This window comes from Petromyzon marinus, chromosome 74 (genome assembly GCF_048934315.1).
Source record: "Petromyzon marinus isolate PM22_M1 ecotype Great Lakes invasive population chromosome 74, UKy_Petmar_22M1.pri1.0, whole genome shotgun sequence".
Lineage (NCBI taxonomy): Eukaryota > Metazoa > Chordata > Hyperoartia > Petromyzontiformes > Petromyzontidae > Petromyzon > Petromyzon marinus.
In genome coordinates this window covers 8,277,522-8,349,610 of record NC_133740.1, presented here as the reverse complement: position 1 = coordinate 8,349,610, position 72,089 = coordinate 8,277,522, and the positions used below count along the sequence as shown (strand labels likewise).

Below are 72,089 nucleotides of genomic sequence, written 5' to 3'. Positions count from 1 at the left end.
TAGAGGGAGGCCTACCACCGGTTCGGACAATCGTCACGTCACGAGCGCTAACCGCTGCACCACCGCTCCACACAAAGACGAAGATCCCCCCCCACTCCCCCCCCCGTATAGCCTTGGCAGACTGTTGGGGCAAGTGCTGTTCGCGAGCAAACACACACACACACTACAACACCCGTGGCGGTAACGTCACCACGACGCTCGTGCCAGGCTAGGTGCACCTTGAGGCTATCACGTGAAGTGTCGAACGCCCGCTGGCAGGAGGTCACGGGGCAGACCCAGCAGGTGCCACGAGTCGCCTGACCGAGACGAGTGGCCGATGCACCACCACCCGTGCCCCTCTACTGTGCCAACTCGAAGCGTTTTAGCCGCCCGGCGGCTCCGCTCGTTGTTGTGAGCGTCGCTCCTCTGCTCGGGGTGGGGGGGGGGCGACTGCCTCCAGCTGCCCAGTAGCAGCGGCGTCCTTCACGAGCCTCCTCCACCTCCAGAGAGGCCGCTCTTGACACCGCTGGTGCCGGTCATCGGCAGGTCCACTCAGTTCTAGATTTGAAGCTTTCGTGAGTGCAAGGATCCATACGCTTTGGTGCTATTCGGTAAAGTCACGTAGGTAGAAAATAAAACAACAAAAATCACGACGTTTCGGCCACAACACAAGCGGCCTTCATCAGGTGAAGGGACCGTACTGTCACGAAGACAGCGTAGGACAGCACGGTCCCTTCACCTGATGAAGGCCACTAGTGTTGTGGCCGAAACGTCGTGATTTCTGTCGTTTTATTTTTTTTACGTACGTGACTTTACCGAATAGAACCAAAGAGTAAGTCCACTCAGCTCCACGTCCTCCTGTACCCCATCTACTCCATCTCGTCTCTAGCCCCGTGCCTCCTGTACCACGTCACTCCATCTCTTCTCTAGCCCCGTGCCTCGTGTACCACACCACTCCATCCCTTCTCTAGCCCCGTGCCTCCTGTACCACATCACTCCATCTCTTCTCTAGCCCGTGCCTCCTGTACCACATCACTCCATCTCTTCTCTAGCCCGTGCCTCCTGTACCACATCACTCCATCTCTTGTCTAGCCCCGTGCCTCCTGTACCACATCACTCCATCTCGTCTCCAGCCCGTGCCTCCTGTACCACGTCACTCCATCTCTTCTCTAGCCCCGTGCCTCCTGTACCACATCACTCCATCTCTTCTCTAGCCCCGTGCCTCCTGTACCACATCACTCCATCTCTTCTCTAGCCCCGTGCCTCCTGCACCACATCACTCCATCTCTTCACTAGTCCGTACCTCCTGTACCCCATCACTCCATCTCTTCTCTAGCCCCGTGCCTCCTGTACCACATCTACTCCATCTATTCTCTAGCCCCGTGCCTCCTGTACCACATCTACTCCATCTCTTCTCTAGCCCCGTGCCTCCTGTACCACATCACTCCATCTCTTCTCTAGCCCCGTGCCTCCTGTACCACATCACTCCATCTCTTCTCCAGCCCGTGCCTCCTGTACCACATCACTCCATCTCTTCTCTAGCCCCGTGCCTCCTGTACCACATCTACTCCATCTCTTCTCTAGCCCCGTGCCTCCTGTACCACGTCACTCCATCTCTTCTCTAGCCCCGTGCCTCCTGTACCACGTCACTCCATCTCTTCTCTAACCCCGTGCCTCCTGTACCACATCACTCCATCTATTCTCTAGCCCCGTGCCTCCTGTACCACATCTACTCCATCTCTTCTCTAGCCCCGTGCCTCCTGTACCACATCACTCCATCTCTTCTCTAGCCCCGTGCCTCCTGTACCACATCACTCCATCTCTTCTCCAGCCCGTGCCTCCTGTACCACATCACTCCATCTCTTCTCTAGCCCCGTGCCTCCTGTACCACATCTACTCCATCTCTTCTCTAGCCCCGTGCCTCCTGTACCACGTCACTCCATCTCTTCTCTAGCCCCGTGCCTCCTGTACCACGTCACTCCATCTCTTCTCTAACCCCGTGCCTCCTGTACCACATCACTCCATCTCTTCTCTAGCCCCGTGCCTCCTGTACCACATCTACTCCATCTCTTCTCTAGCCCCGTGCCTCCTGTACCACGTCACTCCATCTCTTCTCTAGCCCCGTGCCTCCTGTACCACGTCACTCCATCTCTTCTCTAACCCCGTGCCTCCTGTACCACATCACTCCATCTCTTCTCTAGCCCCGTGCCTCCTGTACCACATCTACTCCATCTCTTCTCTAGCAACGTGCCTCCTGTACCACGTCACTCCATCTCTTCTCTAGCCCCGTGCCTCCTGTACCACATCTACTCCATCTCTTCTCCAGCCCGTGCCGCGCCCGTTCAGCCGCCCTCTATGCGGCCGAACAGAAGCTGCTTTGGGCATGCGGTGGCTAGGGCATTGCGGGCTCACGTGGCCCAGCCAACGCAGCCTTTGCCTGCCGGAGGATCTCAACTCTAACAACAACAACAACGACGACGACCCCCACGGCGCTTGTGCCGTGCCACGTGCACGACGAGGCCCCAGCCGCGAAGCGTCGAACGTCTAGTACAGCACTAGTGTGTAGTGTATAGTGTAGTATACTAGAACAGCACCACCGGTTGTATGTTGGAGAGCAAATCCAATGGGACTCAGATTGTTTAACACGCCGTTGGCTTTCGCGACCCAGTCACATCCAAAGATCCCCCGTGTAGCCTCAACAGACTGTAGGGGCAAGTGCTGTTAGCGAGCAGAACCTATGAAGGCCGGCACGGTACACGAGGGGGTGGGTGGCCAGCACCACGCCCGACCGCCTTTGTCTCCCCAGTGGCGATGTTTATACACCGCGCCAGGTACTCTTTCGAAGCTGAGTCGACCTAGGGGAGGCCCAGAACCGGTTCGGATAATCGTCACTGATGTTGGCCGTGAGCGGGAATCGAACTCGGGTCGCCAGGTTCGTGGTGCAGTGTAGCGCTAACCGCTTACACCACTGCACAAATACTCACACACAGACACTAACACACAGACACTAACACACACACAGACACACACACAGACACACACACACTCACACACACGCAACAACAACCGCCATTCGCCACTAAGTGCCAGGCTATGTGCACCCTGAGGCCACGTGAAGTGTCGAACGCCCGCTGGCAGGAGGTCACGGGTCAGACCCAGGTGCCATGGGTCGACTGAGATGACTGGCTGATGCACCATCTGTGCCCCCTACTGTGGCAACCTGCTGTGCTTTAGCCACCCGGCGCTCCGCTCGTTGTTGTGAGCGTCGCTCCTCCGCCCTCCGTTGTTGTTGGAGGGCGACTGCCTCCAACTGCCCAGTAGCGTCCTTCACGAGCCTCCTCCACAGAGGCCGATCTTGACACCGCTGGTACCAGTCATCGGCAAGTCCACTCAGCTCCACGTCCTCAATCTCTTCTCTAGCCCGTGCCGCGCTCGCTTAGCCCCCTCAATCCGGCCGAACAAAAGCTGTTTCGGCATGCAGAGGCTGGGCATGCGGGCTACATGACCCAGCCATCGCAGCCTTGCCTGCCGGAGGAGCTCACCGATGGGATCTTGCCCAGATCTTTCAAGGATTTGTGAGCTCCTCACACAATCCAGTCTGGTTAAACCCAGGATGGATCGTAGGCAGGCCAGCCTAAATGTTTCTAACCGGCGAAGATGTTCCATTAGGGGGGTCCACAGACACACACAAAGATAAAGACAAAGATTCCCCATATAGCCTGTAACAGACTGTAGGGGCAAGTGCTGTTAGCGAGCACCTATGAAGGCCGGTAACGGTACGAGGGGGTCGGTGGCCAACACCACGCCCGACCGCCTTTGTCACCCTAGTGGCAATGTTTACACACCGTACCAGGTACTCATTTGAGGCTGAGTCGACCTAGGGGAGGCCCGGGACCGGTTAAGATAATCGTCACTGGTGTTGGCCGTGAGCGGGAATCGAACGCCGAGTCGCCAGGTTCATAGCGCAGCGCGCTAACCGCTACACTATCGCTCCCCACTCAGACACACACACACATGGACACACACACATGGACACACACACACACATGGACACACACACACATGGACACACACACACACATGGACACACACACACATGGACACAAAAAACAAAGACAAAGATCCCCCGTATAGCCTTAACAGACTGTAGGGGCAAGTGCTGTTAGCGAGCACCTCATGGACACACACACATAGACACACACACATGGACACACACACATGGACACACACACATGGACACACAGACACACACACACACACGGACACACACACACGGACACACACACACGGACACACACACGGACACACACACACGGACACACACACACACGGACACACACACATGGACACACACACGGACACACACACACAGACACACAGACACGCACACACACACAGACACACACACGCATGGACACACACACACATGGACACACACACACACACTCCAGTATTCCATGATTTCCATCCCCCACCCACACTCCCTCCCTCCCCCCTCAACCACTGCCCGCTTCCTTCCCGTCTAACACGTGGGATTATACAACATCAGTGGAGAGGAGGAGGAGGAGGGGGTCGGGTGCCCGGCTTGGTCAGGCACCCGACCCAACACCATCCTACACCGGAACCCGCCAGCCTCCAACAGAACCCAGCCCCAGCATATCGAGAGCTGCCTCACGAGGGGGGGGGGGGTGGTAGGGGGGGGGGTCTGTGAAGGAGGAGAGCGGATCGGGGCCACGTGGGGTTTATCGCGTGGCTAAATAAAAGAGTACCACAGTGAGTGGGATCTCAATGGGATCTCGCGTGGCTAAATAAAAGGGTACCACAGTGAGTGGGATCTCAATGGGATCTCGCGTGGCTAAATAAAAGAGTGCCACAGTGAGTGGGATCGCAATGGGATCATCGCATGGCTAAATAAAAGAGTGCCACGAGTGAGTGGGATCTCAATGGAATCATCGCATGGCTCAATAAAAGGGTACCACGAGTGAGTGGGATCCCAATGGGATCATAGCATGGCTAAATAAAAGGGTACCACAGTGAGTGGGATCGCAATGGGATCATCGCATGGCTAAATAAAAGAGTGCCACGAGTGAGTGGGGTCGCAATGGGATCATCGCATGGCTAAATAAAAGGGTACCACAGTGAGTGGGATCGCAATGGGATCATCGCATGGCTAAATAAAAGAGTGCCACGAGTGAGTGGGATCTCAATGGAATCATCGCATGGCTCAATAAAAGGGTACCACGAGTGAGTGGGATCCCAATGGGATCATCGCATGGCTAAATAAAAGAGTACCACAGTGAGTGGGATCGCAATGGGATCATCGCATGGCTAAATAAAAGAGTGCCACGAGTGAGCGGGATCCCATTGGGATCTCGCGTGGTTCAATGAAGTTTTCAAGTTTCATTTATGAGCGATAGCCCTGTGAGCCATGCGGCTCTTAAGTCGGGTGCAACAGCAACAAACAACATTTGAACAGAGAAACATCCCAAAGCGACAACGCGTAACAGAAACATCCTAGAATAAACCAGCAAATATTCCATGCAAAAAAAAAACGTATTAAAACGCTGTGTGAAAAAATCACGATGTGGTGCAAGTCAGCAATAACAACAACCATAAGACAATTTAGATTAACCATATGTTTTCGAATCACACAAATAAAGTGAGTGGGATCTCAATGGGATCTCGCATGGTTCAATAAAGGGTACCACAAGTGAGTGGGATCGCAATGGGATTATCGCATGGCTAAATAAAAGACACCACAAGTGAGTGGGATCGCAATGGGATCTCGCATGGCTAAATAAATGGTACCACAAGTGAGTGGGATCGCAATGGGATCTCGCATGGTTCAATAAAGTACATGGCTCGCAATGAACGGTGTTAGGAGGAATGAGCTGGGTTGGCTTGATATGAGCTGAGGGGTCTCTGTGTGGTGAGTCTGTGGGTCTCTGTGTGGTGAGTCTATGGGTCTTTGTGTGGTGAGTCTATGGGTCTCTGTGTGGTGAGTCTGTGGGTCTCTGTGTGGTGAGTCTGTGGGTCTCTGTGTGATGAGTCTGTGGGTCTCTGTGTGGTGAGTCTATGGGTCTCTGTGTGATGAGTCTGTGGGTCTCTGTGTGATGAGTCTGTGGGTCTCTGTGTGATGAGTCTGTGGGTCTTTGTCTGATGAGTCTGTGGGTATTTGTGTGGTGAATCTATGGGTCTCTGTGTGATGAGTCTGTGGGTCTCTGTGTGGTGAGTCTATGGGTCTCTGTGTGATGAGTCTGTGGGTCTCTGTGTGATGAGTCTATGGGTCTCTGTGTGGTGAGTCTGTGGGTCTTTGTGTGATGTGTCTATGGGTCTTTGTGTGGTGAGTCTGTGGGTCTCTGTGTGGTGAGTCTATGGGTCACTGTGTGAGTCTATGGGTCTCTGTGTGGTGAGTCTATGGGTCTCTGTGTGAGTCTATGGGTCACCGTGTGAGTCTATGGGTCTCTATGTGGTGAGTCTATGGGTCTCTGTGTGAGTCTATGGGTCACTGTGTGAGTCTATGGGTCTCTGTGTGGTGAGTCTATGGGTCTCTGTGTGAGTCTATGGTTTTCTGTGTGAGTCTATGGGTCTCTGTGTGGTGAGTCTATGGGTCTCTATGTGGTCAGTCTATGAGTCTCTGTGTGGTGAGTTTATGGGTCTCTGTGTGAGTCTATGGGTCACTGTGTGAATCTATGGGTCTCTGTGTGGTGAGTCTATGGGTCTCCGTGTGGTGAGTGTATGGGTCTCTGTGTGAGTCTATGGGTCACTGTGTGAGTTTATGGGTCTCTGTGTGGTGAGTCTATGGGTCTCTGTGTGGTGAGTCTATGGGTCTCTGTGTGAGTCTATGGGTCACTGTGTGAGTCTATGGGTCTCTGTGTGGTGAGTCTATGGGTCTCTGTGTGAGTCTATGGGTCACTGTGTGAGTCTATGGGTCTCTGTGTGGTGAGTCTATGGGTCTCTGTGTGGTGAGTCTATGGGTCTCTGTGTGGTGAGTCTATGGGTCTCTGTGTGTTGAGTCTATGGGTCTCTGTGTGGTGAGTCTATGGGTCTCTGTGTGAGTCTATGGGTCTCTGTGTGGTGAGTCTATGGGTCTCTGTGTGGTGAGTCTATGGGTCTCTGTGTGGTGAGTCTATGGGTCACTATGTGGTGAGTCTATGGGTCTCTGTGTGGTGAGTCTATGGGTCACTATGTGGTGAGTCTATGGGTCTCTGTGTGGTGAGTCTATGGGTCTCTGTGTGGTGAGTCTATGGGTCTCTGTGTGGTGAGTCTGTGGGTCTCTGTGTGGTGAGTCTATGGGTCACTATGTGGTGAGTCTGTGGGTCTCTGTGTGGTGAGTCTATGGGTCACTATGTGGTGAGTCTATGGGTCTCTGTGTGGTGAGTCTATGGGTCTCTGTGTGGTGAGTCTATGGGTCTCTGTGTGGTGAGTCTATGGGTCACTATGTGGTGAGTCTATGGGTCTCTGTGTGGTGAGTGTATGGGTCTCTGTGTGGTGAGTCTATGGGTCTCTGTGTGGTGAGTCTATGGGTCTCTGTGTGGTGAGTCTATGGGTCTCTGTGTGGTGAGTCTATGGGTCACTATGTGGTGAGTCTATGGGTCTCTGTGTGGTGAGTCTATGGGTCTCTGTGTGGTGAGTCTATGGGTCTCTGTGTGGTGAGTCTGTGGGTCTCTGTGTGGTGAGTCTATGGGTCACTATGTGGTGAGTCTATGGGTCTCTGTGTGGTGAGTCTATGGGTCACTATGTGGTGAGTCTATGGGTCTCTGTGTGGTGAGTCTATGGGTCTCTGTGTGATGAGTTTGTGGGTCTCATTCAGCAGTGGATTGACAAAGTCTCACCTCGTTTCAACCCTACCTCACCTCACCACAACCCTACCTCACCTCACCACAACCCTACCTCACCTCACCACAACCCTACCTCACCTCGTCACGATCTCACCACAACCCTACCTCACCTCACCTCGTCACGACCTCGTCACGACCCTACCTCACCTCGTCACGACCTCGTCACGACCCTACCTCACCTCGTCACGACCTCACCACAACCCTACCTCACCTCGTCACGACCTCGTCACGACCCTACCTCACCTCGTCACAACCCTACCTCACCTCACCACGACCCTACCTCACCTCGTCACGACCTCGTCACAACCCTACCTCACCTCGTCACGACCCTACCTCACCTCGTCACGACCTCGTCACGACCCTACCTCACCTCGTCACGACCTCGTCACGACCCTACCTCACCTCGTCACGAGCTGTGAGACTCACCGCGCTGTCGAAGTTGGGCCCAGCTCACGGTCCGAGGTCTTGGTACTAGTCCGAGGTCTTGGTACTAGTCCGAGGTCTTGGTACTAGTCCGAGGTCTTGGTACTAGTCCGAGGTCTTGGTACTAATCCGAGGTCTTGGTACTAGTCCGAGGTCTTGGTACTAATCCGAGGTCTTGGTACTAGTCCGAGGTCTTGGTACTAGTCCGAGGTCTTGGTACTGATCCGAGATCTTGGTACTAGTCCGAGGTCTTGGTACTGATCCGAGGTCTTGGTACTAATCCGGTCCTTGGTATTGATCCGAGGCGGTGGGCACGTGTCGGACAGACGTCCTCACGACGGACAAAGATCCCCCGGGTAGCCTCAACAGGCTGTAGGGGCAAGTGCTGTGTGTGTGTACACACCCACACACACAGAGACAAAGGTTACGCCTACCCCGTTATAGCCTGTAACAGGATGTGTGGGCAAGTGCTGTTAGCGAGTAGCTACCGGCACTGTGATACCACGAGGGGGTGTGGGTGGCCAACACACACAGTGACACACACACAGTGACACACACAGTGACACACACACAGTGACACACACACAGTGACACACAGACACAGTGACACACACACAGAGACACACACACAGAGACACACACACACACAGACACACACAGACACGCACACAGACACAGACACACACACACGCACAGACACACACACAGACACACACACACGCACAGACACACACACAGACACGCACACAGACACAGACACACACACACGCACAGACACACACACAGACACACACACGCACACAGACACACAGACACACACAGACGGACAGACGGTCACGGGTGTGCGGACACGGAGAGAGACAGAGAGACGGGAAGAGACACGGGAAGAGACAGAGAGACACGGAGAGAGACAGAGAGACACGGAGAGAGACAGAGAGACACGGAGAGAGACAGAGACACAGAGAGAGACACGGAGAGACAGAGAGACACGGAGGGAGACAGAGAGACACGGGAAGAGACAGAGAGACACAGAGAGAGACAGAGACACAGAGAGAGACACGGAGAGACAGAGAGACACGGAGGGAGACAGAGAGACACGGGAAGAGACAGAGAGACACAGAGAGACACGGGAAGAGACAGAGACACAAAGAGACACGGAGAGAGACAGAGAGACACAGAGAGACACGGAGAGAGACACGGAGAGAGACACAGAGACAGAGAGACAGAGACACGGAGAGAGACAGAGAGACACGGAGAGAGACACGGAGAGAGACACAGAGACAGAGACAGAGAGACACGGAGAGAGACAAAGAGACACAGAGAGACACGGAGAGAGACACGGAGAGAGACACGGAGAGAGACACAGAGACAGAGAGACAGAGAGACACGGAGAGAGACACAGAGACAGAGAGACACGGAGAGAGACACAGAGAGACAGAGAGACACGGAGAGAGACACGGAGAGAGAGAGACAGAGAGACACGGAGAGAGACACAGAGGGGGCGGGGCGATGCTGCCGGGGTCTCTTTGCCGTCTGCTGTCGGAGCCGGCAAACGGAGAATTCCACAGACGGGGGGCGGGGCACGGACTGGAGGGGGAGGGGCGGGAAGGGGGCGGAGTCAGGAAAGGGATTGGTGGCGGGATTGGTGGCTGGGTTAGTGAATGAGTTGGTTACTGGGTTGGTGGCTGGGTTGGTGACTGGGTTAGTGACTGGGTTGGTGGCTGGGTTGGTGGCTGGGTTGGTGGCTGGGTTGGTTGCTGGGTTGGTGACTGGGTTGGTGGCTGGGTTGGTGGCTGGGTTGGTGGCTGGGTTGGTGGCTGGGTTGGTGGCTGGGTTGGTTGCTGGGTTGGTGGCTGGGTTGGTGACTGGGTTGGTGACTGGGTTGGTTGCTGGGTTGGTGGCTGGGTTGGTGGCTGGGTTGGTTGCTGGGTTGGTGGCTGGGTTGGTGACTGGGTTGGTGACTGGGTTGGTGGCTGGGTTGGTGGCTGGGTTGGTGGCTGGGTTGGTTGCTGGGTTGGTGGCTGGGTTGGTTGCTGGGTTGGTGGCTGGGTTGGTGACTGGGTTAGTGACTGGGTTGGTGGCTGGGTTGGTGGCTGGGTTGGTGGCTGGGTTGGTGACTGGGTTGGTGACTGGGTGAGTGGCTGGGTTGGTTACTGGGTTGGTGGCTGGGTTGGTGGCTGGGTGAGTGGCTGGGTTGGTGGCTGGGTTGGTTGCTGGGTTGGTGGCTGGGTTGGTGGCTGGGTTGGTGGCTGGGTTGGTTACTGGGTTGGTGACTGGGTGAGTGGTTGGGTTGGTGGTTGGGTTGGTGACTGGGTGAGTGGTTGGGTTGGTTACTGGGTGAGTGGCTAGGTTGGTGGTTGGTTTGGTGACTGGGTTAGTGGCTGGGTTGGTGGCTGGGTTGGTGACTGGGTTGGTGACTGGGTGAGTGGCTGGGTTGGTGACTGAGTTGGTGGCTGTGTTGGTGACTGGGTTGGTGACTGGGTTGGTGGTTGGGTTGGTGACTGGGTGAGTGGTTGGGTGAGTGGCTGGGTTGGTTACTTGGTTGGTTACTGGGTTGGTGACTGGGTTGGTGACTGGGTGAGTGGCTGGGTCGGTGACTGGGTCGGTTACTGGGTTGGTGGCTGGGTTGGTGGCTGGGTTGGTTGCTGGGTTGGTGGCTGGGTTGGTGGCTGGGTTGGTGGCTGGGTTGGTGACTGGGTGAGTGGTTGGGTTGGTGGTTGGGTTGGTGACTGGGTGAGTGGCTGGGTTGGTTACTGGGTTGGTGACTGGGTTGGTGGCTGGGTTGGTGACTGGGTTGGTGGCTGGGTTGGTGGCTGGGTTGGTGACTGGGTGAGTAGTTGGGTTGGTTACTGGGTTGGTGACTGGGTTGGTGACTGGGTGAGTGGCTGGGTTGGTGACTGAGTTGGTGGCTGGGTTGGTGGCTGGGTGAGTGGCTGGGTTGGTGGCTGGGTTGGTGACTGGGTGAGTGGCTGGGTTGGTGGCTGGGTTGGTGACTGGGTTCGTGGCTGGGTTGGTGGCTGGGTTGGTGGCTGGGTTGGTTACTGGGTTAGTGACTGGGTTGGTGGCTGGGTTGGTGACTGGGTTGGTTACTGGGTTGGTGACTGGGTGAGTGGCTTGGTTGGTGACTGGGTTGGTGGTTGGGTTGGTGGTTGGGTTGGTGACTGGGTGAGTGGTTAGGTTGGTGACTGAGTTGGTGGCTGGGTTGGTGGCTGGGTGAGTGGCTGGGTTGGTGACTGGGTTGGTGACTAGGTTGGTGGCTGGGTTGGTGACTGGGTTGGTGACTGGGTTTGTGACTGGGCTGGTGACTGGGTGAGTGGCTGGGTTGGTGACTGAGTTGGTGGCTGGGTTGGTGGCTGGGTGAGTGGCTGGGTTGGTGACTGGGTTGGTGACTAGGTTGGTGGCTGGGTTGGTGACTGGGTTGGTGACTGGGTTTGTGACTGGGCTGGTGACTGGGTGAGTGGCTGGGTTGGTGATTGGGTTGGTGGTTGGGTTGGTGACTGGGTTGGTGACTGGGTTGGTGACTGGGTGAGTGGCTGGGTTGGTGACTGGGTTGGTGACTGGGTGAGTGGTTGGGTTGGTTACTGGGTTAGTGACGGGGTTAGTGACTGGGTGAGTGGCTGCGTGAGTGGCTGGGTTGGTTACTGGGTTGGTGACTTGGTGAGTGGCTGGGTTGGTGACTGGGTTGGTGGTTGGGTTGGTGACTGGGTAAGTGGCTGGGTTGGTTACTGGGTTGGTGACTTGGTGAGTGGCTGGGTTGGTGACTGGGTTGGTGGCTGGGTTAGTGACTGAGTTGGTTACTGGGTTGGTGACGGGTTGGTGACTGGGTGAGTGGCTGGGTTGGTGACTGAGTTGGTGGTTGGGTTGGTGACTGGGTTGGTGACTGGGTTGGTGACTGGGTGAGTGGCTGGATGAGTGGCTGGGTTAGTGACTGGGTTGGTGGCTGGGTTGGTGGCTGGGTTAATTACTGGGTTGGTGACTGGGTTGGTTACTGGGTTGGTTACTGGGTTGGTGGCTGGGTTGGTTACTGGGTTAGTGACTGGGTTTGTGACTGGGTTGGTTACTGGGTTGGTGACTGGGTTGGTGGCTGGGTTAGTGACTGGGTTGGTTACTGGGTTGGTTACTGGGTTTGTGACTGGGTTGGTTACTGGGTTGGTGACTGGGTTGGTTACTGGGTTGGTTACTGGGTTGGTGGCTGGGTTAGTGACTGGGTTGGTGACTGGGTTGGTTACTGGGTTGGTTACTGGGTTGGTTACTGGGTTAGTGACTGGGTTGGTGGTTGGATTGGTGGCTGGGTTGGTGACTGGGTTGGTTACTGGGTTGGTGACTGGGTTGGTGACTGGGTTGGTGGTTGGGTTGGTGGCTGGGTTGGTGGCTGGGTTGATGGCTGGGTTGGTTACTGGGTTAGTGACTGGTTTGGTTACCGGGTTGGTGGCTGGGTTAGTGACTGGGTTGGTGACTGGGTTGGTTACTGGGTTGGTTACTGGGTTAGTGACTGGGTTAGTGACTGGGTTGGTGGTTGGGTTGGTGGCTGGGTTGGTTACTGGGTTGGTGACTGGGTTGGTGGCTGGGTTGGTGGCTGGGTTAGTGACTGGGTTGGTTACCGGGTTGGTTACTGGGTTAGTGACTGGGTTTGTGACTGGGTTGGTTACTGGGTTGGTTACTGGGTTGGTGACTGGGTTGGTGACTGGGTTGGTTACTGGTTTAGTGACTGGGTTAGTGACTGGGTTGATGGTTGGGTTGGTGACTAGGTTAGTGACCAGGTTGGTGACTGGGTTAGTGACTGGGTTGGTGGTTGGGTTAGTGACTGGGTTAGTGACTGGGTTAGTGACTGGGTTGGTTACTGGGTTGGTTACTGGGTTTGTGACTGGGTTGGTTACTGGGTTGGTGACTGGGTTGGTTACTGGGTTGGTTACTGGGTTGGTGGCTGGGTTAGTGACTGGGTTGGTGACTGGGTTGGTTACTGGGTTGGTTACTGGGTTGGTTACTGGGTTATTGACTGGGTTGGTGGTTGGGTTGGTGGCTGGGTTGGTGACTGGATTGGTTACTGGGTTGGTGACTGGGTTGGTGACTGGGTTGGTGGTTGGGTTGGTGGCTGGGTTGGTGGCTGGGTTGATGGCTGGTTGGTTACTGGGTTAGTGACTGGTTTGGTTACCGGGTTGGTGGCCGGGTTAGTGACTGGGTTGGTGACTGGGTTGGTTACTGGGTTGGTTACTGGGTTGGTGGTTGGGTTGGTGGCTGGGTTGGTTACTGGGTTGGTGACTGGGTTGGTGACTGGGTTGGTGGTTGGGTTGGTGGTTAGGTTGGTGGCTGGGTTGGTGGCTGGGTTAGTGACTGGGTTGTTTACCGAGTTGGTTACTGGGTTAGTGACTGGGTTTGTGACTGGGTTGGTTACTGGGTTGGTGACTGGGTTGGTGACTGGGTTGGTGACTGGGTTGGTTACTGGTTTAGTGACTGGGTTAGTGACTGGGTTGATGGTTGGGTTGGTGACTAGGTTAGTGACTGGGTTGGTGACTGGGTTAGTGACTGGGTTGGTGGTTGGGTTGGTGACTGGGTTAGTGACTGGGTTAGTGACTGGGTTAGTGACTGGGTTGGTGACTGGGTTGGTGGCTGGACTCGATTTATTGGAATCTGTGCAAGTCTATGGGCCTCTGTGCGACTCTAGGGGTCTCTGTGTGAGTCTAAGGCTGTCTGCTGTTTAAGTATATGGGCCTGTGCTGTGTGAGTTTATGGCTATCTGTACGAGTCTACGGGTCTCTGCAGTGTTAGTTTCCGGGTCTCTGTGTGAGTATGGGTCTCTGTGCGAGTCTATGGGTGTCTGTGTGAGTATATGGGTCTCTGTGCGAGTCTATGGGTCTCTGTGTGAGTATATGGGTGTCTGTGTGAGTCTATGGGTCTCTGTGTGAGTCTATGGGTCTCTCTATGAGTCTGTGTGAGTTTATTGGTATCTACGTGAGTCTGTGGGTCTCCTGCTGTGTGAGCCTGTGGATCTCTGTGTGAATCTATGGCTCTGTGTTCTGTGAGTCTATGGGTCTCTGTGTGATGCCTCTATGGATGTCTATGTAAGTCACTGGTGACCGGGCTGACCCCATCGGATCACAATATTTGCGACTCAGGCTTATTCACTACGCCTGAGGCGCCACGGTAGTGAGATGTTAACTACCTCGCGTGGTATACAGGAGGTCGTGGGTTCGATCCCGACCCTGACGCCTGCTGTATATTTGGAGATTGCGTAGTGCAGTATATACTATTGTAGTGCAGTTTATCGTAGTGTAGTGTATAATAGTGCAATGTGTAGTATTGTAGTATATAGTCGTGTAGGGTATAGTTTAGCATATAGTAATGTATATTATTGTATTGTAGTATTTAGTACTGTATAGTGTAGTGTATAGTCGTGTAGAGTATAGCTTAGTATATAGTAGTGTATAGTATTGTAGTGTATAGTATAGTTTAATATATAGTAATGTATAGTATTGTATCGTAGTATATAGTAGTGTATAGTGTTGTATCGTAGTATATAGTAGTGTAGTGTATAGTGTTGTGTATAGTCGTGTAGAGTACAGTTTAGTATATTGTAGTGTATAGTATTGTATTGTAGTATATAGTAGTGTATAGTGTAGTGTATAGTCGTGTAGAGTATAGCTTAGTATATAGTAGTGTATAGTATTGTAGTGTATAGTAGTGTAGTGTATAGTATAGTTTAATATATAGTAGTGTATAGTATTGTATCGTAGTATATATTAGTGTAGTGTATAGTGTTGTATCGTAGTATATAGTAGTGTAGTGTATAGTGTTGTGTATAGTCGTGTAGAGTATAGTTTAGTATATAGTAGTGTATAGTATTGTATTGTAGTATATAGTAGTGTAGTGTATAGTGTAGTGTATAGTCGTATATAGTATAGTTCAGTATATAGTAGTGTATAGTATTGTATTGTAGTATATAGTAGTGTAGTGTATAGTGTTGTATCGTAGTGTATAGTAGTGTAGTGTATAGTGTAGTGTATAGTCGTGTAGAGTATAGTTTAGTATATAGTAGTGTATAGTATTGTATTGTAGTATATAGTAGTGTATAGTATAGTATTGTAGTATATAGTCGTGTAGAGTATAGTTTAGTATATAGTAGTGTATAGTATTGTATTGTAATGTATAGTAGTGTAGTGTATACTGTAGTATATAGTCGTGTATAGTATAGTTTAGTATATGGTAGTGTATAGTATTGTATTGTAGTATATAGTAGTGTAGTGTATAGTTTAGTGTATAGTCGTGTAGAGTATAGTTTACTATATAGTAGTGTATAGTATTGTATTGTAGTGTATAGTAGTGTAGTGTATAGTGTAGTATATAGTCGTGTAGAGTATAGCTTAGTATATAGTAGTGTATAGTATTGTATTGTAGTATATAGTAGTGTAGTGTATAGTGTAGTGTATAGCCGTGTAGAGTATAGTTTACTATATAGTAGTGTATAGTATTGTAGTGTATAGTGTAGTATATAGTCGTGTATAGTATAGTTTAGTGTATAGTAGTGTATAGTATTGTATTGTAGTATATTGTAGTGTATAGTGTAGTGTATAGTTGTGTAGAGTATAGCTTAGTATATGGTAGTGTATAGTATTGTATTGTAGTATATAGTAGTGTAGTGTATAGTGTATTGTATAGTCGTGTAGAGTATAGTTTACTATATAGTAGTGTATAGTATTGTATTGTAGTGTATAGTAATGTAGTGTATAGTGTAGTATATATTCGTGTATAGTATAGTTTAGTATATAGTGTGTATAGTATTGTATTGTAGTATATAGTAGTGTATAGTGTAGTCTATAGTCGTGTAGAGTATAGTTTAGTATATAGTAGTGTATAGTATTGTATTGTAGTATATAGTAGTGTATATTATTGTATTGTAGTATATAGTAGTGTAGTATATAGTCGTGTATAGTATAGTTTAGTGTATAGTAGTGTATAGTATTCTACTGTAGTATATAGTAGTGCAGTGTATAGTGTAGTATATAGTCGTGTGTAGTATAGCTTAGTATATAGTAGTGTATAGTATTGTATTGTAGTATATAGTAGTGTAGTGTATAGTGTAGTGTATAGTCGTGTAGAGTATAGCTTAGTATATAGTAGTGTATAGTATTGTGTTGTAGTGTATAGTAGTGTAGTGTATAGTATAGTTTAATATAGAGTAGTGTATAGTATTGTAGTATATAGTAGTGTAGTATATAGTCGTGTAAAGTATAGTTTAGTATATAGTAGTGTATAGTATTGTATTGTAGTATATAGTAGTGTAGTGTATAGTGTAGTATATAGTCGTGTGTAGTATAGTTTAGTATATAGTAGTGTATAGTATTGTAGTGTATAGTAGTGTAGTGTATAGTGTAGTGTATAGTCGTGTGTAGTATAGTTTAGTATATAGTAGTGTATAGTATTGTATTGTACAATATAGTAGTGTAGTGTATAGTGTAGTATATGTTGAACTTCTTCTATCGCACCGTACGTAGCCAACCTCCCTAATCGGGAGGTGCGGGGGGAAGGAAAACAAACTAAACACGCGAAGCAATTCGAAAGAAACAAGTTCTCAACGTAGTATAGTGGTGTAGTGTATAGTGTAGTATAGTATACAAATTCCCACACGATGATAAGCCACTTCGTAGAGCTGCTATAATTTGCGATGGCCAGGTCACTCGTGAAAAAGAGCTATACAGCTCAGTTGGGCCGAACTTGGTTAAAATAAAAAATAGTTCGTGGTTCAGCAGTTTGTGTAGCCGATACCTGGATGTGAACTTAGGTACTCTGCCGTGCCGGCTCAGCGTCTGTTATACCGCTTACCCACTTGCCCATCCGAGCCGTGGCAGAACCGGGCCCAGCACAGGTGGTTTTCCACTGGAATTTTCCCGAGCCGTACTTCCGTGGCCTTGCGCAAAGCCACCATCTGAATCTGGTACGGGGCCAAGCAGGGCCAGGTGTGGGGCTAATGACGCGCGCAACGCGTACGACGTCATGTCGGTGCCACGCGAACACAGCAGGCGGTGGGGTCACGCGCCGCCTGGATGCGTCGTGACGTCACGGGCGTCTCCGAGGTGCGTCGTGACGTCGCGCACGTCGCCTAGACGCGTCGTGACCTCACGCGCGTCGCCTAGACGCGTCGTGACGTCACGCGCGTCGCCTAGACGCGTCGTGACGTCACGCGCGTCGCCTAGACGCGTCGTGACGTCACACGCGTCGCCTAGACGCGTCGTGACGTCACACGCGTCGCCTAGACGCGTCGTGACGTCACGCGCATCACATAGACGCGTGTAATGTCACGCGCGTCACATAGACGCGTGTGACATCACGCGCGTCACCTAGACGCGTGTGATGTCACGCGCGTCACATAGACGCGTGTGACATCACGCGCGTCACCTAGACGCGTGTGATGTCACACGCGTCACCTAGATGCGTCGTGACATCACACGCGTCACCTAGACGCGTCGTGACGTCACACGCATCACCTAGACGCGTCGAGGACAACGTCAGCGGCACGGCTCGGCCAGCGCAGTGGAAAAGGAAACCTGCCTCAGTAAGGCCCCGGCACGAACCCCGGCACGGCGCCGGCACGGCCCCGGCACGGCTCGGATATGGTGCCCAGTGGGGGGAAGGAGGTGCACGATCCCTCGGGTTCACATTTGATGACCTTTAGTCGTGGAGACGCCGCGAGGGTCGTGGGCATTTTGTTCGGTGGCAAAAGTTTCACTCCCCCTCTGCAGCACGAGGACGCCAGACCACGTGGGAACGTGGAGCACTTCAGAGTTTATCGCACAGTCACTGCCCCCCCCCGCCGCCCCCCTAAGATGGCCAGAGTACAGCAAACCGCCGCCCTTTAAGATTCCTCGTCCACTCCGGCACTGTAGCACAATCACAAATGCCGTAAGGGAGGGGTGATCGCGAGCCGTGGCAACACTGGGCTCGAGCGAGATCCGTCGGTCGGGCGACAATATCACGATGGGATTGTGGCGCAATCAGCGCGAGTCGGTTAAAGGAAACGCGGAGCGCGAGTCGGCTAAAAGGTTGAGCGTCGTGGCGAGGCTGTAACCATCTCGACTCGAAGCTGTCGTGACCGCAGTGATCCATACACTCTTTTAGTTCTTTCGGTAAAGTCACCACGTGGGTAGAAGAGAATCGAATGGATCGCTTGACGTTTCGATCGCAACACACGCAAACCGTTGCGATCGAAACGTGGTGATCTATTGTTTTTCTACCTGCATGATTGTACCGAAAGAACCAAAGCGTATGAGGTTGAAACTTTGGGCTTCACGTTAAGAGCCGTTGCTTAGACGGAAGATTTCACGAAAGGACTGCGGTACAATCAGCGATGCCGTTGAAAGTGAGCACGGATCGTAAATCAGTTACTGGTGAGTGTCGTAGCGAGATCGTGACCTCTTGGATCACGTAAGCGCCGTTGCTTAGATGGAAGATTTCACAAAAGGATTGCGGTACAATCAGCGATGTCGTTGAAAGGGAACACGGATCGTAAATCAGTTACTGGTGAGTGTCGTAGCGAGATCGTGACCTCTTGGATCACATAAGAGCCGTTGCTTAGACAGAAGATTTCACGAAAAGATTGCGGTACAATCAGTGATGTCGTTGAAAGGGAACACGGATCGTAAATCAGTTACTGGTGAGTGTCGTAGCGAGATCGTGACCTCTTGGATCACGTAAGAGCCGTTGCTTAGACGGAAGATTTCACGAAAGGATTGCGGTACAATCAGTGATGTCGTTGAAAGGGAACACGGATCGTAAATCAGTTACTGGTGAGTGTCGTAGCGAGATCGTGACCTCTTGGATCACATAAGAGCCGTTGCTTAGACAGAAGATTTCACGAAAAGATTGCGGTACAATCAGTGATGTCGTTGAAAGGGAACACGGATCGCAAATCAGTTACTGGTGAGTGTCGTAGCGAGATCGTGACCTCTTGGATCACGTAAGCGCCGTTGCTTAGACGGAAGATTTCACAAAAGGACTGCGGTACAATCAGCGATGCCGTTGAAAGTGAGCACGGATCGTAAATCAGTTACTGGTGAGTGTCGTAGCGAGATCGTGACCTCTTGGATCACGTAAGAGCCGTTGCTTAGATGGAAGATTTCACGAAAGGATTGCGGTACAATCAGTGATGTCGTTGAAAGGGAACACGGATCGTAAATCAGTTACTGGTGAGTGTCGTAGCGAGATCGTGACCTCTTGGATCACATAAGAGCCGTTGCTTAGACGGAAGATTTCACGAAAGGATTGCGGTACAATCAGTGATGTCGTTGAAAGGGAACACGGATCGTAAATCAGTTACTGGTGAGTGTCGTAGCGAGATCGTGACCTCTTGGATCACATAAGAGCCGTTGCTTAGACGGAAGATTTCACGAAAGGATTGCGGTACAATCAGTGATGTCGTTGAAAGGGAACACGGATCGTAAATCAGTTACTGGTGAGTGTCGTAGCGAGATCGTGACTCTGGGCTCACGTAAGAGCCGCCGCTAGGGGCTTACGTCATATGATTGCAGTACAGCCAGTCACGTCGTAGAGAAATCACGGATCGTAAGTCGGTAACGCGTGGGAGTCGCAGCGAGATCGTGACTCTGGGCTCACGTAAGAGCCGCCGCTAGGGGGTTACGTCATCACCCCCCATTCACCGCCGCAGCAGCCAATCGGCTGCCAGGAAGACAGCCGACAACTATGGCTCGCGGCACTTCACGCGCCGAAGGCGGGTCTCTGTTGGCGACGGCGACGTTGGCGACGGTGACGACGATGGCGTCAGCGTTGTCGCGAATGTTTTTTTCATCGGCACATTTTATGAATCGTCATTCGGTGACGTACCTGCGACGCGTTGCCCACCGCCAGCCACCAACGCGTGAGATTCCACCCCCACACCCCCCCCCCCACTCCCACCCCGTGGTGCACCTTAGGGGCCGTCCATAAATGACGTCACGTGATTTTGGACGAGCTCCAGCCGCGTGGCGCCGCCACTCGGCGGTGACGTCACAATGGGCCCCGACGTCAGGGTCAAATGCGGTGGAACTCCTCCACCTATGGACATTCGACTTGCGCACTTTGACCCGAGGGATACGGACAAAGCCGTCCCCGTGCACGTCCAGCCGCAGCTGTTTACGAAGCTACTGCCCGTTGCGGCAAACCAAACGCGCAAAGCAGCTTCGAAAGAAATGAGCGTTCCAGCGTAGCATAGTGGTGTAGTTCATAGTGTAATGCAGCATATACTATCGTAGTGTATAGTAGCGCAACGTACAGCGTAGTGCATAGCAGTGTAGTCTATACAGACACACACACACGCGGCACGCGGCCAGTCGTGCTCATCGAAGTGCGGCATTCATCCAGCGGTGGATCGACCAAAGGGAGGGCTGCGTGTGGGTGGGACCGTGAATAATAATATTTATTTTGCACCGGCGTTACGTTAAAACAGCGTTCCCCCCCCCCCCGCCCGCCGCCCCACCCATGATGTAAAGCCGCAGACACGTCCGCGTACAAAGCTTAATATCCCCCGAGTCTTTGCTAGCGAGCGGCACCTACGATGTTGCGGGCGCGGCCGACGTCGCACCCAGGGCTCCCTCGTTTAAGGCCGAGTCGACCTTAGAGGGGAAAAATCGCCAGCGGCGGCTGGTGGCCGCGAGCGGGAATCGAACTCGGGGCCGAAGCCGGGTTTCGCAGAATGAGGGCGCTAGCCGGTTGCGCCGCCGCTCCACATTCGTAACTGGAGATTTTGGAATTTTCATTCCGGAATTTGGGATTCGAGGTTGAATATCGGGCGTTTGCTTGGGCCCTTTGTGCTCCACGTCCCGGATTGTGGAGTACATGGAACCGGAGGCCGTGATTGGTGGAGAGCGTGGAATCGGAGGCCGCGATTGGTGGAGAGGTGTGGAACCATAATGTGTGTGATTCGTGGAAGGTGTGGCACCGGAGGCCGTGATTGGTGGAGAGCGTGGAATCGGAGGCCGTGATTGGTGGAGAGTGCGGAACCAGAGTCCGTGATTGGTGGAGAGCGTAGAACCGGAGTCCGTGATTGGTGGAGAGCGTGGAATCGGAGTCAGTGATTGGTAGAAGGCATGGCACCGTAGTCCGTGATTGGTGGAGAGCATGGAACCGGAGTACGTGTTCGGATGAGAACGTGGAACTGGAGTCCGTGATTGGTGGAGAGCGTGGAACCGGAGTCAATGATTGGTACAGGGCATGGAACCGTAGTCCGTGATTGGTTGAGGGCATGGAACCGTAGTCCGTGATTGGTGGAAAGTATGGAACCGTAGTCCGTGATTGGTAGAGGGCATGGAACCGTAGTCCGTGATTGGTGGAGAGCGTGGAACCGGAGTCCGTGATTGGTGGAGAGCGTGGAACCGGAGTCAATGATTGGTACAGGGCATGGGGAACCGTAGTCCGTGATTGGTTGAGAACGTGAAACCGTAGTCCGTGATTGGTGGAGAGCGTGGAATCGGAGTCTGTGATTGGTAGAGGGCATGAAACCGTAGTCCCTGATTGGTAGAGGGCATGGAACCGTAGTCCGTGATTGGTGGAAAGCATGGAACTGGAGAACGTGTTTGGTTGAGAACGTGGAACCAGAGTCCGTGATTGGTGGAGAGCATGGAACCTGAGTCCGTGATTGGTAGAGGGCATGGAACCATAGTCCGTGATTGGTAGAGAACATGGAACCGTATTCCGTGATTGGTGGAAAGCATGGAACCGGAATACGTGTTTGGTTTAGAACATGGAACCAGAGTCTGTGATTGGTGGAGAGCGTGAAATCGGAGTCCGTGATTGGTAGAGGGCATGGAACCATAGTCCATAATTGGTAGAGGGCATGGAACCGTAGTCCGTGATTGGTGGAGAGCATGGAACCGGAGTACGTGTTTGGTTGAGAACGTAGAACCAGAGTCCGTGATTGGTGGAGGGCGTAGAACCGGAGTCTGTGATTGGTAGAGGGCATGGAACCGGAGTCTGTGATTGGTAGAGGGCATGGAACCGTAGTCCGTGATTGGTGGAAAGCATGGAACCGGAGTCCGTGATTGGTGGAAAGCATGGAACCGTAGTCCGTGATTGGTTTAGAACATGGAACCGGAGTCTGTGATTGGTGGAGGGCATGGAACCGTAGTCCGTGATTGGTGGAGAAGCCATCGAGTAAACTTCACGAGTTGTGGTTCGTTTTACAGTGGCTGTGGTGGTGGGGAGGGGTCATGGTGGGCAGCTGGGGAGGAGGAGGTGAGGTTGGAGGGGGTGGTGGTGGTGAGGAGGTGGTGAGGAGGTGGTGAGGAGGAGAACTCCTCTACGAGTTCTTCAAGTCGTACTGTGGAAGACACACGGTCACATGATGATCATCATCACCATCATCGTCACCATCCATCATCACCATCATCATCACCATCATCATCATCACCATCATCACCACCATCATCACCACCATCATCATCATCATCACCATCATCACCACCATCATCAACCACCATCATCATCACCATCACCATCATCACCATCATCATCATCACCATCATGATCATCATCATCACCACCATCATCACCACTACCATCACCATCACCTTCATCATCATCACCATAAAAGTCAACAACACAAACACCCATCGATGGCGAGGGGGTGGGTGGCCAGCACCACGCCCGGCCGCCTTTGTCTCCCCAGTGGCGATGTTTACTACCGCCCACCAGGCACTCATTTGAGGGCTGAGTCGACCTAGGGGGAGGTCCAGAAGCAGTGCGGTGATCATCACTGGTGTTGGCCGTGAGCAGGAATCAAACTCGGCCTTGCAGGGTTCATTGTGCAGCGTCGCGGGGAACCGCTGCACTACCAAAGACAAAGATTCCCCGTATAGCCTTATCAGACTGTAGGGGAAAGTGCTGTTAGCGAACACCTATGAAGGTGCACAGACACACACCACGCACACACCGCACAGACACACACAACACACACACCACACACACAACACACACACACCACACACACCGCACAGACACACACAACACACACAGACACACACAACACACACACACTACACACACACCCCACACACACCACACAGACACACACAACACACACACCACACACACAACACACACACACCACACCACACACACACAGACACACACCACACACACACAGACACACACCACACACACACAGACACACACCACACACACACATCAAACACACACCACACACACACAGACACACACCACACACACCACACACCACACACACACCACACACACACCGCACAGACACACACATCAAACACACACCACACAGACACACACCACACACACACACACCGCACACACACACACACAGACACACACCACACACACCACACACACACCGCACACATACACACACAGACACACACCACACACACCACACACACACCGCACACACACACAGACACACACAACACACACACAGACACACACAACACACACACACCACACACACACCACACACACCACACACACCACACACACATATCAAACACACACCACACACAGCCACACACCACACACACACCGCACAGACACACCACACACACACACACACACCACACACACCACACACACCACACCGCACAGACACACACCACACACACACACACCGACACATAGACACACACCACACACACCACACACCACAAACACCACACACACAACACACACACAGACACACACCACACACACCACACACAGATACACGCACAGACACTCCACACACACAAAACAGACACACACCACACACACACCAGACACAGACACACAGACACACACCACACACACACCACACACAGACACACACCACACAGACACACACCACAAACACACCACACACAACACACACACCAGACACACACACACAGACACACAACACAGACACACAGACACACACCACACACACACCACACACAGACACACACACAGACACACACCACACACAGACACACACACACACCACACACAGACACACACACACCACACACAGATACACACACAGACACACCACACACAGATACACACACAGACACACCACACACACAACACAGACACACACCACACACACACACAGACACACACCACACAGACAGACACCACACACACACCACACACAGACACACCACACACACAACACACACCACACACACCACACACAGACACACACACAGACACACAACACAGACACACAGACACACACCACACACACACCACACACAGACACACACACACAGATACACACCACACACAGACACACACAGACACACACACACACCACACACACCACACACAGACACACACACTACACACACACACCACACACACAACACACAGACACACACCACACACACACCACACACAGACACACAGACACACACCACACACACACCACACACAGACACACACCACACACACCACACACACACACCACACACAGACACACACAGACACACACCACACACACCACACACAGACACACACCACACACACACAGACACACCACACACACACCACACACACACCACACACACACCACACACACACACAGACACACCACACACACACCACACACACACCACACACCACACACACACCACACACCACACACACCACATACACCACACACACACACAGACACACCACACACACCACACACACACCACACACACACCACACACACACCACACACACACCACACACACACCACACACACACCACACACACACCACACACCACACACACCACACACACACACACAGACACACCACACACACACCACACACCACACACACACCACACACCACACACACACACAAACACACACCACACACACCACACACACACCACACACACCACACACACAAACACACACCACACACACCACACACACACCACACACACACCACACACACCGCACACACACCACACACAGACACACACACAGACACACCATACACAGACACACACCACACACACCACACACACAGACACACACCACACACACCACACACACCACACACACACCACACACACACCACACACACCACACACACCACACACACACCACACACCCACCACACACACCACACACACACCACACACACCACACACACACCACACACCCACCACACACACCACACACACACCACACACACCACACACACACACACAGACACACACCACACACACAGACACACACACACACACCACACACACACAGACACACACCACACACACCACACACACACACCACTCGCAGGCTACGTGCCGAGTCCCCGTTATGCTACACAGGGACAGCTGCCGCTGGGGGGTGCCGCTATGCTAGCGACCACGCAGCAGCAATCATCACCCCCACAACGCACTGGGCGCAGCTGCCGCTGGGGGTACCCCTAGGCTAGCGACCTACGCTGGGGGTGCCCACCTCTGCCTGCCCCCCCCCACCCCCTCAGCCCCCCCCCCCCCCCCACCGGTCAGAGGCGCCACTCACCGCCATGGTCCAGGTGATCCAGCTAAGGTACTCGGGGATCTTGGAGTAGATCCCCGGCTTATTGACGACGGCACAGCCAATTCCCCAGCTGGTGGCTCCCGTCAGCCTCCAGAGGCCGTCTCTGGAGGTGCACACCAGCGGCCCTCCGCTGTCACCCTTGGGGGGGTGGGTGGGTGGGTGGGTGGCACACGCACGCACGTAAAGATAAAGGTTGTAGCTTCAACAGACCGTCGGGGCAAGTGCTGAGGGCTCAGTTTCGGTGGATTCATTTTGGACGTAGCCCTGTGAGCCATCCGGCTCTTGAAATCGGGTGCAGCCGCAAAACAAAACGTTGAAAAAATAAACACGAACAAGAAGGGCATCTTAAAGTGACCGCGCGCGGCTGCGGAAAACATGAAAGTCCAGGGGGGAAAAAATCAGAAACAGCCAAAAATATATTCCCGAAAAAAATTCACCGTAACACCGCCGATGCCGTGTGCGACAAAATCCCATTGGGATGCAAAGTCAAACAACGTCAACAACAACGACAAACGACCACAAGACAACTTCGATGAAGGCCATCACCCTAACTCCGTATCACAGCCAAACAAACCATGGGCCAAACCGGCTCCCGGCGCTGTGGCACACGAGGATGGTGGATGTGGACAGCACTCCGCACGGAGTACCGCTCGTTTGAGGCCGAGTCGACCTAGGGGAGGCCCGGGACCGGTTCAGATAATCGTCACCGGCGGTGTTGGCCGCGGGCGGGAATCGGACTCGGGCCGTAGCCGGGGATTCGTAGCGCAGCGGTGGCGCTGATCGCTGCGCCACCGCTCCCCACACACGCACGCAACACGTACACACACACACACAACACGTACACACACACACAACACGTACACACGTACACACAACACGTACACACGTACACACACACACACAACACGTACACACACACACACAACACGTACACACACACACGTGCACGTACACACACAACACGTACACACACACACAACACGCACACACACACACAACACGTACACACACACACTTACACACACAACACATACACACACACAACACGTACACACACACACGTTACACACGCACGCAACACGTACACACACACACAACACGTACACACACACACGTACACACACACAACACGTACACACACACACAACACGTACACACACACACACAACACGTACACACACACACACAACACGTACACACACACACAACACGTACACACACACACAACACGTACACACACACACAACACGTACACACACACACACAACACGTACACACACACACACAACACGTACACACACACACACAACACGTACACACACACACACACGTACACACACACACACTTACACACAACACGTACACACACACACACTTACACACACACACACAACACGTACACACACACACAACACGTACACACACACACACGTACACACACACACAACACGTACACACACACAACACGTACACACACACACAACACGTACACACACACACACAACACGTACACACACACACGTACACACACAACACGTACACACACACACAACACGTACACACACACAACACGTACACACACACACACAACACGTACACACACACGTACACAAACACACCACGTACACACACGTACACACACACACAACACGTACACACACACACAACACGTACACACACACAACACGTACACACACACACAACACGTACACACACTTACACACACACACGTACACACAACACGCACACACACACACACGTACACACACACACACACAACACGCACACACACACACGTACACACACACACACAACACGTACACACACACACGTACACACACACACAACACGTACACACACACAACACGTACACACACACACACGTACACACACACACAACACGTACACACACAACACGTACACACACACACACAACACGTACACACACACACACAACACACACACGTACACACAACACACACACGTACACACACACAACACGTACACACACACAACACGTACACACACACAACACGTACACACACACACACAACACGTACACACACACAACACGTACACACACACAACACGTACACACACACAACACGTACACACAACACGCACACACAACACGCACACACACACGTACACACACACAACACGTACACACACACACAACACGTACACACACACACAACACGTACACACACAAACAACACGTACACACACACACACAACACGTACACACACACAACACGTACACACACACAACACGTACACACACACACACGTACACACACACACAACACGTACACACACACACAACACGTACACACACACAACACGTACACACACACACACACAACACGTACACACACACGTACACACACACACACACCACGTACACACACGTACACACACACACAACACGTACACACACACACTTACACACACACACGTACACACAACACACACACACTTACACACACACACGTACACACAACACGCACACACACACACACGTACACACACACACAACACGTACACACACACACAACACGTACACACACACACACGTACACGCACACACACGTACACACACACACAACACGTACACACACACACACGCACACACACACAATACGTACACACACACACACTTACACACACACACGTACACACAACACACACACACACAACACGTACACACAACACGCACACACACACACGTACACACACAACACGCATACACGTACACACAAAGACAAAAATTCAGACATACATTCGCGCAAAGACACACGCACGCACGCAGAGAAATGCGCACGCACAAAGACACGCGCACACAAAGACACACACACAAAGACAAAGACACACGCACAAAGACACGTGCACAAAGACACGCGCACAAAGACACGTGCACACAGACAAAGACATATGCACACACAGACAAAGACACACGCACACACAGACAAAGACACGCACACAAAGACAACAACAACAACCGCCATTCGCCACTAAGTGGCGGTGACGTCACCACGACGCTTGTGCCAGGCCATGTGCACCTTGAGGCCACATGAAGTGTCGAACACCCGCTGGCAGGAGGTCACGGGGCAGACCCAGGTGCCACGGGCCGACTGAGTGAGATGATTGGCTGATGCACCACCTGTGCACCCTACTGTGCCAATCCGCTGTGCTTTAGTCACCCGGCACTCCGCTCGTTGTTGTGAGCATCGCTCCTCCGCCCTCCGTTGTTGTTGGAGGGCGACTACCTCCAACTGCCCAGTAGCGTCCTTCACGAGCCTCCTCCACAGAGGCCGATCTTGACACCGCTGGTACCAGTCATCGGCAAGTCCACTCAGCTCCACGTCCTCCTGTACCACGTCACTCCATATCTTCTCTAGCCCGTGCCGCGCCCGTTTAACCCCCTCGATCCGGCCGAACAAAAGCTGTTTCGGCATGCGGTGGCTGGGCATGCGGGCTACATGGCCCAGCCAACGCAGCCTTACCTGCCGGAGGAGCTCACCGATAGGACCGTGCCCAGATCTTTCAAGGATTTGTGAGCTCCTCACAAAACCCAGCCTGGTTAAACCCAGGATGGATCGTAGGCAGGCCAGCCTAAATGTTTCTAACCGGCGAAGATGTTCCATTAGAGGGGTCCACGTTTCGCAAGCATAAAGGGAGGGGATGACCGTGGCCGAGAAGACCTGAAGCTTAGTGCGGAGCGACAGACCAGGTAGCTTCTACACAGCGTTACGCAACCAATGAAAAGATATTGCCGCTCGACTGATTCGGAGTGAGACCTCTGCTGTTAAACTGGAGCCGGTCATAAGCACACTGCCCAGGTATGGGAAACTCTCCACTCTCTCCACAACTGCCCCATCACCGATTGGGAGTTGTGGGTGTGGAGTGTCCGATGGTACAAAATACCCAGGCAGGTACTTAGTTTTGGTGGGGCTGATGGTAAGGCCCCATCTCTTAGTGGCACGCTCCAGTCTCAGCAGCAACGTCTCCAACTCCTCCTCTGAATGAGCAGCTATTACCAAATCATCGGCATACATAACGTGGTTGAGCAATAGGGAGCCATCCCTTGACCGCACCCGGGCATCGATCAGCCTCCCATTATATCTGTACCAAATGGAGATTCCCCCGGTACAGCTATTGAAGGCTTCACGAACTACGTGGTCAAAATAGATGTTAAATAATGTGGGAGCCAGAGGACATCCCTGTCACCCCCCAAGGTGTACAGGGAATGGCTCTGACTCCCGGCCACGTAGTTTTACCCGGGCCCGCTCACCATCATGAAGGTCCTTAATGATCGTGAGCAGAGGGTCAGGGACTCCAAAAGCACAAAGAACAACCCAGAGCCCAGGCCTACTGATGGTATCATATGCCTTGACCAGGTCAATAAAGCAGAGATGTAGGTCTTGTTGGAATTCCCTACACCTCTGCTGTAGCAGACGGACAGAAAATATGGCATCTGTGCAGGATCGCCCTTTCCTGAAACCGAATTGGGGCTCCGCAAGCCTCTCCTCAGCGTGCCTGGCAAGGCGATGTTGAATAATCCTTGCCAGGACCTTTCCCGGCACACTGAGGAGTGAGATGCCCCTGTAGTTGTTACAGTCTGTGCGGTCACGAGCCACTGAGGCAGACTCCATCTCCTCAGCAACCCGCGACCACCACCCATCCTTGCAGCGCCTCACGGCTCTCCGAACCTCCGAGCGAAGGCTGCGGTAAGCCTCCTCATTCTCTGACGTGGGATTCTGTAGCCGATGACAGTGGGCCTGTCGCTTTTTCTCAACCATCCTGAACACCTCCTCTGTCAGCCAGGGTCTCTGGGGAGGTCTGGACCGCGTACCCAAAGCAGCCATTGCAGCTGCATGAGTCACAGTCCTAAACCTCGCCCATTTACCCTCGACATCAGGAGGAGTGGGGGACGATGCCAACCCCAGCCGCAAGCGATGATGAAAGTCTCGCTTGCAACTTTCATCAGCTAGCTGAGACCAGGCCATTTTAGGTTGGAATGGGGTCCTGGGTGTACACCATCCACCAGAGTGGAAGAATGGCAGGTGCATCTTACAGATGACTAGTCGATGGTCAGAGGGCAGATCAGCTCCACGGTAGGTCCTGGTGTCAAGGACATGGGCTCGCATCCGCTGGTCCGTCACGCACACAAAGGCACGCACACACGCACAAAGACACACGCACAAAGACACGCACACACAGACAAAGACACACGCACAAAGACACGCACACACAGACAAAGACTCACGCACAAAGACACACGCACACACAGACAAAGACACACGCACAAAGACACGCACACACAGACAAAGACTCACGCACAAAGACACGCACACACAGACAAAGACACACGCACACACAGACAAAGACACACGCACACACAGACAAAGACACACGCACACACAGACAAAGACACACGCACAAAGACACGCGCACAAAGACACACACAGACAAAGACACACACACACAGATAAAGACACACAGACAAAGACACGCACAAAGACACACGCACAAAGACACACACAGACAAAGACACACGCACAAAGACACGCACACACAGACAAAGACACAAGCACAAAGACACGCACACACAGACAAAGACACGCGCACACAGACAAAGACACACGCACAAAGACACGCACACACAGACAAAGACACACGCACAAAGACACGCGCACACAGACAAAGACACGCGCACAAAGACACGCACACACAGACAAAGACACACGCACAAAGACACGCACACACAGACAAAGACACACGCACAAAGACACGCGCACACAGACAAAGACACACGCACAAAGACACGCCCACCCGCAGACGCACACTCGCTCACGCGGTGCGCAAGGGGATGCAGGAAGAGGGGAGGAGGCACGTGCTCTGATTCGTCACCTGTCACGTGCCACGTGACGTCACCTGTCACGTGCCACGTGACGTCACCTGGCACGTGCCGCGTGACATCACGTGGTTCCTGCTGTTTCTCATCTGACACGTGCCGTCTATCATCTGGCACGCGCTGTGCGTCATCACATCGCACATGCTACGATTCGTCACCTGCCACGTGCTGTGATTCGTCACCTGCCACGTGCTGTGATTCGTCACCTGGCACGTGCTGTGATTCATCACCTGGCACATGCTACGATTCGTCACCTGCCACGTGCTGTGATTCGTCACCTGGCACGTGCTGTGATTCGTCACCTGGCACATGCTGCGCATCGTCACCTGCCACGTGCTGTGATTCGTCACCTGCCACGTGCTGTGATTCGTCACCTGGCACGTGCTGTGATTCATCACCTGGCACATGCTACGATTCGTCACCTGCCACGTGCTGTGATTCGTCACCTGGCACGTGCTGCGATTCGTCACCTGGCACGTGCTACGATTCGTCACCTGCCATGTGCTGTGATTCGTCACCTGCCACGTGCTGTGATTCGTCACCTGGCACGTGCTGCGCGTCGTCACCTGCCACGTGCTGCGATTCGTCACCTGGCACGTGCTGCGATTCGTCACCTGGCACGTGCTGTGATTCGTCACCTGGCACGTGCTGTGCATCATCACCTGGCACGTGCTACGATTCGTCACCTGCCACGTGCTGTGATTCGTCACCTGGCACGTGCAGTGATTCATCACCTGGCACATGCTGTGATTCGTCACCTGCCACGTGCTGCGATTCGTCACCTGGCACGTGCTGTGATTCATCACCTGGCACGTGCTGTGATTCATCACCTGGCACGTGCTGTGATTCATCACCTGGCACATGCTACGATTCGTCACCTGGCACGTGCTGCGATTCGTCACCTGGCCCGTGCTGTGATTCGTCACCTGGCACGTGCTGTGATTCGTCACCTGCCACGTGCTGTGATTCGTCACCTGGCACGTGCTGCGCGTCGTCACCTGCCACGTGCTGCGATTCGTCACCTGGCACGTGCTGTGATTCATCACCTGGCACGTGCTGTGATTCATCACCTGGCACGTGCTGTGATTCATCACCTGGCACATGCTACGATTCGTCACCTGGCACGTGCTGCGATTCGTCACCTGGCCCGTGCTGTGATTCGTCACCTGGCACGTGCTGTGATTCGTCACCTGCCACGTGCTGTGATTCGTCACCTGGCACGTGCTGCGCGTCGTCACCTGCCACGTGCTGCGCGTCGTACACCTGGCACGCGCCGTCTCTCGTCATCCAGCCCGTGGCACGTGCTGCGATATCATCACCCGGCACGCGCCGAGAATTCCTCACCCGGCACGCGCGGCAATCAGCTGGCAAGTGCTGCGCGTCGTCACCCGGCACGTGCGGGCACGCGGCACGTGCGCGGGGTGGGGGGGGGGGGTTGGGGGGTTGGGTGGGGGGTTGGGTGGGGGGTTGGGGGGGTCCTCTGTCACCTGGCAGGCGTCCACGCCCCCCGCGGCGTATCCGGCACACTGCATGCGCTGCGTCAGCCTGCCGGCGTACATGGCACGTGCGTTGCACGTGCTGAGGCCGATGAGTGGGATCTGTGCCTCCTGCATCGTGTTGGCCACGTCGCCTGCAAGCGGAGAGCGGCTGCGGCGTCAACGGCGGCGGTGGTGCCGGCGGCGGTGGTGGCGGCGGTGGTGGTGGTTGCGGTGGTTGCAGGTGGTGGCGGTGATGGCGACGGTGGTGGTGGTGGTGGTGATGGTGTGAAGATATGGGGGTGTTGGTGACTGTGGTAGAGCTTGTGATGACGATGGTGGTGGCGGTGATGGAGACGGTGGCGGTGGTGGTGGTGATGGTGTGAAGACATGGGGGTGTTGGCGACTATGGTAGAGCTTGTGATGACGATGGTGGTGATGGTGTGAAGACATGGGGGTGTTGGTGACTGTGGTAGAGCTTGCGATGACGATGGTGGCGGTGATGGTGGTGACGGTGGTGACGGTGGTGGTGATGGTGTGAAGACATGGGGGTGTTGGTGACTGTGGTAGAGCTTGCGATGACGATGGTGGCGGTGGTGGTGGTGACGGTGGTGACGGTGGTGGTGATGGTGTGAAGACACGGGAGTGTTGGCGACTGTGGTAGAGCTTGCGATGACGATGGTGGTGGTGGTGGTGACGGTGGTGATGATGATGGTGTGAAGACATGGGGGTGTTGGTGACTGTGGTAGAGCTTGCGATGACGATGGTGGCGGTGGTGGTGGTGACGGTGGTGACGGTGGTGGTGATGGTGTGAAGACATGGGGGTGTTGGTGACTGTGGTAGAGCTTGCGATGACGATGGTGGCGGTGGTGGTGGTGACGGTGGTGACGGTGGTGGTGATGGTGTGAAGATATGGTGGTGTTGGTGACTGTGGTAGAGCTTGTGATGACGATGGTGGCGGTGGTGATGATGATGGTGTGAAGACATGGGGGTGTTGGCGACTGTGGTAGAGCTTGTGATGACGATGGTGGCGGTGGTGACGGTGGTGATGATGATGGTGTGAAGACATGGGGGTGTTGGCAACTGTGGTAGAGCTTGTGATGACGATGGTGGTGGTGGTGACGGTGGTGATGATGATGGTGTGAAGACATGGGGGTGTTGGCGACTGTGGTAGAGCTTGTGATGACGATGGTGGTGGTGGTGATGGTGTGAAGACATGGGGGTGTTGGTGATTGCGGTAGAGCAGTGATGACGATGGTGGCGGTGATGGTGGTGGTAGTGGTGACGGTGGTGGTGGTGGTGGTAGTGGTGACGGTGGTGGTGGTAGTGGTGACGGTGGTGGTGGTGGTGATGATGGTGATGATGGTGTGAAGACACGGGAGTGTTGGCGACTGTGGTAGAGCTTGTGATGACGATGGTGGCGGTGGTGGTGGTGACGATGGTGGCGGTGATGGGAGTCGCCGCTCCTCACCTTCCTCCACCATCAACCCCCAGCCCGAGATCCAGCAAAGTGTCCCAGCGGCGAAGTCAGTCCCCGCCGTGGGGAGGCACACCGCCTTCACGTTGCCTGCGAGTGTGGAGGGGTGGCGGTGGTGGTGGTGGTTGTGGCGGTGGTGGTGGTGGTGGTGGTTGTGGCGGTGGTGGCGGTGGCGGTGGTGGTGGTGGTGGCGGTGGTGGCGACACAAAGACAAAGATCCCCCGTGGAGCCTTTAAACCGTGTTGGGGAAAGTGCCGCCGAGCGAGTAGCAGCGCCGGGCACGCTGCGCGATGGGCCGGCGGGGTGGCCCAGCACCGCGCGCGCCCGGCCGCCTTTGTCTTCCCGGCGGCGATGTTCACGGCGCGCAACCGTGCCGGTGTGCTCGTCTGAAGGCCGGGTCGACCTAGGGGAGAAGGGGGCGGGGGGGCGGGGGGGGGGGCCGGGGGGGGGGGCCGGGGGGGGGGCCGGGGGGCAGGGCCGGTCGTTGGGATGATCGCCGCCGGCGTTGGCGGCCATGCTCCCGTGCCGTCGGCGGCGGCCTCGCGGTTACCCACACGCACAAAGACAAAGGTGCCCCGTGTAGCCTCATGGTGGAGCTGCGGGCACGGTGGGGCGGGGCGGGAGGGGGGGTGTGTCACGTGGGTGACAGAAGGGGGGTGTGTCACGTGGGTGACAGAAGGGGGTGTGTCACGTGGATGAGAGGGGGGGGGTGTCACGTGGGTGACAGAAGGGGGGGAGGGGGGTGTCACGTGCGTCACAAAGAGGGGGGTGTCACGTGCGTCACAAAGGGGGGAGGGGGGTGTCACGTGCGTCACAAAGAGGGGGGTGTCACGTGCATCACAGAGGGGGGAGGGGGGTGTCACGTGCGTCACAAAGAGGGGGGTGTCACGTGCGTCACAGAGGGGGGAGGGGGTGAGGGGTTGTCAGGTGCAACACATAGGTGGTGGGGGGGAGGGGGGTGGTCACGTGTGTCACAGAGGGGGGAGGGGGGTGGTCACGTGTGTCACGTGAGAGGGTTCGTGTGGAGCCTCTTTTTCAGAAGCGACATGGCCATCACAATTGATAGCTCACAACGAAGCGCCTCCTCATCATCATCACGTGGACAGTTTATAGCAGCAGCAGCCAAATGCTCTGAACTCGTGGCACTGATTCTAAATGTGGAGGGACAGAGACGGAGAGACACAAACACCAAATCTACAGCAGCAGCAGCGGGCGTCAGGGTCGGGTAGAACCCACGAGCTTCTGTAGACCAGGCGAGGTAGTCAACATCTCATAGCCACCGTGATGATGAGAGAGACACAGACCTCCTGTAGACCATGCGAGGTAGTTAACATCTCATAGCCACCGTGATGATGAGAGAGACACAGACCTCCTGTATACCAGGCGAGGTAGTTAACATCTCCTAGCCACCGTGATGATGATGAGAGAGAGAGACACGCAGACTCCAAATCTACAGCAGCAGGTGTTGTCAGGGATGGGATCGAACCCACGATCTCCTGCATACCAGGCGAGGTAGTTAACATCTCATAGCCACCGTGATGATGATGAGAGAGAGAGAGACGCAGACTCCAAATATACAGCAGCAGCAGCAGCGGGCGTGAGGGTCGGGATCGAACCCACGACCTCCTGCATACCGGGCGAGGTAGTCAACATCTCGCGCGATCGTCACCGAGGACGAATCACGAAGACACAAAGACAAAGATCCCCCGTGTAGCCGCAACAGACTAAAGGGGCAAGTGCTGTTAGCGAGCAGCGCCTATGAAGGCCGGCACGGCACACGAGGTGGTGGGTGGCCAGCACCACGCCTGGCCGCCTTTGTCTCCCCCAGTGGCGATGTTTACTACACACTGCACCAGGTGCTCATTCGAGGCTGAGTCGACCCAGGGGGAGGCCCAGGACCGGTCCAGACAATCACTCACACACAGACACACTCACACACACACACTCAGACACACACACAGACACACTCACACACAGACACACTCACACACAGACACACTCACACACAGACATCAACACACACACAGACACCAACACACACACTCACACACACAGACACACTCACACACAGACATCAACACACACACAGACACCAACACACACACGCACACACACAGACACACACCGACTTAGACACTCACCTACACACACACACGCACACAGACACACACCGACTTAGACACTCACCGACACACAGACACACACACACACACCGACACACACCGACACACACACAGACACACACCGACACACGCACACACACACACACAGACACACACACACCGACACACACACACACAGACACACACCAACACACACACACAGACACACACACCGACACACACACACACACACAGACACACAACCCCACGGTGACATCGCCACCACCCCACTCACAGGCCCCCCGCGGGACGCTGGCGCCTCAAACCGCTGTCACCACCGCTACTCACCCCCCCAACACCGTCACGGACGCGACCTGCCCCCCACCCCCCCCCCCCCCCACAGGCCCGTGCCCCCCACGTCGCTCACTCGTGAAGGTGACGGGCGAGGCGAGCTTCATGAGGGCGATGTCGAAGTCCTGCGTGGAAGCGTCATAGTTCTTGTTCACGTAGATGAGCTGCACGGCCGACTTCTGTGCCGACGCCATCTGGTTCTGGTTGAGGAAGCCGGCGTAGACGACCCAGTTGGACGCCTGGTTGTAGTTCTTCCTGGGGGGGGGGGCGGGGGGGTGGGGGTGGGGGGTGGGGGGCTTCGGTCAACCGGCATGGTGAGCGTGGGAGTGTGGTGGCGGTGAGCGAGAGTGGTGGCGGTGAGAGTGGTGGCGGTGAGCGTGGGAGTGGTGGCGGTGAGAGTGGTGGCGGTGAGCGTGGGAGTGGTGGCGGTGAGCGTGAGAGTGGTGGCGGTGAGCGTGGTGGCGGTGAGCGTGAGAGTGGTGGTGGTGAGCGTGGGAGTGGTGGCAGTGAGAGTGGTGGCGGTGAGCGTGAGAGTGATGAGCGTGAGAATGGTGGCGGTGAGCGTGGTGGCGGTGAGCGTGGGAGTGGTGGCGGTGAGCGTGAGAGCGGTGAGCGTGAGAATGGTGGCGGTGAGCGTGGTGGCGGTGAGCGTGGGAGTGGTGGCGGTGAGCGTGAGAGCGGTGAGCGTGAGAATGGTGGCGGTGAGCGTGGTGGCGGTGAGCGTGAGAGTGGTGGCGGTGAGCGTGAGAGTGATGAGCGTGAGAATGGTGGCGGTGAGCGTGGTGGCGGTGAGCGTGGGAGTGGTGGCGGTGAGCGTGAGAGCGGTGAGCGTGAGAATGGTGGCGGTGAGCGTGGTGGCGGTGAGCGTGGGAGTGGTGGCGGTGAGCGTGAGAGTGATGAGCGTGAGAATGGTGGCGGTGAGCGTGGTGGCGGTGAGCGTGGGAGTGGTGGCGGTGAGCGTGAGAGCGGTGAGCGTGAGAATGGTGGCGGTGAGCGTGGTGGCGGTGAGCGTGGGAGTGGTGGCGGTGAGCGTGAGAGTGATGAGCGTGAGAATGGTGGCGGTGAGCGTGGTGGCGGTGAGCGTGGGAGTGGTGGCGGTGAGCGTGAGAGCGGTGAGCGTGAGAATGGTGGCGGTGAGCGTGGTGGCGGTGAGCGTGGGAGTGGTGGCGGTGAGCGTGAGAGTGATGAGCGTGAGAATGGTGGCGGTGAGCGTGGTGGCGGTGAGCGTGGGAGTGGTGGCGGTGAGCGTGAGAGCGGTGAGCGTGAGAATGGTGGCGGTGAGCGTGGTGGCGGTGAGCGTGGGAGTGGTGGCGGTGAGCGTGAGAGTGATGAGCGTGAGAATGGTGGCGGTGAGCGTGGTGGCGGTGAGCGTGGGAGTGGTGGCGGTGAGCGTGAGAGCGGTGAGCGTGAGAATGGTGGCGGTGAGCGTGAGAGTGGTGGCGGTGAGCGTGGTGGCGGTGAGCGTGGTGGCGGTGAGCGTGGGAGTGGTGGCGGTGAGCGTGGGAGTGGTGGCGGTGAGCGTGGGAGTGGTGGCGGTGAGCGTGGGAGTGGTGGCGGTGAGCGTGGGAGCGGTGGCGGTGAGAGTGGTGGCGGTGAGCGTGGTGGCGGTGAGCGTGGGAGTGGTGGCGGTGAGAGTGGTGGCGGTGAGCGTGGGAGCGGTGGCGGTGAGCGTGGTGGCGGTGAGCGTGGTGGCGGTGAGCGTGGGAGTGGTGACGGTGAGCGTGAGAGTGGTGGCGGTGAGCGTGGTGGCGGTGAGCGTGAGAGTGGTGGTGGTGAGCGTGGGAGTGGTGGCAGTGAGAGTGGTGGCGGTGAGCGTGAGAGTGATGAGCGTGAGAATGGTGGCGGTGAGCGTGGTGGCGGTGAGCGTGGGAGTGGTGGCGGTGAGCGTGAGAGCAGTGAGCGTGAGAATGGTGGCGGTGAGCGTGAGAGTGGTGGCGGTGAGCGTGGTGGCGGTGAGAGTGGTGGCGGTGAGCGTGGGAGTGGTGGCGGTGAGCGTGGGAGTGGTGGCGGTGAGCGTGAGAGCGGTGAGCGTGAGAATGGTGGCGGTGAGCGTGAGAGTGGTGGCGGTGAGCGTGGTGGCGGTGAGAGTGGTGGCGGTGAGCGTGGGAGTGGTGGCGGTGAGCGTGGGAGTGGTGGCGGTGAGCGTGGGAGTGGTGGCGGTGAGCGTGAGAGTGGTGGCGGTGAGCGTGGGAATGGTGACGGTGAGCGTGGTGGCGGTGAAGAGCGGTGGTGGTGAGCGTGGTGGCGGTAAGCGTGAGAGTGATGAGCGTGGGAGTGGTGGCGGTGAGCGTGGTGCCGGTGGCGGTGAATCGCGGTGGCGGTGAAGAGCGGCGGCGGGCCCGCGGCGGGCGACTCACTGGCTCACGCAGTGTGCCGCCGTCACCAGCCACCCCGGAGCCACCAGGGATCCGCCACAGGCGTGCGAGCCCTGGAAGTGGAGGCTGACCTGCCAGGGCCAGCGGCCCAGGGCCGAGTTCACGCCGCCCACGATGCGGTTCACCACGGTGCTCTTGCCGCAGTCTGCACGCACAAACGGGGACGGCCGGGGGACACGCGAGGGGGGTGGGTGGCCAGCGCCACGGCCCCGGCCGCCTTTGTCTCCCCAGTGAAGATGTTTACCGCGCACACCGCAACGGGTGTGCGCATTTTGAGAGGAACGAGTCGAGCTGGGGGAGGCCCAGGACTGGTTCGGGCAAGCGCCACCGGCGTTGGCCGCGAGCGGGGGATCGAAATCCGGACGTAGTGCAGCGGCGCGCTAACCGCTGTGCCACCACTCACTCACACGCGCACACACACGCACACACACACACGCACACACACACACTCACACACCCACAAGCACACACACGCACGTGCATGCACGCATGCACGCGCACGCACACACGTGCAACAACAACCGCCATTCACCACTAAGTGGCGGTGACGTCACCACGACGCTTGTGCCAGGCTATGTGCACCCTGAGGCCACGTGAAGTGTCGAACGCCCGCTGGCAGGAGGTCACGGGGCAGACCCAGCAGGTGCCACGGGTGGACTGAGTGAGATGACTGGCTGATGCACCACCTGTGCCCCCTACTGTGCCAACCTGCTGTGCTTAAGCCACCCGGCGCTCCGCTCGTTGTTCTGAGCGTCGCTCCTCCGCCCTCCGTTGTTGTTGGAGGGCGACTACCTCCAACTGCCCAGTAGCGTCCTTCACGAGCCTCCTCCACAGAGGCCGATCTTGACACCGCTGGTACCAGTCATCGGCAAGTCCACTCAGCTCCACGTCCTCCTGTACCACATCACTCCATCTCTTCTCTAGCCCGTGCCGCGCCCGCCTAGCCCCCTCGATCCGGCCGAACAAAAGCTGTTTCGGCATGCGGTGGCTGGGCATGCGGGCTACATGACCCAGCCATCGCAGCCTTGCCCGCCGGAGGAGCTCACCGATGGGACCTTGCCCAGATCTTTCAGGATTTGTGAGCTCCTCACACAATCCAGTCTGGTTAAACCCAGGATGGATCGTAGGCAGGCCAGCCTAAATGTTTCTAACCGGCGAAAATGTTCCATTAGGGGGGTCCACGTTTCGCAAGCGTAGAGAAGGGAGGGAATGACCGTGGCCGAGAAGACCTGAAGCTTAGTGCGGAGCGACAGACCAGGTTGCTTCCACACAGCGTTACGCAACCGATGAAAAGATATTGCTGCTCGACTGATTCGGAGTGAGACCTCTGCTATTAAACGGAGCCGGTCATAAGCACACTGCCCAGGTATGGGAAACTCTTCACTCTCTCCACAACTGCCCCATCACCGATTGGGAGTTGTGGGGGTGGAGTGTCTGATGGTACAAAATACCCAGGCAGGTGCTTAGTTTTGGTGGGGCTGATGGTAAGGCCCCACCTCTTAGTGGCACGCTCCAGTCTCAGCAGCAGCGTCTCCAACTCCTCCTCCGACTTAGCAGCTATTACCAAATCATCAGCATACATAACGTGGTTGAGCAATAGGGAAGCCATCCCTTGACCGCACCCGGGCATCGATCAGCCTCCCATTATATCTGTACCATATGGAGATTCCCCCGGTACAGCTATTGAAGGCTTCACGAACTACGTGGACAAAATAGATGTTAAATAATGTGGGAGCCAGAGGACATCCCTGTCGCACCCCAAGGTGTACAGGGAATGGCTCTGACTCCCGGCCACGTAGTTTTACCCGGGCCCGCTCACCATCATGAAGGTCCTTAATAATCGTGAGCAGAGGGTCAGGTACTCCAAAAGCACGAAGAACAACCCAGCGCCCAGGCCTGCTGATGGTATCATAGGCCTTGGCCAGGTCAATAAAGCAGAGATGTAGGTCTTGTTGGAATTCCCTACACCTCTGCTGTAGCAGACGGACAGAGAATATGGCATCTGTGCAGGACCGCCCTTTCCTGAAACCGCATTGGGGCTCCGCAAGCCTCTCCTCAGCGTGCCTGGCAAGGCGATGCTGAATAATCCTTGCCAGGACCTTTCCCGGCACACTGAGGAGTGAGATGCCCCTGTAGTTGTTACAGTCTGTGCAGTCCCCCTTCTTAAAAAGGGGGACCACCAGGGCATCCTTCCAATCCTGCGGAACCCGTCCAGTGGTCCAGACCGTTGTTATGATGTCATATAGGGCAGTCTGTGCACAAACGCCACCCTCCCTCAGCATTTCGCTTGGGAGATCATCTCTGCCTGCTGCCTTTCCTGGTCTCAGACTCCGGATTGCCTTCAGTACTTCCTCAACAGATGGCACCTCAGCCAGCCACTCACAGGGGGTGACTTCTTCCAATATTTGAGGCACCGCAGCCTCAGCAGGGTCATCCTCACTTTGTGCCACGATGTTTTCCTGGCTGAGGGATTTCCCTCCCCAGGACCTCACAGAAATGCTCAGCAAATCTGCAAACCTGTTCCTGGGGGTCGGAGATTGGATCACCGTTTTTTCCCCTAATGATGGTAATAGGTGTGGCGCTGCAGGTTACTTTTTTGATGGAGTTAAATAGAGATTTGTGATCATGGGCCACTGAGGCAGACTCCATCTCCTCAGCAACCCGCGACCACCACCCATCCTTGCAACGCCTCACGGCTCTCCGAACCTCCGAGCGAAGGCTGCGGTAAGCCTCCTCATTCTCTGACGTGGGATTCTGTAGCCGATGACAGTGCGCCTGTCGCTTTTTCTCAACCATCCTGAACACCTCCTCTGTCAGCCAGGGTCTCTGGGGAGGTCTGGACCGCGTACCTAAAGCAGCCATTGCAGCTGCATGAGTCACAGTCCTAAACCTCGCCCATTTACCCTCGACACCAGGAGGAGTTGGGGACGATGCCAATCCCAGCCGCAAGCGATGATGAAATTCTCGCTTGCAACTTTCATCACACACAAGCATACACAAACCCACACACGCACACACATGCACGCACACACATGCACGCACACACACACAGACACTACTGGATGAGAGATGCTCTATCCACTGGTGGACTGCACACACTACTCACCGATGCACTTGAGGCTGATGCCCTTACCCGATGGACACGAGGATCTGCAATCAAATAAAAACAAAGACAGAGATCCCCCGTGTAGCCTCAACAGACTGGAGGGGCAAGTGCTGTTAGCGAGCAGCACATGTGAAGGCCGGCACGGCACACGAGGGGGTGGGTGGCGAGCACCACGCCCGGCCGCCTTTGTCTCCCCAGTGGGGTTGATTACTACACACCGCACCAGGTAATCGTCACCGGTGTTGGTGGCCGTGAGCGGGAATCGAACTGGGCAATCTTCTCATTCGCTCACCCCCCCCCACCCACCGACTCACCCACTCACCCATCCAACGACTCACCCACCCAACGACTCACCCACTCACCCACTCACCCACTCATCCACCCACCCACTCACCCACTCATCCACCCACCCACTCACCCACCGACTCACTCACTCACCCACTCACCCACTCACCCCACTCACCCCCTCATCCACCCACCCACTCACCCACCGACTCACCCACTCACCCACTCACCCACTCATCCACCCACTCATCCACCCACCCACTCACCCACCGACTCACCCACTCACCCACTCACCCACTCATCCACCCACCGACTCACCCACTCACCCACCCACCGACTCACCCACTCACCGACTCACCCACTCACCCACTCACCCACTCATCCACCCACCGACTCACCCACTCACCCACTCACCCACCCACCGACTCACCCACTCACCCACTCACCGACTCACCCACTCACCGACTCACCCACTCACCCACCCACCCACTCACCCACTCACCCACTCACCCACCCACCCACTCACCCACTCACCCACTCACCCACCCACCGACTCACCCACTCATCCACTCACCCACCCACTCACCCACCGACTCACCCACTCACCCACTCACCCACCCACCGACTCACCCACTCACCCACTCACCCACCCACCGACTCACCCACTCACCCACTCACCGACTCACCCACTCACCCACGGACTCACCCACTCACCCACTCACCGACTCACCCACTCATCCACCCACCGACTCACCCACTCACCCACTTACCCACTCAACGACTCACCCACTCACCCACCGACTCGCCCACTCACCCACCCACCCACCGACTCACCCACTCACCCACCCAACGACTCACCCACTCACCCACCCACCGACTCACCCACTCACCGACTCACCCACCCACCGACTCACCCACTCACCCACTCACCCACTCACCCATCCACGGACTCACCCACCCAACGAATCACCCACTCACCCACTCACCCACCCACCCACCGACTCACCCACTCACCCACTCACCGACTCACCCACTCACCCACTCACCCACTCACCCACCCACCCACCCACTCACCCACCCACCGACTCACCCACCCACCCACTCACCGACTCACTCACCCACCCGCCCACCGGACTCACCCACTCACCCACCTACCGACTCACCCACTCACCACCCACCCACCCACCGACTCACCCACTCACCCACCCACCCACTCACCACTCACCCACCCACCCACCCACCGACTCACCCACTCGCCACCCACCGACTCGTCCACTCGCCCACCCACCGACTTGCCCACTCGCCCACCTACCGAATCACCCACTCACCCACCCACCGACTCGCCCACTCGCCCACCCACCGACTCACCCACTCACCCACCCACCGACTCGCCCACTCGCCCACTCACCGACACCACCCACTCACCCACCCACCGACTCACCCACTCACCGACTCACCCACTCACCGACTCACCCACTCACCGACTCACCCACTCACCCACTCACCCACTCGCCCACCCACCGATACGCCCACTCGCCCACTCGCCCACTCACCGACACCACCCACTCACCCACCCACCGACTCACCCACCCGCCGACTCGCCCACTCGCCCACCCACCCACCCTACCGCCTTACCCACCCACCCACCCACCCTACCGCCCACCCACCCACCCACCCTACCGCCCTACTGCCCACCCGCCCCACGCTGGGACCCCGACTCCCCAATGCCACCACCGCCCTCTCACCGCGGCACCACCGCGGTGTGCACCCCCAGGTCGAAGTTGGTGTCCGTGCGGTTGCCCAGCGCCGTCACGGCCTGCTGCAGTGACGCCTCCACAGAGGAGAGCGACGTCTCGGAGTGGGACGCCACCCCGCTGGGGTCGGGGGGGGGCGAGGGGGGGAGGGGCGGGTGGAAGGGGGGGAGGGGCGGGGCGAGGGGGTGGACACGTTTGAGAATCAGCTGCTTCAAGTTGATTTTGTTTGCACCATCATCAAAGTCAAAGTCAAAGATCCGTCCCCCCCCTGTCCCTCCAGCTGTGACAGACTCCAACTATACAACAATACAACAATACAACTATACAACAATGCAACAATACAACAAGACAACAATACAACAATACAACTATACAACAATACAACTATACAACTATACAACAATACAACAATGCAACAATACAACAATACAACTATACAACAATGCAACACTACAACAATACAACTATACAACAATACAACTATACAACAATACAACTATACAACAATACAACAATGCAACAATACAACTATACAACAATACAACTATACAACAATACAACTATACAACAATACAACAATGCAATAATACAACACTACAACAAAACAACTATACAACAATACAACTATACAACAATACAACTATACAACAATACAACTATACAACAATACAACTATACAACTATACAACAATACAACTATACAACAATGCAACTATACAACAATACAACTATACAATACAACAATACAGCAATGCAACTATACAACAATACAACAATGCAACTATACAACAATACAACAATGCAACTATACAACAATACGACAATATGACTATACGACTATTAAACAATGCAACTATACAACAATACAACAATGCAACTATACAACAATACAACAATGCAACTATACAACAATACGACAATATGACTATACGACTATTAAACAATACAACTATACAACAATACAAATATACAATAATACAAATATACAACAATACAACAATGCAACAATACAACAAGACAACAATACAACACTACAACAATACAACTATCCAACTAAACAACAATACAACTATACAACAATACAACTATATAACTATACAACAATACAACTCTACAACAATGCAACAATACAACAATACAACTATACAATACAACAATACAGCAATGCAACTATACAACAATGCAACTATACAACAATACAACAATGCAACTATACAACAATGCAACTATACAACAATACAACTATACAATACAACTATACAACAATACAACTATACAATACAACTATACAACAATGCAACTATACAACAATACAACAATGCAACTATACAACAATGCAACTATACAACAATACAACAATATGACTATACGACTATTAAACAATACAACAATACAACTATACAACAATACATATATAGAACAATACAAATATACAACAATGCAACTATACAACAATACAACAATACAACAATGCAACAATACGACAAAACAACTATACAACAATACAACTATACAACTATGCAACAATACAACAATACGACAATACAACAAAACAACAATACGACTATACAACAATATAACTATACAGCAATGCAACTATACAACTATACAACAATGCAACTATACAACAATACAACTGTACAACAATACAACTATACAACAATACAACTGTACAACAATACAACTATACAACAATATAACTATACAACAATACAACTATACAACTATGCAACAATACATCTATACAACAATATTTATATTTGCATGAGGGAAGGCCCCCACCGAGCCTTGTAACTCTTTGTTAGAAGCGACCTGGATATCATAAATAATAGTTACCACCACCACAGCTAACACCATCACCACCACCGCTAACACCACCACCACAACCGCTAACACCACCACCGCTAACACCACCGCTACCACCACCACCACTGCTAACACTACCACAGCTAACACCACCACCACCGCTACCACCACCACCGCTAACACCACCACTACCGCTAACACCACCACTACCGCTACCACCACCACCACCACCACCACCGCTAACACCACCACCACCACAGCTAACACCACCACCACCACTAACACCACCACTACCGCTACCACCACCACCGCTAACACCACCACTACCGCTACCACCACCACTGCTAACACCACCACTACCGCTACCACCACCATCACCACCACTGTCACCACCGTCACCGTCACCACCACCACCGCTACCACCACCGTCATCACCACCGTCACCACCACCGCTACCACCACCACCGCTACCACCACCACCGTCACCACCACCGCTACCACTGTCACCACCACCGTCACCACCACCACCGCTACCACCACCGTCACCACCACCGTCACCACCACCGCTGCCACCACCACCACCACCACCGTCACCACCACCGTCACCACCACCGCCACCACCACCACCGCGGCGTCCGTACCTGCTGGCGCTGAATCCGAGCTGCCGGCAGGCGACGGCGTCCAGAGAGCTGTGCCAGCCGTCGGCGCACACCGTCCTCCACAGAGCCTCGCTGCCGCTGAACACCTGAAGCAGCGCACTGGGTCCACTTACCTGCACTGCTTGCAGCGGGGAAACGCGTCACACACGCAGCACACCGCACCGTGCACACCGCACCATACCACACACACCACACCACACACACCACACACACCACGCACAGCACACCACACACACCACGCACACCACACACACCACACCACACACAGCACACCACACACACCATACCACACCACACCACACACACCACACCACACACACCATACCACACCACACACACCACACCACACACACCATACCACACACACCATACCACACACACCACACACACCACACCACACACACCATACCACACCACACCACACACACCATACCACACACACCACACATACACCACACACACCACGCACACCACACCACGCACACTACACCACGCACACCACGCACAGCACACACACCATACCACACCACGCACACCACACCACACACACCACACACACCACGCACAGCACACCACACACACCACACCACACACACCATACCACACACACCACACACACCACGCACACCACACCACGCACACCACACACACCACGCACACCACACCACGCACACCACACCACGCACACCACGCACACCACACACAACCACACCACACCACGCACACCACACCACGCACACCACACCCCCCCCACTCATCCCCCCCCACCCCCCCCACACTCACCCCCACCCCACACTGACCCCCCCCACACTGACCCCCCCCCACTCACCCCCCCCACACTCACCACATCCTATCTCGTCTCCGCCCCCCCCCCCACACTCCCCCCCCCGCACACTCACCCCCCCCCCACACTCACCCCCCCCACACTCACCACATCCTATCTCGTCTCCACCGCCGGCGGCGTCCACCTTGGCGTTGCAGCGCTGTGCCGCTGGGTACGAGGTGCTGGGGTCACCCACGGACGACGCTGAGCCACTGCTGCCAGAGGACCCGGGGGAGGAGCTGAACGACTTAATGTTGTTCACTGGTGGACAAGAGAGAGAGAGACGTTCACTGGTGGACAAGAGAGAGAGAGACGTTCACTGGTGGACAAGAGAGAGACGTTGTTCACTGGTGGACAAGAGAGAGAGAGACGTTGTTCACTGGTGGACAAGAGAGAGAGAGACGTTGTTCACTGGTGGACAAGAGAGACGTTGTTCACTGGTGGACAAGAGAGATAGAAAGACGTGGTTCACTGGTGGACAAGAGAGAGACGTTCACTGGTGGACAAGAGAGAGAGAGACGTTGTTCACTGGTGGACAAGAGAGAGAGACGTTGTTCACTGGTGGACAAGAGAGAGAGAGACGTGGTTCACTGGTGGACAAGAGAGAGAGAGAGAGAGACGTTGTTCACTGGTGGACAAGAGAGAGAGACGTTGTTCACTGGTGGACAAGCGAGAGAGAGAGACGTTGTTCACTCGTGGACAAGAGAGAGAGACGTTGTTCACTCGTGGACAAGAGAGAGAGACGTTGTTCACTGGTGGACAAGAGAGAGAGAGAGACGTTGTTCACTGGTGGACAAGAGAGAGAGACGTTGTTCACTGGTGGACAAGAGAGAGAGAGACGTGGTTCACTGGTGGACAAGAGAGAGAGACGTTCACTGGTGGACAAGAGAGAGAGAGACGTGGTTCACTGGTGGACAAGAGAGAGAGAGAGAGACGTTGTTCACTGGTGGACAAGAGAGAGAGACGTTGTTCACTGGTGGACAAGCGAGAGAGAGAGACGTTGTTCACTCGTGGACAAGAGAGAGAGACATTGTTCACTGGTGGACAAGAGAGAGAGAGAGACGTTGTTCACTGGTGGACAAGAGAGAGAGACGTTGTTCACTGGTGGACAAGAGAGAGAGAGACGTGGTTCACTGGTGGACAAGAGAGAGAGACGTTCACTGGTGGACAAGAGAGAGAGAGACGTGGTTCACTGGTGGACAAGAGAGAGAGAGAGAGAGACGTTGTTCACTGGTGGACAAGAGAGAGAGACGTTGTTCACTGGTGGACAAGCGAGAGAGAGAGACGTTGTTCACTCGTGGACAAGAGAGAGAGACGTTGTTCACTGGTGGACAAGAGAGAGAGAGAGACGTTGTTCACTGGTGGACAAGAGAGAGAGACGTTGTTCACTGGTGGACAAGAGAGAGAGAGACGTGGTTCACTGGTGGACAAGAGAGAGAGACGTTCACTGGTGGACAAGAGAGAGAGAGACGTGGTTCACTGGTGGACAAGAGAGAGAGAGAGAGAGACGTTGTTCACTGGTGGACAAGAGAGAGAGACGTTGTTCACTGGTGGACAAGCGAGAGAGAGAGACGTTGTTCACTCGTGGACAAGAGAGAGAGACGTTGTTCACTGGTGGACAAGAGAGAGAGAGAGACGTTGTTCACTGGTGGACAAGAGAGAGAGACGTTGTTCACTGGTGGACAAGAGAGAGAGAGACGTGGTTCACTGGTGGACAAGAGAGAGAGACGTTCACTGGTGGACAAGAGAGAGAGAGAGACGTGGTTCACTGGTGGACAAGAGAGAGAGAGAGAGACGTTGTTCACTGGTGGACAAGAGAGAGAGACGTTGTTCACTGGTGGACAAGCGAGAGAGAGAGACGTTGTTCACTCGTGGACAAGAGAGAGAGACGTTGTTCACTGGTGGACAAGAGAGAGAGAGAGACGTTGTTCACTGGTGGACAAGAGAGAGAGACGTTGTTCACTGGTGGACAAGAGAGATAGAGAGAGAGAGACGTTGTTCACTGGTGGACAAGAGAGAGACGTTGTTCACTGGTGGACAAGAGAGAGAGAGAGACGTTGTTCACTGGTGGACAAGAGAGAGACGTTCAAAGAGAAATAGAGAGAGACGTGGTTCACTGGTGGACAAGAGAGAGAGACGTTCACTGGTGGACAAGAGAGAGAGATAGAGAGACGTTGTTCACTGGTGGACAAGAGAGAGAGACGTGGTTCAATGGTGGACAAGAGAGAGAGAGACGTTCACTGGTGGACAAGAGAGAGAGACGTTGTTCACTGGTGGACAAGAGAGAGAGAGACGTTGTTCACTGGTGGACAAGAGAGATAGAGACGTTCACGGGTGGACAAGAGAGAGAGACGTGGTTCACTGGTGCACAAGAGAGAGAGACGTTGTTCACTGGTGGACAAGAGAGAGAGACGTTGTTCACTGGTGGACAAGAGAGAGAGAGAGACGTTGTTCACTGGTGGACAAGAGAGAGAGACGTTGTTCACTGGTGGACAAGAGAGAGAGAGAGACGTTCACTGGTGGACAAGAGAGAGAGAGAGACGTTGTTCACTGGTGGACAAGAGAGAGACGTTCACTGGTGGACAAGAGAGAGAGACGTGGTTCACTGATCGACAAGAGAGAGAGAGACATTCACTGGTGGACAAGAGAGAGAGACGTTGTTCACTGGTGGACAAGAGAGACGTTGTTCACTGGTGGACAAGAGAGATAGACGTTTACTGGTGGACAAGAGAGAGAGAGACGTGGTTCACTGGTGGACAAGAGAGAGAGAGACGTTGTTCACTGGTGGACAAGAGAGAGAGAGACGTTGTTCACTGGTGGACAAGAGAGAGAGAGAGACGTTGTTCACTGGTGGACAAGAGAGAGAGAGACGTTGTTCACTGGTGGACAAGAGAGAGAGACGTTGTTCACTGGTCGACAAGAGAGAGAGAGACGTTGTTGACTGGTGGACAAGAGAGAGATAGAGACGTTGTTCACTGGTCGACAAGAGAGAGAGAGAGAGAGACGTTGTTCACTGGTGGACAAGAGAGAGAGAGAGACGTTGTTCACTGGTGGACAAGAGAGAGAGAGACGTTGTTCACTGGTGGACAAGAGAGAGAGAGACGTTGTTCACTGGTGGACAAGAGAGAGAGAGAGACGTTGTTCACTGGTCGACAAGAGAGAGAGACGTTGTTGACTGGTGGACAAGAGAGAGATAGAGACGTTGTTCACTGGTGGACAAGAGAGAGAGAGAGAGACTTTGTTCACTGGTGGACAAGAGAGAGACGGTGTTCACTGGTGGACGAGAGAGAGACATTGTTCACTGGTGGACAAGACAGAGAGAGACGTTGTTCACTGGTGGACAAGAGAGAGAGAGAGAGACGTTGTTCACTGGTGGACAAGAGAGAGAGATAGAGAGAGACGTTGTTCACTGGTGGACAAGAGAGAGAGAGAGACGTGGTTCACTGGTGGACAAGAGAGAGAGAGACGTTGTTCACTGGTGGACAAGAGAGATAGAGACGTTGTTCACTGGTGGACAAGAGAGAGATAGAGACGTTGTTCACTGGTGGACAAGATAGAGACGTTGTTCACTGGTGGACAAGAGAGAGAGAGACGTTGTTCACTGGTGGACAAGAGAGAGAGACGTTGTTCACTGGTGGACAAGAGAGATAGAGAGAGACGTTGTTCACTGGTGGACAAGAGAGAGAGAGACGTTGTTCACTGGTCGACAAGAGAGAGAGACGTTGTTGACTGGTGGACAAGAGAGAGCTAGAGACGTTGTTCACTGGTGGACAAGAGAGAGAGAGACGTTGTTCACTGGTGGACAAGATAGAGACGTTGTTCACTGGTGGACAAGAGAGAGAGACATTGTTCACTGGTGGACAAGAGCGAGAGACGTTGTTCACTGGTGGACAAGAGAGAGAGAGAGACGTTGTTCACTGGTGGACGAGAGAGAGAGAGAGACGTTGTTCACTGGTGGACAAGAGAGAGAGACGTTGTTCACTGGTGGACGAGAGAGAGAGAGACGTGGTTCACTGGTGGACAAGAGAGAGAGACTTTGTTCACTGGTGGACAAGAGAGAGAGACGTTGTTCACTGGTGGACGAGAGAGAGAGAGAGAGACGTTGTTCACTGGTGGACAAGAGAGAGAGACGTGGTTCACTGGTGGACAAGAGAGAAAGAGGGAGACGTTGTTCACTGGTGGACAAGAGAGAGACGTTGTACACTGGTGGACAAGAGAGAGAGAGACGTGGTTCACTGGTGGACAAGAGAGAGAGAGACGTTGTTCACTGGTGGACAAGAGAGAGAGAGAGACGTTGTTTACTGGTGGACAAGAGAGAGAGAGAGACGTGGTTCACTGGTGGACAAGAGAGAGACGTTGTTCACTGGTGAACAAGAGAGAGAGAGACGTTGTTCACTGGTGGACAAGAGAGATAGAGAGAGACGTTGTTCACTGGTGGACAAGAGAGAGAGAGACGTTGTTCACTGGTGGACAAGAGAGAGCGAGAGACGTTGTTCACTGGTGGACAAGAGAGAGAGAGAGACGTGGTTCACTGGTGGACAAGAGAGAGAGAGACGTTGTTCACTGGTGGACAAGAGAGATAGAGACGTTGTTCACTGGTGGACAAGAGAGAGATAGAGACGTTGTTCACTGGTGGACAAGATAGAGACGTTGTTCACTGGTGGACAAGAGAGAGAGAGACGTTGTTCACTGGTGGACAAGAGAGAGAGACGTTGTTCACTGGTGGACAAGAGAGATAGAGAGAGACGTTGTTCACTGGTGGACAAGAGAGAGAGAGAGAGACGTTGTTCACTGGTGGACAAGAGAGAGAGAGAGACGTTGTTCACTGGTGGACAAGAGAGAGAGACGTTGTTCACTGGTGGACAAGAGAGAGAGAGACGTTGACTGCTGTGCCAGGCTAGGTGCAGGAGGAGGTCACGGGACAGACCCTTCAGGTGCCACGGGTTGACTGCTGTGCCAGGCTAGGTGCAGGAGGAGGTCACGGGACAGACCCAGCAGGTGCCATGGGTTGACTGCTGTGCCAGGCTAGGTGCAGGAGGAGGAAGTCACGGGACAGACCCAGCAGGTGCCATGGGTTGACTGCTGTGCCAGGCTAGGTGCAGGAGGAGGAAGTCACGGGACAGACCCAGCAGGTGCCACGGGTTCACTGCTGTGCCAGGCTAGGTGCAGCAGGATGACCGGCATAGCAAGCAGCAGCAGCAGCAGAATCTGTGTCAATCGTCGTGGGACGGCACCACGGTGCGGTGCGGTGCGGTGTGGGTGCGGTGTGGTGCAGTGTGGGTGCAGTGTGGTGCAGTGCGGTGTGGGTGCGGTGTAGTGCATTGTGGGTGCGGTGCATTGTGGGTACGGTGTGGTGCGGTGCAGTGTGGGTGTGGTGCGGTGCATTGTGGGTACGGTGTGGGTGCGGTGTGGTGGAGTGTGGGTGCGGTGTGGGTGCAGTGCGGTGTGGGTGCGGCGCGGTGCGGGTGCGGTGCGGCGTCTCACGGATGCGCCACGCGGCGATGCCCACGGCCGCCAGGACTAGCACCACCACCACGACGGTGAGGCAGCGGCACAGGGAGGTCCGCAGGCAGCCGCTCGACATCTTCGATCCTCCCGGCGCGGCAGGCACTGAACAATGACAAAGGTGCCACCCCACCCCACCCCACCCCCAGGTAGCCTTAGGAGACCGTCGTGGCAAGTGCCCCTTGGCGAGCGAGCACCAACGAAGGCCCGGCACCGCGGTCGGTGGGGAATCGAACTCGGGTCGCCGGGTTCGTGGCGCTACCCACACGCTCGCCCACACGCTCGCCCACACGCTCGCCCACACGCTCGCCCACATGCTCGCCCACACGCTCACCCACATATGCAATGACCCACCCACGCACTCGCTCAACCACACATTCACCCACCCATATACTCGACCACCGACACAAACACTCACCTACACATACACCCACCCGCAGACTCACTCACCCACCCACCCACTCACCCACCCACCCACACACCCACCTACCCACCCGCCTACACACCCACCCACCAACTCACCCACCCACCCACTCACCCACCCGCCTACCCACCCACCCACACACACACCCACCTACGCACCCACCCACACAACTCACCCACCAACTCACCCACACACTCACCCACCAACTCACCCACCCACCCACCCACTCACCCACCTGCCTACCCACCCGCCTACACACCCACCCACCCACCCACACACCCACCCACCAACTCACCCACCCACCAACACACTCACCCACCAACTCACACACTCACCCACACACCCACCCACACACTCACCCACCCACCCACCCGCCTACACACACACTCACCCACCAACTCACCCACCAACTCACCCACCAACTCACCAACTCACCCACCAACCCACCCACTCACCCACCAACCCACCCACTCACCCACCAACTCACCCACCAACCCACCAACTCACCCACCAACCCACCAACTCACCCACCAACCCACCCACCCACTCACCCACCAACTCACCCACCAACTCACCCACCAACTCACCCACCCACCCACCAACTCACCCACCAACTCACCCACCAACTTACCCACCAACTCACCCACCCACCCACTCACCCACCCACCCACTCACCCACCAACTCACCCACCAACTCACCCACTCACACACACACACTCATCCACCCACCCACCAACTCACCCACCCACCCGCCTACACACACACTCATCCACCCACCCACCAACTCACCCACCCACCCGCCTACACACACACTCACCCACCAACTCACCCACCCACCAACTCACCCACCCACCAACTCACCCACCCACCCACACAGACCCCCCCCACTACTCACCGGGCACGTGCTGTGGAGGCTGTCTGGGGATGCTGTAGGCTGGGGGTTGATCCCCGCTGTACGGGGGGGGGAACCCCGGCTGGGTGGGGTACCCCGGCTGGGTGGGGTAGCCCGGCTGGGTGGGGTAGCCCGGGTAGCCAGGCTGGGGGGGGTACCCCCCTCCCGGTTGCACGGGTGTGGGTTGCATGGCTGGGTAGGGGTACCCCTTGTAAGGGGGTCGGGAGGAAGGGGGAAGGGGGAGAGGTTAGAACCCTAGAGAAAAAGACTAAGATCCCCCGTATAGCCTTAAGGGGCCGTCCATAAATGACGTCACGCGATTTTGGACAATTTATGACCCCCCCCCTCAAATATGACGTCACAAAGCTCTGCCCCCCCCCCCAAATTTTTTTAAAAAATCGCTTTAAACTATTGTCATTGTAGTTGCGTATTTAATGTGGCGCTGCACTCTGATGTTGTAGGAAGAAAACATTTACTAAAAAGTCTATTTTATTTAGTAGAACGTGTTGTCTATATTTATTTATAAAGTTGCGCATTTTGATGTGACGTCACATTTCTCAAACCCCCCCCCCCTCCCCACGTCACACATCGTCACAAATGTCTGACCCCCCCCCCCCAGGTGCGTGACGTCATTTATGGCCGGACCCCTTAGATAATCGTCACCGATGTTGGTGGCCGTGAGCGGGAATCGAACTCGGGTCGCCGGGTTCGTAGCGCTAACCACTACACCAAAGCTCCCGCACACACACACAGTGACACACACACAGTGACACACAGTGACACACACACAGTGACACAAAGTGACACACACACAGTGACACACAGTGACACACACACAGTGACACACACACAGTGACACACACACACGTGCACACACAGTGACACACACAGTGACACACAGTGACACACACACGTGCACACACACACAGTGACACACACACAGTGACACACAGTGACACACACACAGTGACACACACGTGCACACACACAGTGACACACACAGTGACACACACACGTGCCCACACACAGTGACACACACAGTGACACACACACGGTGACACGTACACGTGCACACACACAGTGACACACACACACGTGCACACACACACACAGTGACACACACACGGTGACACACACACGGTGACACACACACGTGCACACAACAACAACCGCCATTCGCCACTAAGTGGCGGTGACGTCACCACGACGCTTGTGCCAGGCTAGGTGCACGTTGAGGCCAAGTGAAGTGTTGAACGCCCGCTGGCAGGAGGTCACGGGACAGACCCAGCAGGTGCCACGGGTCGACTGACTGAGATGACTGGCTGATGCACCACCTGTGCCTCTACTGTGCAAACTCGCTGTGCTTTAGCAGCCCGGCGCTCCACTCGTTGTTGTGAGCGTCGCTCCTCCGCCCTCCATTGTTGTTGTTGGAGGGCGACTGCCTCAAACTGCCCAGTAGCGTCTTTCACGAGCCTCCTCCACAGAGGCCGATCTTGACACCGCTGGTACCAGTCATCGGCAAGTCCACTCAGCTCCACGTCCTCCTGTACCACATCACTCCATCTCTTCTCTAGCCCGTGCCGCGCCCGCTTAGCCCCCTCGATCCGTCCGAACAAAAGCTGTTTCGGCATGCGGTGGCTGGGCATTACGAGCTACGTGACCAACGCAGCCTTGCCTGCCGGATGAGTCTGGTTAAAAGCAGGACGGCAGGCAGGCAGGCAGGCCAGTCTGAACGTCTCAAACCGACGCACGTGTTCCTTGCAGAGGGCTCCACGTTCAGCAGATCACAGACGAGGGATTGTAACATAACCGCGCCAAAGACGCAGCTTCGCGTCGAGTGATAGACGGGGTCGCTTGCGCGCACACACGCATACCGATGATCGCTCGACCGGTCATGCCGTAAGCTGGTCACGAGCGCGTTGCCCAGATGTGGAAACGTCTCCACCCTCTTCACAACTGCTCCTTTCAAGCACGGGTGGAGCCGAGGGGGTGGGAGGGGGGTGGAGCCGAGGGGGTGGGAGGGGGGTGGAGCCGAGGGGGTGGGAGGGGGGGGAGCACAAAATGCCCAGGGAAGGGGCTTTGTGTTTTTTTGTGCGGGGTCGATGGTGAAAGGTCCCTCCCCCCACCCCCCCACTCCCCCCCCACACCCCCACACACTCCCCCCCCCACACACTCCCACCCCCCACCCTCCCTGAACCCTCCAGGTTCAGCAGTGGCGTCTCCAACTCCTTTTTTTGAGTGGGTAGCGATCTGCAGATCATCAACGCACATTAACACGTGCGTGCAGATGATCAACAGATCATCATAACACGTGCGTGCAGATGATCAACAGATCATCATAACACGTGCGTACCGATGATCAACAGATCATCATAACACGTGCGTGCAGATGATCAACAGATCATCATAACACGTGCGTACTGATGATCAACAGATCATCATAACACGTGCGTACTGATGATCAACAGATCATCATAACACGTGCGTACTGATGATCAACAGATCATCATAACACGTGCGTATTGATGATCAACAGATCATCATAACACGTGCGTGCAGATGATCAACAGATCATCATAACACGTGCGTGCAGATGATCAACAGATCATCATAACACGTGCGTACCGATGATCAACAGATCATCATAACACGTGCGTGCAGATGATCAACAGATCATCATAACACGTGCGTACTGATGATCAACAGATCATCATAACACGTGCGTACTGATGATCAACAGATCATCATAACACGTGCGTACTGATGATCAACAGATCATCATAACACGTGCGTGCAGATGATCAACAGATCATCATAACACGTGCGTGCAGATGATCAACAGATCATCATAACACGTGCGTGCAGATGATCAACAGATCATCATAACACGTGCGTGCAGATGATCAACAGATCATCATAACACGTGCGTACTGATGATCAACAGATCATCATAACACGTGCGTACTGATGATCAACAGATCATCATAACACGTGCGTACTGATGATCAACAGATCATCATAACACGTGCATATTGATGATCAACAGATCATCATAACACGTGCGTGCAGATGATCAACAGATCATCATAACACGTGCATGCAGATGATCAACAGATCATCATAACACGTGCGTGCAGATGATCAACAGATCATCATAACACGTGCGTACCGATGATCAACAGATCATCATAACACGTGCGTAGTGATGATCAACAGATCATCATAACACGTGCGTGCCGATGATCAACAGATCATCATAATACGTGCGTACCGATGATCAACAGATCATCATAACACGTGCGTACCGATGATCAACAGATCATCATAACACGTGCGTACCGATGATCAACAGATCATCATAACACGTGCGTGCAGATGATCAACAGATCATCATAACACGTGCGTACCGATGATCAACAGATCATCATAACACGTGCGTGCCGATGATCAACAGATCATCGACGCACATTAACACGTGCGTACCGATGATCAACAGATCATCATAACACGTGCGTACCGATGATCAACAGATCATCAACACGCACATTAACACGTGCGTACCGTTGATCAACAGATCATCAACACGCACATTAACACGTGCGTACTGATGATCAACAGATCATCATAACACGTCCGTACCGATGATCAACAGATCATCAACGCACATGACAGTGCGTACTGATGATCAACAGATCATCATAAGACGTGCGTACCGATGATCAACAGATCATCATAACACGTGCGTACCGATGATCAACAGATCATCAACACGCACAAAACACGTGCATATTGATGATCAACAGATCATCATAACACGTGCGTGCAGATGATCAACAGATCATCATAACACGTGCATGCAGATGATCAACAGATCATCATAACACGTGCGTGCAGATGATCAACAGATCATCATAACACGTGCGTACCGATGATCAACAGATCATCATAACACGTGCGTAGTGATGATCAACAGATCATCATAACACGTGCGTGCCGATGATCAACAGATCATCATAATACGTGCGTACCGATGATCAACAGATCATCATAACACGTGCGTACCGATGATCAACAGATCATCATAACACGTGCGTACCGATGATCAACAGATCATCATAACACGTGCGTGCAGATGATCAACAGATCATCATAACACGTGCGTACCGATGATCAACAGATCATCATAACACGTGCGTGCCGATGATCAACAGATCATCGACGCACATTAACACGTGCGTACCGATGATCAACAGATCATCATAACACGTGCGTACCGATGATCAACAGATCATCAACACGCACATTAACACGTGCGTACCGTTGATCAACAGATCATCAACACGCACATTAACACGTGCGTACCGATGATCAACAGATCATCATAACACGTGCGTACCGATGATCAACAGATCATCATAACACGTGCGTGCCGATGATCAACAGATCATCGACGCACATTAACACGTGCGTACCGATGATCAACAGATCATCATAACACGTGCGTACCGATGATCAACAGATCATCAACACGCACATTAACACGTGCGTACCGTTGATCAACAGATCATCAACACGCACATTAACACGTGCGTACTGATGATCAACAGATCATCATAACACGTCCGTACCGATGATCAACAGATCATCAACGCACATGACAGTGCGTACTGATGATCAACAGATCATCATAAGACGTGCGTACCGATGATCAACAGATCATCATAACACGTGCGTACCGATGATCAACAGATCATCAACACGCACAAAACACGTGCGTACCGATGATCAACAGATCATCGACGCGCATAACAGGATTCATAATCAATCTTTGTTGGGTTAGATCGCGCCAAGTATTGATGTTGTGTCGTACCCCCTCCACCACCCGACGCAGCCAGCAAGGTTTATGTTTGTGTCACGTGAACGGCGCGCCAATTCGTGATTTCACTTCAGCCCAGCGGTACGTGTTCGAAAGAGTAAATCCACAACGTTTACAATTTGACTACGACGTTACCCTGCCGGCTTACACACCCAGCATCATCGGGGCGATTTGCCGGAATAGTGAAGTCGTCCGCCTGCTTCCGGTCGATGACCGCGACTCCGAAAGAGCACGGGGAGTAAACCCAGAGCCCCAGACCTGTTGAAGGTTACCACGAGCCTTTGATCAGGTCAAAGAAAGCAGAGAATGTACAGCGCCTGTTGAAATTGCCTACAACACATCCCCCCCCCCCCCCACCGCCCGCTGTAAGCGAACGGACAGAGAAAACTGGCGTCCGTATAAAGGACCGCCCCGGTCTGAAACAACATTTTTGGGGGGGGCTCGGCAAACCTCTAACCCCGGGGGCGCCTGCCAAGGGCGATGTTGAATTAATCCTCGCGAGGACCTTTTTTTTCCCCGGCCCCACCCCCCCCCTATAGTTGTTGCAATCACTGCGGGTTCAACCTCCTGAAAGAAAGCATCCTTCGGAATCCGGCGGAAACTGCGGAGTGCACCAGCGCTGTTGTTATGATGTCGGGTGGGGCAGCCTGCAACACAGACGCCACCCTCAATCAGCAGTTCCCTCGGCAGGTTTCTACGTTCTGTGCGTAGAACTTATTTTGGGCCCATGATGCATTGCTTTGATGGGGTTACATCGCAGCAAATGCTTTGGTTCTTTCGCTAAAGCCATCGCGCGCGGGTAGGAATTTTTGTTTTATATATATATAGATAGATAGATCGCGGCGTTTCGATCGCAACGCAAGCGACCGCCATCAGGTCACCGGTTGCTTGCGTTGCGAACGAAACGTCGCGTGATCTACGAGATCCCTTTTTTTCCGACCCACGTGATGGCTTTTAACCGAAAAGAACCAAGGGAGAGCACGGATTCCTTGCGGCCACGAAAGCTTCAAATCAAGAGCGTACGAACGCCGCGCTCGTCACGTGACCCCTCCACCGCCCGACGCGGCCAATCGCCGTGAGGTTCGCGCGTCACGTGAGCGCGGGCGTGGCCAATCCGTGACCGGCTCGGCGCTAAGCGGTTGACAATCCGCCGTCGTCGTCGTTGGGAGAGTTGAAGCTGGATTTGAAGCTTTCGTGACTGCAAGGAACCACGTTCTTTGGTTCCATTCGGTAAAGTCACGTAGGTTAAAAAAAATAATAATAATAAAACAACACGAAAAAATCACGACGTTTCCAGAGGACAGTTTGGTCCCTTCACCTGATGAAGGCCACTTGTGCTGTGGCTGAAAAACGTCGTGATTTTTTTTGTTTTTGTTGTTGTTGTTGTTGTTGTTGTTTTTTACACCCACGTGACTTTACCGAATAGAACCAAAGAGTTGGACCCACGTGAGGGCCGTTTGAAATTCGAGCAGCCGTGATGCAACCCGTACGAAGGCCACGCAACGCTGACGGTCCACTCCGTAGCAGCCTTAACGGACTGTTGGGGGCGAGGTGCTGTTAGCCAGCGCCCTTTAAGACCCGCGCGCCGTGGCACATGAAGAGGGGGGGGGCGGGTTGGGGTGGTTGGGGTGGCCAACACCGCGCCCGGCCGCCTTTGTCTCCCCCGGTGGCGACGCTCAACCTGCGTCGCGAGCGTGTGAATTCGGTTCGAGGCCCCGGGCAGACCTTGGGGGAGGGCCCACGACCGGGTTCAGATATCCGTCGCGCCGGTGTTAACCGCTACAAAGACAAAGTTCCCCCGCGTAGCCTCCGCAGACTGTTGGGGCAAGCGCTGCTAGCGAGCACCTATGGAGGGCCGGCACCGTGGCGCGCGAGGGGGTGGGGTGGGTGGCCAGCACCACGCCCGTCCGCCTTTGTCTCCCCCCGCCCCCCCAGTGGCGATGTTTACACACCAGTACCAGTTACTCATTTGAGGCTGAGTCGACCTAGGGGAGGCCCAGGACCGGTTCAGATAACCGAGCGCGACGCCGGGCCGATCCGCGAACTCCCCTCCCCCCCACCCCCCACCCCCTCCTGCGCACGGAAAAGTATCCAAAAGCAGGGTTGGCCGGGCGGGCCCTCGCCCAGAGGAATGTGGAATGCGCACGCCGGCAGGGCGCGGCCGAGCCGAGCCGGTGACTTGCGGCGGCGGAATTTGACATTCGGCTCTACATTACTATACACCACACTATACACTACACTACTATACACTACACTACTATACACTACACTACTATACACTACACTACTATACACTACGCTACTGTACACTACACTATACACTACTATACACTACACTACTATACACTATACTATACACTACATTACTATACACCACACTATACACTACACTACTATATACTACACTATACACTACACTACTATACACTACACTACTATACACTACACTACTATACACTACACTACTATATACTACACTACTATACACTACACTACTATATACTACACTATACACTACACTACTATACACTACACTACTATACACTACACTACGCTACTGTACACTACACTATACACTACTATACACTACACTACTATACACTACGCTATACACTACACTACTATACACTACACTATACACTACACTACTATACAGTACACTACTTAACACTACACTACTATACACTACACTACTGTACACTATACACTACACTACTATACACTATACACTACACTACTATACACTACACTATACACTAATATACACTACACTACTATACACTACACTATACACTACTATACACTACACTACTACACACTACACTACTGTACACCATATACTACACTACTATACACTACACTACTATACACTACACTACTGTACACTATACACTACACTACTATACACTACGTGATACACTACTATACACTACACTATATACTACTATACACTACACTATACACTACTATACACTACACTACTATACACTACTATACACTACACTATACACTACACTACTGTACACCATATACTACACTACTAAACACTATGCGATACACTACACTATACACTACTATACACTACACTACTGTACACTACACTATACACTACTATACACTACAGTACACTATACACTACTATACACTACCATACACTACACACTACACTACTATACACTACTATACACTACTATACACTACACTATACACTACACTACTGTACACCATACACTACACTACTATACACTACACGATACACTACTATACACTACTATTCCCTACACTACTGTACACTACACTATACACTACACTACTGTACACTACACTATACACTACACTATACACTACTATACACAACACTACACTATACACTACTATACACTACTATACACTACACTACACACTCCACTACTATACACTACTATACACTACACACTCCACTACTATACACTACTATACACTACTATACACTACACTACTGTACACTATACACTACACTATACACGATACACTACACTATACACTACACGCAACTATATACTACACTATTATACACTACACTACTATACACTACACTACTATACACTACACCACTATACACTACACTATACACTACACTATACACTACTCTACAGCACACTATACACTACACTACTATACACTACACTACTATACACTACACTATACACTACACTACTGTACACTATACACTACTGTACACTACACTATACACTACTATACACTACCCTACTGTACACTACACTATACACTACTATACACTACACTATACTCTACTATACACTACACTAGTATACACTACACTACTATACACTTCACTACTACACACTACACTACACTATACGCTACACTACTATACACTACACTATACACTACACTACTATACACTACACTACTGTCGGGATGGAACCCACGACCTACATACCAGGCGAGGATGATAACATCTCCCAGCCACCGTGGCGCCAATCAAATAAATAAATAACGCGGTTTTCTGCCCGCAGGAGGGGAAATTCGATGAGCTATGAAGCTCTTTTGCTTCCCACAGATGCCCAGTAGGGGGGGTACAGGCAGCGGGCTGGGGGGGGGTGTTAGTAAGTTGTAACAGCGATCCAATTTCAGCAAGAAAAAACCGACGGCATTGCAAAATATTGAAAAGATTGGTCAAGTCATTCATGAAGAAACGAGCTGTACTACACCCGGCTTCGCCCGGGACTTGGAGCCACCAGGCCCGGCCGCCTTTGTCTCCCCAGTGGCGATGTTCACACAGCAGAGCAGTTGCTCGTTTGAGGCCGAGTCGACCTAGGGGAGGCCCAGGAGCGGTTGAAATAATCGTCACCGGTGGTGGCCGTGAGCGGAAAGCGAACTCGTGGTCGCCGGGTTCGTAGCGCGGCGTAGCGCTAACCACTACACTACCGCTCCCCACCCCCACACACACAGACACAAAGATAAAAAAAGATTCCCCCGTATAGCCTTAACAGACTGTAGGGGCAAGTGCTGTTAGTGAGCACCTATGAAGGCCGGTAACGGTACACCAGGGGGTGGGTGGCCAGCACCACGCCCGACCGCCTTTGTCTCCCTAGTGGCGATGTTTACACACCGCACCAGGTACTCATTTGAGGCTGAGTCGACCTAGGGGAGGCCCGGGACCTGTTCAGATAATCGTCACTGGTGTTGGCCGTGAGCGGGAATCGAACGCCGTGTCGCCAGGTTTATAGCGCAGCGTAGCGTTAACCGCTACACTATCGCTCCCCACACAAACACACACACAGACACACACACACATAGACAGATACACACACACCCACACACAGACATAAACACACACAGACAGCGCGCTAACCACTACACTACAATGCGTTACGCTTCCACATGCGCGGGTCACGTGACAGATTTGACGTCACAGCTCACTTGCCGTGCAAAAAATAAATGCATTATTGAGCTCCCCACACCCCCACAACAACAAAAAACCACAAAAGTCTATTTTTATAATGTTTGCACGGTGTACAAGTACCCACATGGCAAATTTCAAGTTTGTTGCATGTCGGGAAAGTACGCGAAACATTTGAATATACACACACAATCACAACTTTGCTTTTTATATATAAAATGGAGATATGGAGATAAGTTGGTATGAATGAATTACAAGTTGCGTAAGTACGCATTGTGCACATTCCTGCCCACCTGTCAACATACAGGGACTCCTCTAATGACGAACATTCGACGCAGGAACCTTCAGAGATACCAACAAAATGTGGTCCGTACGTCAAGTTGCCTGTTTGGACCGAGAGTCGTAAGTTCAACCGCCCAGCGCAAAAGATGGTGGTGGTGGTGGCATCTGCGTCTGCAGAACGTGAAGAACCAGTGGCATCTACATCTGCAGAATGTTAAGAACCAGTGGCATCTACAGAAAATGAAGAACCAGTGGCATCTACATCTACAGAACATGAAGAACCAGTGGCATCTACAGAACGTGAAGAACGAGTGGCATCTACATCTACAGAACATGAAGAACCAGTGGCATCTACACCTGCAGAACGTGAAGAACCAGTGGCATCTACAGAACATGAAGAACCAGTGGCATCTACATCTACAGAACATGAAGAACCAGTGGCATCTACATCTATAGAACATGAAGAACCAGTGGCATCTACATCTACAGAACATGAAGAACCAGTGGCATCTACATCTGCAGAACGTGAAGAACCAGTGGCATCTACATCTACAGAACATGAAGAACCAGTGGCATCTACATCTACAGAACATGAAGAACCAGTGGCATCTACATCTACAGAACATGAAGAACCAGTGGCATCTACATCTGCAGAACGTGAAGAACCAGTGGCATCTACAGAACATGAAGAACCAGTGGCATCTACATCTACAGAACATGAAGAACCAGTGGCATCTACATCTACAGAACATGAAGAACCAGTGGCATCTACATCTGCAGAACGTGAAGAACCAGTGGCATCTACATCTACAGAACATGAAGAACCAGTGGCATCTACATCTACAGAACATGAAGAACCAGTGGCATCTACAGAACATGAAGAACCAGTGGCATCTACATCTGCAGAACGTGAAGAACCAGTGGCATCTACATCTGCAGAACGTGAAGAACCAGTGGCATCTACAGAACATGAAGAACCAGTGGCATCTACATCTACAGAACATGAAGAACCAGTGGCATCTACATCTATAGAACATGAAGAACCAGTGGCATCTACAGAACATGAAGAACCAGTGGCATCTACATCTACAGAACATGAAGAACCGGTGGCATCTACATTTACAGAACGTGAAGAACCAGTGGCATCTACATCTACAGAACATGAAGAACCAGTGGCATCTACATCTGCAGAACGTGAAGAACCAGTGGCATCTACATCTGCAGAACGTGAAGAACCAGTGGCATTTACATCTGCAGAACGTGAAGAACCAGTGGCATCTACATCTACAGAACATGAAGAACCAGTGGCATCTACATCTGCAGAACATGAAGAACCAGTGGCATCTACAGAACATGAAGAACCAGTGGCATCTACATCTACAGAACATGAAGAACCAGTGGCATCTACATCTGCAGAACATGAAGAACCAGTGGCATCTACAGAACATGAAGAACCAGTGGCATCTACATCTACAGAACATGAAGAACCGGTGGCATCTACATCTACAGAACATGAAGAACCGGTGGCATCTACATCTGCAGAGCGTGAAGAACCAGTAACACCTACAGAACAGGAAGAACCAGTGGGAGAGACGTGCAGCTCCATCGTAGGCCCTGCCTCTCTCACCAGGCCAAGTTCCCTGTCCACGCTCCGCCACCTCTGATGGTTGGAACCCAAAATCCGCAGTCCGCCGGACGGATTTGCCGTCAGTGTGGGGGGCATGCGACCCCATCGACAACACCAGAATACCAAGGCCGTAATTACACTATAATTAAACTCAAAATGCCCCCCCCCAATATATTGCTATAAAATAGATGTATGTTTATATGATTGTGGTTATGGTTGTTAATTCTAGATTTAACGCTTTCGTGATTGCAAGGATCCATACTCTTTGGTTCTATTCGGTAAAGTCACGTAAAAAACAACAAAAAATAAAAAAAATTCACGACGTTTCGGCCACAACACAAGTGGCCTTCATCAGGTGAAGGGAGCAGACTGTCTAGAGGACTGTCTAGAGGACTGTCTAGAGGACTGTCTAGAGGACTCTAGACAGTCTGCTCCCTTCACCTGATGAAGGCCACTTGTGTTGTGGCCGAAACGTCGTGAATTTTTTTTATTTTTTATGTGACTTTACCGAAGAGAACCAAAGAGTATGTTATGGTTGTTACTTTATAAATCCCTAATCTCTGCCATTAACATACACTGAAGCAAGGCAAAAAAAAAGTTAAAACAGAGTGATGTAATACAATAACACCGTTAGACATTATTGTTTAAACTAAAAAGTCCATCCTGTGTGTTATTTAATTTTTTGTTAAATATTTTACGCAGAAAGTTCGTTTTTAAATTTTGATATATTTTTTTTGGGGGGAGGGGGACCCCCAGACCCCCTGTAAGATTTGCCCCCCCCCAGGTCTTCAGGCTCCCCAGGACTGTTTGGGGGGCGGGAGAGGGGGGCCACAAGGTGCCGCCCATAAATGACGTCACGCGATTTTGGACAATTTTTGACCCCCCCCTCCCCCCTCCATTCGTCACACGGCGTCACAAAAAGTCAGACTCCTCCCCCCTCCACCTCAAATATGACGTCACAAAGCTCTGCCCCCCCCCCCCCAAAATATATATAAAACATGCTTCAAATCGCTTTAAACTATTGTCATTGTTGTAGTAGTTGCTTACTTAATGTGGCGCTGCACTTTTGATGTTGTAGGTAGAAAACATTTATCGAAGAAGTCCATTTAATTGAACAGAACGTGTTGTCTATACTCTTTGGTTTCATTCGGTAAAGTCACGTAGATAAAAAATAAAACTAAATTTAAAAAAACAATTAAATCGCGACCTTTCAGAGGCAACACAAGCCTCCGTCTTCAGGTGGAACGGTCAACGGCGGAATATCTGCGTCAGGAGCAGGTCAAAGGGGAGGGGGGAGGAGTCAGTAAGGGGGCGTGGCCTACGATGTCGTCTGTATTTATTTATTAAGTCGCGAATTTTGATCTGACGTCACATTTCTCAAACACCCCCCTCCCACCCCACCACCACATCGTCACAAATGTCTGACCCCCCCCTCTCTCCCCTATAGGTACGTGACGTCATTTATGGACGGCCCCCCCAAGCAACTCGTGGCATCTGGCACCACGTCCACGCTTCTGTTGCATTCCACTGGGAATTTTTGCACACGGCGCTTTTCACAGAGCTACCTGCACATACATATATGTAAAAAAGGCAAAGTTATGATTGTGTGTGTGTCTGTCTGTTCAAAATGTTTAGCGTACCTTCCCGACACGCAACAAACTTGGAATTTGCCATGTGGGTACTTTCCAGACTGTACACCATGGAAAAATTATAAAAATACACTTTTGTGTTTTTTTAGGAGGGGGGGGGGGAGCTCAATAATGCATTTATTTTTTTGCACGGCAAGCGAGCTGTGACGTCAAATCTGTCACGTGACCCGTGCATGTGGAAGCGTAACGCATTGTAGTGTAGTGGTTAGCGCGCTGTCTGTGTGTGTATGTCTGTGTGGGTGTGTGTGTGGGTGTGTGTGTATCTGTGTGTGTCTGTCTGTGGGTGTGTGTGTGGGTGTATCTGTGTGTGTGGGGGGGGGAGCGGTAGTGTAGTGGTTAGCGCACTGTCTGTGTGTGTGTGTATACAGCGAATAGCTATTTTGCTGTGTACAGCTATTTTGCTGTATACAGCAAATAGCTATTTTGCTGTATACAGCTATTTTGTATACAGCAAAATAGCTGTATATAGCAAAATTTTGTATACAGCTATTTTGCTGTATACAGCTATGTTGCTGTATACATCTGTATACAGCTATTTTGCTGTATACAGCAGTATACAACTATTTTGGCTGTATACTGTACAGCTATTTTGCTGTATACAGATATTTTGGCTGTATACTGTACAGCTATTTTGCTGTATACAGCAGTATACAACTATTTTGGCTGTATACTGTACAGCTATTTTGCTGTATACAGATATTTTGGCTGTATACTGTACAGCTATTTTGCTGTATACAGCAGTATACAACTATTTTGGCTGTATTCTGTACAGCTATTTTGCTGTATACAGCTATTTTGGCTGTATACTGTACAGCTATTTTGCTGTATACAGCAGTATACAACTATTTTGGCTGTATACTGTACAGCTATTTTGCTGTATACAGCTATTTTGCTGTATACAGCATATACAGCTATGTTGCTGTATACAGCAGTATACAGCTATTTTGGCTGTATACTGTACAGCTATTTTGCTGTATACAGCAGTATACAACTATTTTGGCTGTATACTGTACAGCTATTTTGCTGTATACAGCAGTATACAACTATTTTGGCTGTATACTGTACAGCTATGTTGCTGTATACAGCAGTATACAACTATTTTGGCTGTATACTGTACAGCTATTTTGCTGTATACAGCAGTATACACCTATTTTGGCTGTATACTGTACAGCTATTTTGCTGTATACAGCAGTATACAACTATTTTGGCTGTATACTGTACAGCTATTTTGCTGTATACAGCAGTATACAACAATTTTGGCTGTATACTGTACAGCTATTTTGCTGTATACAACTATTTTGGCTGTATACTGTACAGCTATTTTGCTGTATACAGCAGTATACAGCTATTTTGGCTGTATACTGTACAGCTATTTTGGCTGTGACTGCTCCAATTGAAAGACACAAGCTTGGTGTTGCCTCCGAAACGTCGCCATTCAATTCAATCGCTTTCATTTATTTTATTTGACCTACGTGACTTTACCGTAAAAACAAACCAAAAGCGTATGAGTCATTGCAGTCACGAAAGCTTCAAATCTAGAAAGAATTCATTACGTTTGGACTTTTTTTACAATTTTGAAAAGATAATTTCTCACCTCCAGCTGTTTGGTGGGGGCATTGCCACCAACCACCACCACCCACCCACCACCCCCATCGCCTCCGAGTTGATGAACCGCCCCTACTGCCGATGCGAAAGGGCAATATCCGTGGCTAAACGCGACGTTGAACTTTTGCGTGGGAGGGGGGCGGAGTTTTGGGCGGGGTGGGGGGTGGGGTTACATCGCGTAAATAAATTAATGCAAGGCTGTAATTATATATATTAGGGGGGGGGCGGGGTGGGGGGACGGGACACATACAAATATAACAACGCGAGTTTTACTAGCCGGCTTGGCTCCGAGACTTTGATTCTCGCCTTGCATGAACAGACGGCCTACGCGTAGCGTGGGGGTGGGGTGGGATGGGATGCGTGACGTCAGCAGGCGCACCGCGTGGCGTCGACAGGCGCACCGCGTGACGTCAGCAGGCGCACCGCGTGACGTCGGCAGGCGCACCGCGTGCGGGTGACATGACAGATGTGACGTTTGGTCCCCCTTTTAGAAATGTTCCACGAAGGCCATTGTGACCCTCTTAGTTGAAGTGTCAGATGAGCTGCACCATGCCCGATTCCTCCAAGGGCTGCCAGCCCTGACTCGTACTGCCTGAGAACTGAGCGGATGGCGGAAGGGTGTGAACAGGCCTTGTAATTCTAGATTTGACTGCAAGGATCCATACTCTTTGGTTCTATTCGGTAAAGTCACGTAGGTAAAAAATAAAATATAAAACAATAAAATTCTCACGACGTTTCGACTGCAACACAACAAGCAATCATCATCAGGTGTGAAAACCACGAATTTTCTTGCCGCGGTTATCACACCTGATGACGATTGGCTTGTGTTTGCAGTCGAAACGTCGTGAGAATTTTATTGTTTCATTTTTTTTTATTATTTTATTGTTTCCCTTCTAACGTGGTGACTTCACCGAAAGAGCCAAGAGTATGAATCCCTGCAGTCACGAAAGCTTTAAATCAAAATGCCTGAAATAGTCTGTTTCCTAAGCTGCTGGGGAGGTGTTCAGGGCACTCCAACTCCCCCATCAGGTCTTCGGCCATTACAAGGACTCATACTTTTTGGTTCTATTCGGTAAAGTCACGTAGGTAAAAATATATATATAAAACAACAAAAATCACGACGTTTCGGCCACAACACAAGCGGCCTTCATCAGGTGAAGGGACCAGACTGTCTCGAGCACAGCGCTGGAGTGAACACAGCCAAGCTCAGACCGCGACCTTTAAGCTGTGCGAGAGGAATCAAGGTGCCTTGACAAAGGAATTAGCATAAAAAAATTAGCATTTAAATGGCGGACCTGCACGTGTTCACCTTTCATCATGCTAAGTCCGCCAATTAAATGCTCATTTTTTATGCTAATTCCTTTGTCAATGCACCTTGAATTTCTCTCACACAGGTTAAAGGTCGCGGTCTGAGCTTAGCTGTGTTTCACTCCAGCGCTGTCCTCGAGATAGTCTGGTCCCTTCACCTGATGAAGGCCGCTTGTTTTGTGGCCAAAACGTCGTGATTTTTGTTGTTTTATTTTTTTACCTACGTGGTGACTTTACCGAATAGAACCAAAGAGTATGAGTCCTTGTAATGTCTGAAGACCTGATGGGGGAGTTGGAGTGCCCTCAACACCTCCCTTGCAGTTTAGAAAACAGACTATTTCAGGCATTTTGACTTAAAGCTTTCGTGACTGCAGGGATTCATACTCTTGGTTCTTTCGGTGAAGTCGCCACGTTAGAAGGGAAACACTAAAATAATAAATAAAAATATATATTGAAAAAATAAAATTCTCACGACGTTTCGACTGCAAACACAAGCAATCATCATCAGGTGTGAAAACCACGGCAAGAAAATTCGTGGTTTTCACACCTGATGATGATTGCTTGTTGTGTTGCAGTCGAAACGTCGTGGGAATTTTATTGTTTTATATATTTGTATTACTTTATCGTTTCCCCTTCTAACGTGGTGACCTTACCGAAAGAACCAAGAATACGTTTCAAGCATGTTGGAGGCTGTGGACCATGTCAAAACACGCACGCAGGACAAGCGAAACGGAGGGCGGCACTTTGATGTCCTGTTTACAAAAGCAACAACGTTGGAGCCTCAAACCTATTCAGATGCCCCGTATCCGCAAACCTACAAAAGCGTTACAGCGGTCAGGCTGCAGCCCATACCCATCGGGATGCCCAGTCTTTGTACAGAGCGCAATTCTGCAACGCCTTGGGCAACAGTGAATACTCAACTCGTATAGAGAGAGAGAGAGGCTTGATCGAGCTGGGGATTCCACAAAGCTGCAGCAGCTTTGTGGAATGTGCTGCTAGGCGGTAGGCATGGACAAGGTGGGAGACGAGTCTCCTGAATAGAATTCAAGACTACTGCAGGTACATCCGGCCATGTGTGGGGATAATTACACACGTATCAAACGAGCGCGGATGTTGCTAGCATCATTATGGAA

The 72,089-nt window shown here is 52.9% G+C and overlaps 1 protein-coding gene across 1 annotated transcript; it reads right to left on the bottom strand.

Annotated features, from left to right (window-relative positions):
* Positions 1 to 20,706: 20,706 nt before the first annotated feature.
* On the bottom strand, positions 20,707 to 54,938 carry LOC116958227 (transmembrane protease serine 3-like). Its single transcript, XM_076056070.1, has 12 exons — positions 54,707 to 54,938; positions 53,367 to 53,492; positions 47,991 to 48,143; positions 47,042 to 47,177; positions 44,586 to 44,714; positions 42,556 to 42,599; positions 39,432 to 39,594; positions 37,151 to 37,329; positions 34,616 to 34,711; positions 33,157 to 33,299; positions 25,735 to 25,890; positions 20,707 to 22,545 (listed from the first exon to the last, which is right to left on the bottom strand). Exons 1-12 carry the CDS (start codon positions 54,891 to 54,893, stop codon positions 22,525 to 22,527), a joined length of 1,533 nt encoding a protein of 510 aa, XP_075912185.1. The 5' UTR covers positions 54,894 to 54,938; the 3' UTR covers positions 20,707 to 22,524.
* Between the last annotated feature and the right edge of the window lie 17,151 nt (positions 54,939 to 72,089).

What these genes read in the sequence shown, in the direction of transcription:
- LOC116958227 (XM_076056070.1), bottom strand. Translation starts at nt 54,893, where the DNA reads ATGCAACCCACACCCGTGCAACCGGGAGGGGGGTACCCCCCCCAGCCT. An exon ending in CACACCGCGGTGGTGCCGCG is followed by an intron (nt 42,600 to 44,585) that starts GTGAGAGGGCGG and finishes ATTTGATTGCAG; the next exon opens with ATCCTCGTGTCCATCGGGTA. An exon ending in GGATCACCTGGACCATGGCG is followed by an intron (nt 22,546 to 25,734) that starts GTGAGTGGCGCC and finishes TGTCTTCCACAG; the next exon opens with TACGACTTGAAGAACTCGTA.